The following is a 72,089-nucleotide window of genomic DNA, read 5'->3' on the forward strand; positions in this document are numbered from 1 at the left end:
GCAACTGACTTCCTTCACCCCCTTTTGGATCGAGGAAGATACAGTGGGTTTTCATGATACTGCAATCATATACTGCAAGGGGGTTTTGTAGGATAGTTGGTTTCATGGGTTTTTGTTTTGTTTTGTTTTTTTGTTTTTAAACAAGAGTCCTAGCCAGTGAGGGAAAGGAAAAGAGTCAGAAGAAACATTATGAAGGAGCACGGAAGTTCTAATAACCAGAAGAGCAGACTGACACAGAGGTTCTTATCAGGCAGGGTCCCTATTTACAGTCAAGGAGCAAATCCAAATTTCCGTGCACACAGCTACAACTTTTTTACAGTAATTAGTCTTCTTATTCAGAAATCCCATCACAGTGAAGCCCTGCAAATGAGTTAATTCCATTTCAAAAAAAGTTGCACTCTTCTCTAAAGCAAGTAACTGTTAGCCCCCAAGGATAACAACCATATGATTATGACAAAAGCTTTCCATTTAAAAGGGAAGATATGGGCAAATAGAAATGTTTCTCCAAACTTTTTCAAGCATTACTTAAAACTGTTATAAGGCATGATTATAAATGATCATGAATTTAATACTATTATTTAATTGAATCTTCAATTCTTTTGTAAGGATTAATTATTTCTTATATTAAATTTCCTCCACTGTGTGACGATATGGAAATATATAGACCCACACATGTGTGAGCTGCTCAACTATAATTAATGATGCACTTGTATTCTCTATTATTATGTGGAAAACATTCTGACACAAAATAAATGAAGCATAATCATACAGAGTAATGATTCAAATGTACTGATTAATGAAACCAAATAGCTTCTCTGTTCTTTAGTTAAATTAAAACATTTACACTCTGGGAATCATAGGGCCATCCCTAAATGGATGTTTCCTAGGTAATCATTTTCCCTTATAGAAATCACCTACCCTGCCATCACTGTACATAACGTCCCATCAGTTGTAAAATGTACCAATATTTTATGTGCAAGAAACAAAAACTCTGTCAATTAAAATATTCTCCGATACTAAGTTATCTTCAGAGATGTTAAAAATGTGTGAGGAAGAAACTGGAGAGAATGTGACCTATATGCTTAAAAATCATCAGATGGTGCGAGAAAGAAAAGGAAGGAAGGAGAGAGGGAGGGAAGGAGGAAGAGAGGGAGGAAGGGAGAGAGGGAGGAAGGGAGAGAGGGAAGGAAGAAAGGAGAAAAGAATCATATGATTATTCAGATGGATAGATAGGCTGACTGATTTCCAGAGCCCCAGCACAAACCTACTGACTTAGATATTCTGGAGACTGGCCTAAGATCCTAGTAGAGTTGACCCTTGAACTACCAGAGGTTAGAGGTACCAAACTCCACATGCAATTGAAAATCCAAGTATAACTTCTGACTACCAGAAAAACCCAACTACTAATCAATGACCTGCTACTGACTGGAAGACTTCCCAATAATACAGTCAATGAACATGTATTGTGTATTTTATACTTATTAGACACTTTATTCTTACAACAAAGTCACCTAGAGAAAAGAAAATGTTAATCATTTACAGAACTGCACTGATTTATCGAAAAAAGTCTGCATAGAAGTGGATCTGTGCAGTTCAAACCCATGTTGTTCAAGGGTGTCAACTGCTATTTGTAAAAAGCTCCCCAGGCAAGAGACCTTGAACTGACAGGCAGAGACACATCAATTATACCAGTTTTCTAATTATACCAGTTTTCAAGAACCTCAAACACAACGGCCGCCATGATGGATATTGCACTTTGTTTTCAACAGCTGTTTATAGGTATACATAAAGTATGTCCTATAATGGAAACTGAAGAGCCTGAAAATACCACTAAAAAAATGTATGGATGTTAACACTGATACTGATGAGGGCAGAGACAACGGAAGCCTCTTACAGTCTCTGTATAGGATTCCCTCCTCCCATCGCTGAACCAGTCCCATGGGTGGAGCCAGGCTCCAGTGACAATAGTATGGGTGTTACATTTCTGGTTTAGGAAGAGCTCCAAGTCTTATGTTGGTATCTAGTTGTGCCCAACTACCACCCTGGGCCAACCCTGGGCCAGGCAGCTCTAGAAAAACAGAGAAGCAACAAAGCAATAAAGCAGCAGTACTGTTAGAGGCAGACGGAACAGGTCTTACAGCCCAACATTGCCACTTAATTGCTATGTGATCTTGAGATTGATACTGAACCTCGATGACCTCATGGAGGAACAACAGGGATACTAATCAGATTTGCCATGAAGATTCGCTGAGATAACATATGTAAAACACCTTATGCAATAAGTGGTACAAAGGAGGTGTTCAGTAATTAGAAAATGACATCACTACTGTTGCCTCTTTCATCTATCTCCGTTTTTTTTAAATTAATTTTTTATTTTTTATAAACATATATTTTTATCCCCAGAGGTACAGGTCTGTGAATCACCAGGTTTACACACTTCACAGCACTCACCCAAGCACATACCCTCCCCAATGTCCATAATCTCACCCCCTTCTCCCAAACCCCCTCCCCCCAGCAACCCTCAGTTTGTTTTGTGAGATTAAGAGTCACTTATGGTTTGTCTCCCTCCCAATCCCATCTTGTTTCATTTATTCTTCTCGTACCCACTTAAGCCCCCGTGTTGCATCACCACTTCCTCATATCAGGGAGATTATATGATAGTTGTCTTTCTCTGCTTGACTTATTTCGCTAAGCTTGATACGCTCTAGTTCCATCCATGTTGTCGCAAATGGCAAGATTTCATTTCTTTTGATGGCTGCATAGTATTCCATTGTGTATATATGCCACATCTTCTGGATCCATTCATCTGTTGATGGACATCTAGGTTCTTTCCATAGTTTGGCTATTGTGGACATTGCTGCTACACTGTTGGTGGGAATGCAAGCTGGTGCAACCTCTCTGGAAAACAGCATGGAGGTTCCTCAAAATCTTGAAAATAGAACTGCCCTATGACCCAGCAATTGCACTATTGGGTATTTACCCTAAAGATCCAAACGTAGTGATCCAAAGGGGCACGTGCACCCGAATGTTTATAGCAGCAGGCTCCCTACTGAGCAGAGACTCGATCCCAGGATCCTGAGATCATGACCCGAGCCGAAGGCAGCGGCTTAACCCACTGAGCCACCCAGGCGCCCCAATAATGGTAATTTCATATACTTGATACCTAACACCTATCTTTGGAAGTTAACAAAGTAACTATGAAATAGAAGTCTATGCAAAATGTCTCTAAAAGTACAGAAATTGAGATGCAAAAATAAAAAACAAACCCAAATTCATTCATTTGACTTTGCAAAGCAGGACAGCTTCTTGGAGCAGATGGCATCAGAACTAGGAATCAGGTTTTGAGAGTTGGAATAGTTAGAAGAGGGAATATAGTGAGGAGGAAGTGGCAGATGGGAATTTTAGACTGGAGAAAAGCAAAACATAAGTACAGGATCATAAAGTGTAATAGAATAATTCAAATGGCAAAATCATCTTTTTTAATATCATAGAACAAGGATGTGAGGTTCTTTATTAAATCAAAATTTAAATTCAATTCACCTGGGACACAGATTTGTCTTTATAATCAAAAAGAAAGAAAAAAAAACCTAGAGTAATATAAAGTTTTTCTGATAAATGATAGAAAAATTAAATAGGAACGTCAAATCAACCATCCCTACAAAAGAACTACAAGCAGTCTCCAGCTCATAGACGTCTCAATATAAAATAACAGACTAAAAGCTCCTGTTCTGCCACAGATGTAGCACAAGGGTGCCCTGGATACTATTCTGTTCATTAACGAGCAAGAGCTTTCCCCCTGACTAGTGGCTTTATGGGTTCCTCTGCCTTCCCTCTAAACAGCAGGGTTTTAGAAAGACCCACTGGATTTAAAGGTCAAACTCTTCCCACCATTCTATTTTACAAATCACTACAAGTAGCCATTATACATTTACCATGGAACCGGCAAAACTTAAAAATCACTAGACCTTATGGACTGCTTTGTGGGAACGCTGGCTTTTGCGTGGTTATGAAGATGGTAATGAAGACAAATCTACTGCTCCATTACACATATTATTTTTAGCCACAATAACAGTGTTACATTCAAGCTTTAGGACAGTATTTAAATGGATGATTTAGGAAACAATAAAGCCTGAAAGAATACTGTAGGTGTATTCCAAATTTAGAGTGAGTAGGAAACATCTACTCCATCAAACAATAAAACACTCTGAGCTAGCAACAGAGAGAGGCCAAGAAAACAGAAGATGGGAATTTTTTTCTTATTGAAAAGTCGGCAAGCTAATAAAAATATTAATTGAAGAGCACATTAAACAATTATTGTTTGGCAGGAATTTTTTTTAAAGAGTAATGTTAAATGCTGTGCTAGTTCTACTGCATAAACATTTGACCCAAGAGATACAATCAGTTAAGATCACAACCGGTTAAAGGAGTAGGACAAGAGGAAAAACAGACTAAGGGACCACATGAAGAAGGAATGAGACACACGTACAGTGAAAGAAAGAGAACACCAAAGAAAGAAATACAGAGAAAAACACCTATGATCAAACCCACAAGAACACAGAATAGCATTGCTTGATCTCTCAAAACATTTTTGCTTAAGTCTATTAGCTGTCTATAATAGTTTCATGAATATATGCAAAAATGGAGATAACTTGTATCTTTGATATCTCTAATTTAGATATTTGTATCTCTCTATATATATATCAAAGACACAAGTTATCTCCATCTCCACATATATATATCATATATATGATATATATATCTTTGATATATCTCCATATATATATCTTTGATATATATCTCAATATATATATATATATATATATATATATATATATATATATCAAAGACCATATAAAATTATATTAAGGGTTGACGATAAAGGTCCTTTTTCAGCTAGAGCCCATGAAAACATTAGGGCATAATGCAAGAAGAATATAACTAGTACTTGGGGTAAGTGGGATATTCCTATTGAAAGTGTTGGAAAATATCAAAATGTGGTAAATTAATCATTGTATGCTTGAGCACGATACAAAGTTTGATCATAGAAGTTATAGGAGGTAGGCTTAATTTGTGAAATGTAACCACAAATTTCAACAGTCTTATCTCCATTTAGAGTTTTAGATTTAGAGAATTAGATTGTGATTGTTTACAAGATCCTTCCACAATTTTATGTCAATTTATTTTTTATGGTCTGTGAATTGGGTTTGGTTTTAGTTTTTAAAGATTTATCTATTTTAGCTATCTTAGATGCTCTGCAAGCATGCATGAGCATGGTGGGGAAGAGGAGAGGGAGAGGGAGAAAGAGAATTTCCAGCAGACTCCTTGCTAAGCAAGGGGCCAACACGGGGCTTGATCCCAGACCCTGAGATCCTGCCCTGAGCGGAAATCAAGAGTCGCATGCTTAACCGACTGAACCACCACAGAGCCCCTGGTTTTGGTTTTTAACTTAGAGGTGGTGAGAGATGAATGATAAGATGTTTCTAGAAGTTAATGTGCATTCAAACTTGCTAATTCGAAAACCCACCAGGGCATGTGACTGTGTTTTGTCTACATGATCTCTTCATACCATTTTACTTTCCAGGTTATTATTCATAGGGGCTATACCACCTAAGTCCTAAGAGCCTCCAAAGTAGTCACCAAGCTGGCTTCCCAGATGCAAAAACGGTACAGGACCTTGTCACTGATTTTTAGGTGGAGGGAGAAGGCAGTGGCAGAAAGGCACCGTGAAGGGCTGGCTTTTCTGAAAGACCTGAAGCAACAGGTGTAGTGGGAGCAGAAACCAGGAACAGGAAAACTGGCTACTGTCACCAGCACTCACTTTTATTACCAACACCTGACTGCCTCTGCACCATGGACCCACACAGATGAAGCTTTGGCCCAAATCCATATTAGTACAGAGCAAAAGTCAGCAAACCTTTTTTGTTGAGAGCCAGAAAGTATTTTCGGCTTCACAGGCCAGAGTCCAAAGAAGCCCCAGACAACACTTAAACAAATGGGACGGCTGTGCACCCATAAAACTTTATTTATAAAACCAAACTGTGGGCCATAGTTTGCCAACATCTGGCCCTGACATCTCAACTCTCGAAAGTTGTTTTTCCGGTAACATTCACAGCCTCCTTTTGAAGGGCTTAGGAGTCCTAGTGCTATTATAGCGTTTGGGTGCAATGATAATAGTAACAAGTACCACACTGACTGTTGCTACCAGTAGCATTTGTTGAGCACTTGCTATGTACTGGTCACTGCAGGAAATTTTACGTATAATTCCCTGAAAACTCACACCTCCTTGAGGTAACTAACTGTGGTTACCATTATTCCTATTTTCAGATATAAATGTCACAGCATAAAATGTCAAACAGCCTTCACTGGCAGAGCAACGAAATCCAAGATCTTTGTGACTCTGACCCTTGGCTAGCCCAGGGACATCTAACTTTGGAATTCACCAGAGTCAACGGGGAGCTGATTTAAATGCCTATTCCTGGGTTTCACTTTCAAAGGTTCTGATTGAATCATCTGGGGCTACGCCTAGGAGTCGGCATTTTAACAAACACTTCTGGTAAATCTGGTGCCAACTGTCCTTGGAACTAACACTGAGAGATACTACAATCCCATACAGCATCCGTGCCAAGAGCCAAGTATCCGTGTTGAAACTGCTGGTGCCTGCTAAGACCATAATTTGAGCAAATGATTATCCTCAATGAGAAAAAGCTGCAATAGATTTCAAGATAAATTTTATTTTTGGCTTGCTTTATATTCTTATGCATTAAAAATTATGAAAGTAACACTGAATTTTTAATATTTGATGTAAATATAAAAATAAAAGATTTAAATTTTAGAAGCCAAATTTTATGAAAATTATTAGCTAAATAAATCCCTGATATTTTAAGCCTAGGGAGAGACTGATGATCTACCTGGTAGTTTTTTGTTTTAAAGGCATAAATATAGAGATTTAAATCTTTCCTGTGTCTTCCAAATGTAACCGTCTAGAACATTTTACTTCTGTGCCACTGAGGATGCTGGAGAGGAACTGTGACATAGTTGGGCAGTAATTTCATTTGGAATTAATTGTGACAACACAACTTGTTGAATAAGGAGTAGATCATAGCCCAAGGTATAAGTTCAGACATGAAGCAGCAGTCACATGAATTCTGCCATCAGAAACACATGGGACCAGAAGCCACATGATCTGAATCTTGGCAAAGATCCTCCATCAGAAGTTAATGCAGTAATGCAGGTCAGAGACAAAATAGCCAAGTGGCTTAAAAAAAAAAAAAGAAAAAAAAAAGTCCTAGAGGATCTTCTCACTTCTGAAAGTAGCTGATGCCCCTGCACCCTAAGAAGAGAGCCTCGGCCTTTCTGGAGGAGTCCAGAACCATCTGCATAAGCAATCTCAGGATCGCAGAGTTGGGGTCAGCCTCTCGGAAGGGAGCAGGAACTTGACATTTATTTAACACATGCCTAAGCCAAGATATGTGCTAAGTGCTGCGGCTAAATCACTGATTAAAATACCCTCCCTGTTCTCTCTCTCTTTTTTTTTTTTTAAGATTTTATTTATTCATTTGACGGACAGAGATCACAAGTAGGCAGAGGAGCAGGCAGAGAGAGAGAGATGAGGAAGCAGGATCCCTGCTGAGCAGAGAGCCCGATGCAGGCTCGATCCCAGGACTCTGGGATCATGACCTGAGCCGAAGGCAGAGGCTTAACTCACTGAGTCACTCAGGTGCCCCCCTGTTCTCAAGGAGCTTATAATGTGACAGAAGTGAGGCTTCCAGCCCCAGCTGATGTCAGCTTCTGGTCATATCATTTAAGTTCCTGAGCCTCGGGGGGGGGCGGTTATTTGTAAAGTAGAGGAAATAAGTTCTTCAGTGTCAAATGAGAATCTCTGTCACATGTGAGGTACCACTATATAATTAATTGGTAGTTCTCAGTGCATGATGAAGAGGATGCCTGAGGCAGGCTACACAGGAAGCCCCCACCAAGTGCGCGAACAGTAAGCAAGCAGAAAAGAAAGAAACACCTGTTACTACACCCAGGTGCGTTCTTCACAAGGAGAACACAATGAGGGCATAACCCAGGGTAGTTTTACCAGTACACCCCTTATTCTTAGAAACTTCACAGGGATGAGTGACTGGAGGAGGGCGTGGTAGCCTACAGATTGGAGACAAAAGCATGGCCCCATTCTCCCTCAACATCATGGGACCCTAAGAGGAAAGAGTTTGCTAAAAACTCCATGGAAGATGGTGAACAAACAACTCTTACTATTTGGTAAACCTTCCATTCAGAAATTCCACTAAATACCATTTCTCTTCAGAGAAACTTAATCCACAACAGAAACTATAAACTACTGTATTGTGTCCCAAGCTTTTAAAAAATAAGTAATCTGTGCAATTATTCTACATTCAGTGGAATTGTGCAATTATCATTTATAAAATTCTTTTAATCACTGAAAAAAGTTAATAAAATTCTAAATACAATTCCAAGTTTAATCTCCATTACATTTATTTTACTTTATTCATATTGTAATATATTCACTGCTTTTCGGGTATATGATGGGGTAAATTAGTTCTATAAACACACACACACACACACACAGTCCAACAAACACTTCCACCCATATTAAAAAAAAAAGAAAACTAGAGAACAGAAAACACACCAGGTTCATAAATACAACAGATTCTTTCATTCCACTGTAAAAATAGAGGTTACCATGTTCTCTTCCCAATCCTTTTATTTTCAAAATATATTAACAGTAGACACTATTAATTCATATGCCAATTTATTTAATAAGTGTGTACTTTAATAAGCCCATAAAGAAATAATAATCAATTACATGTTAAAAATTCTACAGTTAATCCAAACATCTAGACATTTAAAAATTGTTTGCAACAAAGGCATTTCAAGAAAACTACAGAGTGTTATTGGTTATGAATACAGATACAAAAATCCTCAAAAAATACCACTGAGGCCACATCCAGCAATGTATAAAAAGAATTACATATCATAACCAAGTGGGATTATGTATCATAAATAAGTGATGAAATGTAATCCACTTCATCATGATATGTATCCCATACAAAACAAAGTCAGTCTACTATCTGAAAATCAATTAATGTAACACATCATATTAACAGACTAAAAACTAGAAACCACATAACTATATCAATAAATGCAGTAAAAGCATCTGAAAAAATCCAGCCCTCTTTCATGATAAAAACACTAAAAAAACTAGCAATAAAAGAAAATATGCTCAATAAGATAAAGGCCATTTACCAAAAAAACAAAAAACCACAGATTATATCATACTTAATGGTAAAAGACTAGAAGCTTTCCCCCTGAGATATAAAGGGAGACAAAAACATCTGCTCTCACTTTTCTTCAACACTGTACTAAAAGTTCTAGCCAGGGCAATTAAGCAAGAAAAAGAAATAAAAGCCATTCAGTTTTGAAAGGAAGAAGTTAAACTAACTCTATTCACAGATGACATGCCTGTATATTCAAAATTCCTACAGAACTCATCTTAAGACTTAGATTAAATAGGGGCACCTGCATGATTCAGTGGGTTAAAGCCTCTGCCTTCAGCTCAGGTCATGATCCCAGGGTCCTGGGATCAAGCCCCACATCGGGCTCTCTGCTCGGCAGGGAGCCTGCTTCCTCCCTTCTCTCTCTCTGCCTGCCTCTCTGCCTACTTGTGATCTCTGTCTGTCAAATAAATAAATAAAATCTTTAAATAAGATCTAAAAAAAAAAAGACAGGGTTGCAGGATACAACATAAATATATAAAAATTAATTTTATTTTTATATGCTTATGCAAACAATCCAAAAATGAAATTAAGAAAATAATTCTACCTGGTTAATACTATGTTGCATATTTAACACTGCTAACAAAGTAAATCTCACCAGTTATCTGTAAAAGAAAACATAATTCTATAATTATGTATGATAAGGAATGTTAACTAGACATTGTGTTGATCATTTTGGAATACACAAACATCAAATCATTATGCTGTACATCTGAAAATAATACAGAGATCACAAGTAGGCAGAGAGCCAGTGTAATATGCCAACTACACCTCAATTAAAAGAAAGATTCTATTTACAATAGCATCAAAAAGAATAAAATGCTTAAGAATAAACTGAATAAAAGAATTATAAAACCTAAACTCCAAAAAATTACAAAACATTATTGAAATAAATTAGAGACCTGTATGAATGAAAAAATATCTCATGGTCATGGTGAAGTATGGCACCTTTGTCACAAGAGAACTCTGAGAAAGAGAACTTCCTAACCTTCTGAGAGAGATTCCAGAAGCCAACTTCTTCTCACCCTGCAAGGAAAAACACAGATACCCTCCCTTTCTCATTCCTGTAACTTCAGGAGCCAGCCTAAAATTAATGCAGACACAGAAACTGGATCCATCCTTGATAATCCTGAGATGTTAAAACAAACTAACTCTAGTTACTGGTGTGTGAATGTGGTGTGCAGTGTATGTGTGGTGTGATGGTGTGTGTATGTGGTATATACAGTATGTGTGGTGTGTGTGTGTGTGTGTGTGTGTGTGTGTGAGCATGCTGTGATGGTATGTGTATGTGGTATGTAGAGTATATGTGGTATAGTGTGTGTGTAGTCTGTGTGTGTGTATGTATGTGGTATGTGGGGTATGTGTGATGGCGTGTAACCATTGGACTACTGATCTCAACTCAGGTCTTAATCTCAGGGTGGTGAATTCAAGCCCCGAGTTGGGCTCCATGGAGCCTACTTAAAACAAATGAACAGACGAACAAATAAACAAAAACTTTCAGTGATACTGAAATTTTCCATACCTGTCCTGCCCCATATGGGAGCCACTAGCCATATATTAAGTACTTAAATGTGTCGAGGGCAACTGAAGCAATGAATTTACTTTATTTCCTTGTAAGTTCAAGCTAAGCAGCCACATGTAGTGATGGGCTACCCAAATGTATCATTCCAGAGGCCAGGGAAACAGTTAAAAGCAAAGATCCTCGATCTTGCCAGTTTATATTTTGGGATGAAGACAGAGGTGAGAGGAAAAGAGAAAGACAATAAAGAAGAGACATAATACTTAAGTGGATTATATGGCATGTGATATGTTGCAGAAAATTAAAAAGTACAGCACAGTCAACAGAGGCTAGTTTGCATTTTGAAATAGAGTGATCACACCAATCATAAAACTTTCTCATCCTTTGGTTAAGATAATTTGGTCTGATTCAATTCCTACTCCAACTTCTCTCCTTCTCTCTTCCCTTTCCTCTTGTGAGTTCAGCTCCTCCAAGATGGGGCAGGAAGGGGACAGGAAAGTCAGGCTTGCCTTTTGCATGGGCCCTGCTCTGGGTCCATCTGATGCTGGTGGTCTCTGCCCAGATGAAGCTCTTCAGAGACTATGCTGTGGGGTTCTTTAGGGCAGAGTGTGCAGGTTTGCCCTGGCTCCCTCCATGCTGGAGCACTCCTCTCAGACAAGGGCAGTGGCTTCTGCTGCGGTTAGCCTACTCCCAAACCCTCTTCAGGCAATAGATCATCTCCTTTGGCTCCTTGAGCAGCCCCCCGGCTCCTCCCTTCCTGTCACGTGGGGCCATGGCACTGGCTGAGAGCCCTGATGTCCTTACCAGACCATTAGACCTTCAAACCAGCAGGGTAAGCCTTTCCACCTTCAGAAATCTCTGAGAAACAGGCATCAGTCCTTAGGTCCATGAGACCTCTGCACTCTGGCTGCCCCCAATACACACACCAAGTCCTCCTGAGACCCCCTTATCATGCTTGACTCTGCTTGGACAGTTTACTGCACCATGGAGGACATGGACTTGGCAGCTCACAGTCTGCCGGCTGGGAAGAGAGCCAAACACATTCCTCTCAATGCTAAAAAAGCATATTATTGAAGTGTAGTTGACATACAATGTTTTATTAGTCTAGGCACACAACATAGAGATTTGACAATGCTGTACATCACACAACGCTCGCAATGGTAAGTGTGGTCACCATCTGTCACCATATGTTATCACCACCTTATTGACTATAGTTCCTGTGCTATACTTTTCATCTCTGTGACTTGTTTTATGAAACTGGAAGGTTTTTTTTTTTTAAGATTTTTATTTATTTATTTGACAGAGATCACAAGTAGGCAGAGAAGCAGGCAGAGAGAGAGAGGGATGCAGGCTCCCCACTGAGCAGAGAGCCTGATGCAGGGCTTGATCCCAGGCCCCTGGGATCATGACCTGAGCCAAAGGCAGAGGCTTAACCCAATGAGCCACCCAGGCGCCCCTGAAACTTTTTTTTTTAAGATTTTATTTATTTGGGGCATCTGGTTGTCTCAGTGGGTTAAAGACTCTGCTTTTGACTCGGGTCATGGTCCCGGGTCTTGGGATCGAACCCTGCATCTGGCTGTCTGCTCAGCGGCAAGCCTGCTTTCTCCACTCTATCACTGCCTGCTTCTCTGCCTACTTGTGATCTCTGTCAAATGAATGGATAAAATCTTAAAAAAAAAAGATTTTATTTATTTAACAGAGAGAGAGACCACAAGCAGGGGGCCGTGGCAGGGAGAGGGCGAAGCATGTTTCTCACAGAACAGAGGAAGCCTGATATGGGATTCGATCCCAGGACCCTGGGACCATAATCTGAGCTGAAGACAATCACCCAACAAACTGAGACACCCAGGTGCCCAGTGTGAGTTTATTTCTGGGCCTCTAATCTGTTATTTTAATCTATGAATCTCTTTCTGTGGCAGTACTGTACTGCTTTTATTACTACTGCTTTGTAGTTATTTGGGGGGGGGAAGGAAACGGTTTAATAAAAAGATTCAAGATTCACATCAATATTAATGATAAAGTTACCTTTCTCTTGATAAGAGCTCAACTTTCGCCTTTCTCGTTTTAACATTTCTTGCCACATTTTTTCCTGTGTTTTTCTGTTACTTTCACCCCATCTCCTCCTGTCTATGATCCTATTGACGGATTCCCTCCATCTCCCTAGTAGTTTACACTCGATCTTTAGCAAAAGGCCAAGAGATGATCCCCAGTAGTTTAGAAACTAGACTTGTACATAAGCTACAATGATTGAATTCATTTTAGCACACTCTTTAACTTTACTAACATCTAGGTAGTATCCATAACCTTCTTTTCCTATATTCCCCAAGAGCATTGTTAGCTGTTCATCTTCCTGAGTAGAAATGTAGCATTTTATTTTCCTGTTTTCCTTTTTTGATGTGGGAGAAAGATAATCTACATTGTGTGTATGTGTTTATAGTCACCCTAGATTGCTAAAGTATATCCTCCAGTGATTCTTTCAAAGAGGGTATGCAAGAAACAAACTGTGAATTCTTTCATATCAAAAAATGTCTTTTTTTTTACCTTCAAAATAAAATGCCACTTTGGATGGATGTAGGATTCTAGGTTTAAATGTTTTCCTCTGGAAATTTTATGTTACTGCCCCATTTCCTTCTAGGATCCAGAGTGTCCAGTAAGTCTGCTGTCAGTCTGATTCTTGTTCCTTTGTAGGTTCACACTCCTCTTTCTGGAAGACTTTATGATTTTTTTTTTTATCCTTGGAATTCCCAGATCCCTAGGAGTCTTTATTCATCAATCTTACTGAGTACTTGGTAAGCACTGTCAGTCTCAAGACTTGAATTTTTCTGGGCACCTGGGTGGCACAGTTGGTTAAGCAACTGCCTTTGGATCTCAAGTCATGATCCTGGAGTCCTGGGATCCAGTCCAACATCCAGCTCCCTGCTAAGAGCGTGGTCTGCTTCTCCCTCTGACCCTCCCCCCTTTCATGCATTCTCTGTGTCCCTCTCTCATAAATAAATAAAATCTTAGAAAAAAAGACTTGAATCTTTCTTTAGCTCTGGGAAGTTTTCTTCAATTATTAATTATTTCCTCTGCTCCATTCCCTTTATTATCTTTTTCTGGAATTCCTGTCAAATGGATGTTGGAGCTTCTGGATCTCGCCTCTATATCTGGATCTTTCTTTATTATCTCTTTGGCCCTTTGCATTGTAACCTTAGAACGTTCTTCAAGTCGATCTTCTAGATCATTACTTGTCTCTTTAAGTAGGTCTTTTCAGCTATTCAGAGCATCCATGGAGTTCTTTATTTACAAGACATCTGGATAATAATTTTTAATATTTCTAATCTCCTCTTTTATTTCTTTGTAGTTATTAATTCCATTTCTAAAATTTTCTTCTCTTATATTATCTGTTTTGTTAAGTGTTGGCACCTTTGTTTGGAGAGTTTTGTGTCTGTTTTCCTTCAAACTATGGTGATTCCTGATGGGAGTACTCAAATTTGTACATAAATGCCTATTCTGCTTACCAGAACTTATCTCTAGTGACTTTGAGGGAGAGGTCAAACACAAGGTTAGACAGACCGTCCCAATTCCTTGATTTATGAGCATATCTGTTTCCTCTTTTTTCTGGGGTTTTTGTTCCATCCAAGGTTTCACCAATTTTTATCTGAGTCCCAAGCCAAATAATTTTAGGCAATTTCTTTAAGTCCATTGGAGACCTCTCTTATCTCAATCTGGAAGGCAAGTCTTTACATGTTCTACTTCAGGGTCCTCTCCTTCGTCCCACGATAAAACTACTTCCATTTCCTACCCTGAACATTCTTCCTCCTCTGGCTCAGAATCTTCTACTTCTTTAGTTACAATAATCTCCAAGGCATCTTTGGTCATTTCCTCAACTCCATGCTTCATATTTACCACAGTATGGCATTGGAAGATGGAATCCTTTCCTCACATTATTCCAAAGCCACCTCTTCTCCCTTCTTCCGCACCTTCAAGCCTCCTTCCTCCCTCCTCTTATAAATCTTAGCCGTCTTCCTGTCGAGGGTTTGTTTTTCCTTCCACTCTGAAGACCCTTCCTCCTGAGTCTCTATGTTCTTCACCTCCTCTGGCTCAGCAACCTTTACCTCTTTAACAAATAGCTCAAGCCATCACCAGTTTCGTCCCCAGTTCCATGCTTTGAGTTTACTAGTTTTATCTACTTTTTCTTGAATTTGTATCTTCCTCCTTCCTTTTTTCATTTTGTGGGAGTGTATCTTTCAGTAATTCTTTCATAAATGATTTCTGGCTGGTAAATTTGATGCGGCTTTACATATCTGAAAAGGTCCTTCACCACCCTTAAGGCCTAAATGCTCATTTAACTGGATATAGAATTTAAATTCAAAATCACTTTCCCTTAGAATGTTGAAGACATTAACTCCATTGCTTTCTAATATTCAGTGTTGCTGATGAAAAGTCTGCTGCCAATGCAAGTCTTGCTCCTTTATCTTCTCTGGAGGTTTGTAGAATATTTGCTTTATTCTTTAAACTGAGAGGGATTTTTTTTCCCATCTTTGCTTTGACCAGTTCGTCCTCTGCAATGTCTCTCTTCTCTCCTGGTACTTCTGTAGGATGCTCTGTCTCTGCATCCATCAACTGTATTGCTTATGGCTTCTTCCCCACTTCCCATGACTTTGTGTTTTTGTGATCCATCATGGGGCAATTCCTTGCCTTGGTTTGTCTTTTATGCTTTAGCTTCATCTAATTTGCTAGTTACTTCTTTTCTTCTAAAAATCAAATTTTCAATATCCTCAACTATTTTAGAGTGTGCTGCTCCTGTTTTCTTAATCCTGTTTTTTATGTGACTATATCTTTTATTTGTTACTACTCCTTTTTGGTACAAGAATTCTTTGGATTTTTCATTCTAAAATTTCCTTCAGGTCCTATTTTAAAAAGGATTTTAAGTTATTTACTTGAAAAAGAGAGTGAGCACAAGTGTGAGTGCAAACAGTAGAGGGAGAGGCAAGAGGGGCAGAGAGACAGAGAGAGAAGCAGGCTCTCTGCTGAGGAGGGAGTCCGATGTGGGCTTGGATACCAGGACTCTGAGGTCATGACCTGAGCTGAAGGCAGATGCTTAACTGAGTCACCCAGGCCCCCCTCCTTCAGGTCATTTTTAAGATTGTCTTATCTTTTCAACCACCAAGTCCAGGTTTTCCATCAAGCCTTTAAACTTCCTCATGATAACTACTGATGTGTCTCTGCATTTTCAGTCTAATACGTGCGCCATCTTCTGGTCATTTTCTGTCAACCGAATTCTTTCCCCATGGTGATATTTTCCTATTTCTTTGTGAAAGTCTAGTAATTCCTTCCTTCCTTCCTTTCTTCTTTCCTTCCTTCCTTCCTTCCTTCCTTCCTTCCTTCCTTCCTTTCTTTCTCTCAAGATTTTACTTTTAAGTAATCTTTTTACCCAATGTAGGGCTCGAACTCACAACCCTAACATCCAGAGCTGCATGCTCTTCTGACAGCTAACCAGGCATGCCAAGTCTAGCAATTTTTGACTGTACATGAGACATTGTTATGTATTCAAAACAGAAGTATTTTATTTTGCTGAAGAGTAATTTTTGTTTTTTCAAGCCCGTTCAACTCTCCCAAACTAAAAAATCTTAAAAATATCTATATGTATCTATATACATCTATCTATACATATCATCCAGTGAGAGTCTTCAACTACAAGGAAGTTATCTGCAGAGCAGTATTTGGTCTTCAGCACAGCCATGTCTCAGTGCCTCAACAAGGGATCCAGCCTGAGGATACACACACACACACATGCACACGCACATGAACACACACCAAGGGCTTTGTAGTATATCTAGAAATCTGGGATTGCAATACCTCCATCTTTGTTGTTCTTTCTCGAGATTGCTTTGTTTACTCAAGAACACTTGTGCTTCCGTACAAATTTTAGGATTATTTGTCTGGTTCTTTGAAAAATGCTGGTGGTATTTTGGTAAGGATTGCATTGAATCCATTGATTTGCTTTGGGTAACATGGACATTTTAACAGTTTTTTTCTTCCAATTCATAATCATGGTACAATGTTCCATTTGTGCTGTCTTCAATCTCTTTCTCATTGCTGTATAAGTTGCAGAGAACAGGTCTTTACCTCCTTGGTTAAGTTTATTCCTAAGTCTTCTATTCTTTTTGTTGCAATTAAGCAGAATATTTATCAAGTGCCTCCTTTGGGTTTGAGGTTCTCCATTTTTGCATGGGTGGACAAGGTGGTCCTGGACCTTCTGGTGAAGGGTCTGCTGCTTGGTCATCCCCATTTTCACCACCGACACCATCCCTGCCAGGTTAGATTTCCTGACCACCTTGTTATTTGCTGACTCAACTATTTTAAGCATAGAAAACCCACAACACTGGCCCTGGTAAAGTATAGAGTGCACCATGGTCTGAGCCCCTCTCCTGCAGGGCCTTTTGGGACATCTATGAAAGAACACAGAACTATTTCTATTTTTCAGTCAAGGAGAATGAGATGATCAGAGGTCTATGCTTTGAGCAAGTGGAGAAATACTCCTCTAAGTTATTCATAGCTTCTGGGATACCTGATGGGTATCTGAGGACCTGCTAGGTCTCAGTGGCTGGTGCTGGTGTTCCGAATCGTCATCACCCACTTAACGGGGGCCTAGACAGTGTCGTTTGTGGTAAATTACATGGGAGTCAGTTACCTCCATAGATGAGCGGAGGGAAATGTAGTTAGTATTTGAGCATGCACTAGCCTCCTACCTTCTCGCTGTTGGAAATGTAACTGTTACAGATATGCAACAAGTCCTTGTACTAGCAGCCTGTGATGTCGGAACTGTTGAAGATGATTGAGTTAAACTATGGAAAGGTTCCAGTTAAAATTGCAGTGCTCTGAATGAAGTGGTTTATTCACTTTATCTGTGTCTTGGTCACCTAAATTTTGTACCCTCTTTAAAAATGCTGACATTCACCTCTTCTTTTGGAATAATTATTTTTTATATAATTAGGGTCCTATTTTATTCCTAGAAGTACCTGAGAGAGAATAACTATAATTGTAGTACAAATATACTTGCAATTGCTTAAAAGAAGAGCTCACAGTTTTCAGGCTCCTTGAACATGTTTATCTGCCAGTAATTTGTGGGAGTTATTGAAAACAGCCCCTCTCCTGTCTCTACTTTGCACAATTCAGACAGAGTAACTATGTAATGTCAGTTATGAAATCGCACAAAATTAAATAAAATATTTATGTAAGCCTTCTCTTCCATTTTTTAAAAATATTTTATTTATTTATTTGACAGAGATCACAAGTAGGCAGAGAGGCAGGCAGAGAGAGAGGAGAAAGCAGGCTCCCTGCTGAGCAAAGAGCCCAATGGGGGGCTTGATCCCAGGACCCTGGGATCATGACCTGAGCCGAAGGCAGAGGCTTTAACCCACTGAGCCACCCAGGTGCCCCTTCTCTTCCATTTTTTAAAAAAAGGTCTTGAGGTGGGGGCAGGAGCAGAGGGGGAAGAATAAGCAGACCCCATGCGGAGCACTGAGCCCAACGCGGGGCTCAGTCTCACAACCCAAAGAACAGGACCTTAGCCCAAATCAAGAGTCTGATACTTGACTGACTGAGCCATCCAGGGGCCCCGCCTTCTCTTCAATTTTGATGACACTTTAAAAACCTAATCCAGGGGTCCCTGAGTGGCTCAGTGGGTTAAGCCTCTGCTTTTGGCTCAGGTCATGGTCTCAGGGTCCTGGGATCAAGTCCCGCATCCAGTTCTCTGCTCAGTGGGGAACCTGCTTCTCCCTCTTTCTCTCTGCCTGCCTCTCTGCCTACTTGTAATCTCTCTCTGTCAAATAAATAAATACAATCTCTTATACATACATACATACATACATACATACATACATACATACATACCTAATCCAATAGTTAGGTTTTCTGACATAAACAGTGGACATCTGAGATGCAGGGATCTCTGAGGCCCAGGAAAGGTAGAAGCATTAACGAGTGGCATTTTTCAAATGCTGACCTAGGCCAGGGTCCGGGGTTAAGACAGGGTGGCATGGCTAGAGTTCATTCTTTTCCTTACCTTCAGACTTTTTTATTGAGGTCCTCTACAGCAATTTAGATTTTGCTGTTTTCTAAACTCTTACAATATAAAAGTGTAAAAATACATGATTGATGCTAAGCACGGTAGGATTCAGTGCATTCTCCCTTCGAATACGAATCATTGGTTGGTAGAATCCAGATGAAAATTTTCCGTGTGGTCCAATTTTAGCTCTTTAGGGATTAGCCAGACTCTCTGTCATCTTTCTCTGTTGCCTCTTTCCCTGTTTTTCTGATAGTCATCTGTGCTGCGGGGATTAGGCAGAGAGGGGTGAGTCCCTCCTGCCAGACTTCTCCTCCCTCCCTTGCTATGACTGCACGCAGCAGAGGGACTGTTCTTCATGAGCCGTTCCCGCAGCAGCTGTTATCTTCAGCCTTCTCGTCCATTTTTATGTAATCCTCGTGCAAACTGGATGGGGAGCCAAGGCTCCGAAGTTAATATCGCTTGTCCAGACTCTCACAGCAGAGCCGGCCTTAGGGACCAAGTCCATCTGACCCAATTGCTGACCCCTCCGCACACACGCCACCCCCGTGTGCCCTGCGGTCTTGACTGTTGAACACGTGTCTGTCTCTCCCACCGAGGGTGGGTTCCTTCAGAGCTGGAGCTGGGTGCCGGGCACAGTGGGGACCCTTATTTGTTAACTGAACTGGGCTTGGAGGTTTCATTGCCGGTGAGGGGTGGGAAGAGAGGTTGGAGTGAAAGCCCTGCGGTAGGGTACTTATCATTCTCTAAATTTCTGTAGGTGTTTGTGGCTGCATTCCAAACCAGAAGACGGGTGCTGGAGGAGGCTTCTGTCCTGCTTTTAGGGGGCACAGCATGTGTACTGACCGGGCAGCCCTCTGACACCTTGAAAGTGAAGATGAAGATGTTCCCTGACCTGTACCGGGGCTTCACCGACTGCTGCCTGAAGACCTACTCCCAGGTGGGCTTCCGCAGCTTCTACAAGGGGACCAGCCCAGCGCTGATCGCCAACATCGCCGAGAACTCGGTCCTCTTCATGTGCTACAGCTTCTGCCAACAGGTGGTGTGGAAAGTGGTTTGATTGGAGAAGCAGGCCAGGCTGAGGTGAGTTGTGGGCACTAACACTTTCTTCCTTTGTTTAGGAAAGACACCATTTTTGATAAACATAAACTTTTATGATACCTTATGGGAAGAGTGTTTCCTTTTCTAAAATAACCACTTTGTTTCTGATTGTGAAGTTGTCATGTAAAACTTGCAGAAGGCTGGTCAGTAATGCACCATGAATAAGGAGGTGCCCTTACATTCTGCTGTTCTTCAGGAAGATGCTTTTCAGATGCCCTGGTGGTACTGCTTCTCTTGTGGGCACCAGGGCTGGACGGGAGCCACAGGTGCAACTTGTGAGCGGAGCTTTGGGTTCCCCTTCATCAGAGTGCAGAGGACTGGAAGAAGCTGCCTGAGCCAGACAGGCTGGAGAGCAACTTGGAATTTTAGGAGGAGCTGGAAACATCTGTGAAGATGTGGATGGACTGACTCTTTGGCCAAGTCTGCCCAAACATCAGACTTCAGCTTGTGCCGCATCCTCCCTTGCATATTTATTTACACAGAGACCATAGAGGATTCAGAAACCACCAGGATGTGTAGTCCTCCCCTTTTTGAACATTGATTTATTTTAAATCATTGAAACTTATATCAGGTTCATGGTTGGGAAGATAGCTGTATGGGTTGTTTCGGTAGGAACTGGAAACCCATTTGTAACTCCAGTCCCACCCGACTGTAGGCCCCTTCTGTACAGAAGTGTTCTCTGGAGACGCCTAGTGACCTCAAAGATGTGCCCTTTTTTTCGCAGGAGTTTTGTCTTCATGGATGGAATGTGTTTTTTAAAAGCTTGGGACTGGGTGGAATCATCCAGGGAGATAGCATCTATAGAGGGCTGTGCATGGATTCCAGGACCTTCCAGCACAGAAGGGGTCATGAAGAGGAGGAGGAAGTAAATAAATAAGCAGGAGAGAAACCAGGAGTGTTTGGGATCTCATGTTAGAGACTGACAGAAAGAACACTATAGCAACTGTCACTCTTCCTGCTAGAGGAGGAAACCTTCTCTGGGACAAGATGGGAAGTTTAGGTCCCCTCCGACATTCCCAGAGGAGGAGGCCTTATGGAGAAGATGGAGGTAGGAAGCAGCCTATGAGGTCCTGGAGGAAGTCCTCCAGCCAAGAAGCCATTCTGTTTCATGTGGTCTCACCCCGTACCCTCCTCTCCAGTCCTGGTGAGGCAGGAGGGAGCTGCATCTTCATCCCACACAACAGTGTTTGCTTATTACCTGGCAGGGAGTGGCCACATTAGAGTTGATGGAGCTGGGGCACCCACACCTGTCCTGTTTTGTTCATCCCTCCTCATGATCTGTGAGAGCAGCAGAGCTCTCCCTGCAGTTCTGTTTTAAAACTGGGGACTCCCGACTTGCAGATACTGGCTTAGGATCCTATTACTTGAGCTCATAACTGAGCACAGGACCCAGAGCCGTGTCTTCTGAGTCCCCATCCAGAACTCTTGCCGTAAGACCAGAGTCAGGACTCTAGACTGTGGTAGGGGTCAGGTCTAGAGGAAGGCGTGGTCAGTAGAGGCAATGAAAGGAAAGCACTGCTTGGAAGAGCCTGCCATGAATTTCAGCAATGATACCGTAAATATTTGCATGTCCTTGGCTTGAATGCCACCCCGAGTAGAGTTCTCCTTTGACCTTTGTCCACATGGGGTCCTAACACAGCAGGAGGGTTCAGGTACATGTTTGTTGAATGGGAGATAAGCAGCCGATTCTTACCAAATCCCATCCTGTGCCTGCTGCGGTTTCAGTTCTGGGTCTAACGCCTCTCCTGCAGGTGCAGCCTGGGGCCCCGTGTGCCTCACTGGGCGCCCAGGTAGGGGAGAGGACTAAGAGTCCACTGCAGGTGTGCTTTGGCCTTGCTGTTGCACTAGAACAGCGTGCTCATACTCAGGCCCCCGACTCTTAGGCTGAAGGGCTTCCACACCGATCGATGCCATCTTTGTTCCCGCAAACCTGGCCGTTCTGGCTGCTGGTCAGCAAATTGATGAAGGGTGCCCGAGGGAAAAAAAGCCTGGATCTGCAGGCTGGCTGAAAGACTACAGAAGCCACCTGAAGCTTTGGTCTTGACAGTCCACCGAGTACGTGTGAACCATGTTGGACAGTTTCCATTTGCTAGAACCTGAGCACCAGCAGAGTTGCATGTCGCTGGGTAATGGCCTCATACCCGATTCTCTGAAATGAGAAGCAAGTCTGGAACACAAGCAGGGTCTCCATCCTGGAAGAAAGCCTCGCTCCCCACCAACTCTTCTGGAAGCAGACAGGCTTGGGCCCTGCCCTCCGTCTGCCCATGGCCCCGATGCCAGGTCACCGGGGACCAGAAAGTTGGGGCTGAGATTGGAGGCGGCCCTTGATTTTCTCTTCCTGTCTGACGTCCCTTCGTGTGACTGTTTAACAGAACCCCGGACATTCGCATGTGCTCGGTCTGTTAGACTTTTGCTCACGGTTTGGGGAAAGCTTGGGAGGGGATCTCCGTAGCCTGGGAGGGGGTTGCCTCACGGGGGTGTGGCGTCCTGGTGTTTAGGTGACACAGGCTGCTGGCTTAACAGGTGAGAGTCAGGGAGCCAGTCGTCCTGTGAGCAGCTCACTCTTCCTGCCCAGTCCCGGGTGCCAGCAGAGCTCTTGTGACCGAACACTCCGGGGATGGAAGGGATCTTATTTTCTGACCCTTGTGAACGCTCAGGAGAATTCCTGACAGTTAATCTCTCAGACTTTTCCCCGTATTTTTGAACTCTGATGGGACCTCGATTTCACAGCCCTGCTGGTGACTGTGGCTGCTTGTTCCAGACCCTCCTGTGGTGAAATGAATGCTTGTGTTCCGTGCATTTGCTTCTCCATTTAGATTCCTGGTGTAGCCATTTTACCTCCAGCCCTGGAGCTTGCTGACCCCTCCTTCACCCCCTCCTCCCCTGTCCTTGCTCCTGCTGCCCTCTGGGGCTGAGGTCAGGAGGTCGTCAGCGGAACTGGGAAATCTTTTTTGCAATGAGCAGCTTTTTGGTTAAAGATTTATTGTGGGCTTTCATCTGCAACAGTAACATTGTACATGTGGTTGTTCCACGTTGGATTTGGGGCATGCAGGGATGGCCCCAGAACCTCGCTTTATGAAGCTTAGTGGCAGATACGCCGTAGTATCGTGATGGTGTGTCTTTGGGGTAGTGGGAGTTTGGGTAATTTTTTTACTCCCTCTTTTTTTGTTTGTTTGTTTTTGTTTTTTGATTGTTTGTTTTCTATATCACTGTGTTTTAGTGTGGCTGCTGTAACAAAATACTGTCAACTGGATGGCTTAAACAAACATTTGTTTCTCTCAGTTTTGAAAACTGGAAAGCCCAAGATCATGGTGCTGGTTGATTGGGTGTCTGGTGAGGGCCTATTTCCTGGATTACAGAGGGACACCTTCTTGCTGTGTCCTCAAAGGGTGGATAGAGAGAGCGGTGGCCTCTTATAAGGACACTGATTGCATCATGGGGGGTTCTACCCTCACGACCTCACTAAACCTAAGCACCTCCCAGAGGCCCCCTCCGAATACGTCACCTTGGGGGATTATGGCTCCTGCATAGAGCCTTAGGGGTGGGGGATATATTCCGTGCGTGTCGCCAGGACTATGACTAATAAAAGGAGCTGGATCTTGCAGTCAGGCAGACCCAGGTCTGAATCCTAGCATTGCAACGTGGTAGTGGTGTGACTTCAGGTACATTAGGTATTATGCACGGTTTTTCCACATGAAATTTGGGGTGTCGGTATCGGTGTTGGATTTCCAGGGCTGGGATCCTTAGATGAAACCGCATGTGCGAGTTCCCAGTGGGCACTCGGCAAAGGGTTCCTCTCCTTTGATCCTTGCTCTCCCTTACAGCTGAGCGCTTTGAGTGGGGAGTGCTGAATAAACGAATGACCAGACTCCCGTGCTGGTTTCCTTCCAGTGATCTGTAGAACGCAGCCGCGGGTTCCTTCGCCTCTGCCTTTGCGGCCCTGGTGCTCTGTCCCACTGAGCTCGTCAAGTGCCGGCTGCAGACCATGTATGAGATGGAGTCGTCAGGGAAGATTGCCAGAAGCCACAAGTAAGTGCTGTTCGGGGTTTCTCATTGCCTTGGTGCATTGAGCATTTGTCAGTTTTATATTCTACTAAAACTCAGTGGCAGAGAAAGAGATTTATCTACTCCAAAATACTGTGGTTTTAGAACTCTTTCCCCTACCAGTCAGAGGGGGACTTCCTAAATGACCTTTCAGAGGCCGGACCCACTCCTGCTCCCTCAACGGACCACTGTCTGCAGATGTTTCACACCTGGGACGTGGAGAGGCCGAGAGCTCCTCTCACTCTTGGCTCATCGAGTGCATGAGGCAGTGTCCCCAGCTGTGTTGGAGGCACTCAGCAGACAGCTTTGAAACTGTGTCTGAGAGCTGAGCCTTCAGAATTGCCAACTTAGGTTCCAAGATGGATATTTGGTGCCCATTCCCAGGTTTCACGTGAGCGGATCAGCCCAGATTTCAGGGTCACTCTCTTACCTACCCCCGCACCCTTCTCGTGTACCGACAGCGAGCCTGGCTTCTGAACACTCCTCAGAGCCCTGGGGAGCTACTCTGCAGTTATCAGAATGCTCTCCCCCTCAGTCCTGCAAACAGATTCTAGTTACATGAGTGTGTGTCATACACAGTGTGATTTATTGTCTTTATTAATCTCAACATTTGCTTATTTATCTTGACATCTGGCTGACTAAAGCTCTTTGTCACTGTGGTTGACTCAGTGTGTAAATCTGACCGGAAAAACCAGATTAGTTGACCTTTTACACAAGTAGTCTCCTCCCAGGGAGGGTGGGGTTTCTGACAGAGTTCTATATCCTGCACCCTGGGGATTCTTTACAACCAGTTTGAAGCTACTCTTTCTAGCCTAGAGGTCCAAAAGCATAAGTCTTTGAAACTTTTTATTGAAATCTGCTGTACACCCAGAAATCATAAGTGGGGGTTCTAATAGTCACTAAATATACAATTTGGTAACCAATGCCCAGATTCAGAGATAGAACAGGAACAGAACCCAGAAAATTGTTCTCATGTCCCCTAGGAGTAGTTTAAGGTGTTTTTTTTTTTTCATTTAAATTTTTAATTTATATTCAATTTAGTTAACATATAAGGTATTATTAGTTCCAGGGTAGGATTTAGTGATTCATCACTTAAATACAACACTCAGTGCTAGTTACATCAAGCATCCTTCTTAATGCCCGTCACCAATTACCCCAACCCACCCCCCTCTCCTAAAGCAACCTTCAGTTGGTTTCCCAAGGTGCTTTTTTTTTTTTTTAAGATTTTATTTGTTTATTTGACAGACAGTATAAGTAGGCAGAAAGGCAGACAGAGACAGAGAGGGAAGCAGACGTGGGGCTCAATCCCAGGACCCTGGGATCATGACCTGAGCCGAAGGCAGATGCTTTAACCCACTGAGCCACCCAGGCACCCCTTCCTGAGGTTGTTTTAAGGAAATTAATTGTTGGCTCTAAAAACTTAAGCGAATGGACACCTTGCACAAAGGTAAGTATCGGTTGACAATATTTTAGGTGTGGCTATATACTCCTGGCCTACACAGGGTATATGGTACCTTGGGGTTAAGACTTGGTTCAGAAGGCAGGCCAGTCCCGTTGAGTTGGGTCACTGTGTTACATTCCCATTATAGAATGCGAGCTGAGTTGTAGGAAGGACCTAGATAATGAGTGATGCCTGATGAAGCCTTCTGAAATGCTTTTGATTACCGGGTGGTTTGATTCTTCACTGGTCTAAGCGAGGTCACATGCTGAGAGCACTGTGAAGAGCAAGGGGTTTCCTAATACACACCAAAGATGTGGTTTCTGCTGCTGTTTTCCTGACAGATAAGGCCTGCCATGGTGCACACCGTCAGGAAGAGGGGTCTAGACAGAAAGGATCCTGCATTACTGCTGCTCCAGGGCTCTGATCAGCCTGAAATAGAAGTTCCTGCCTACTTACTTTCTAAAACTAAATCCTCAGTGCCTCTTGCCCTGTACAGTTTCTAAGAATTTCCATTGTCGTGCCTTCAAGTAACATCTACTCCCTTAGTCCTTCACTGCACTAACACAAAGCGAAAAGACCGTAAGCATTGAACAGATTCCTTCTATACCCACCCGTTCGAAAGAAAGGTAGAGGAGGGTAGGCACAGAAGGAGGTAGAGGAGTGAGCGAATACGAGGGCATTTTATTCTTACTGAGAGTGTACAGCTCCTTATTGTAATTTCTCTTATTCATTGTTGGACAAAAGTGGGTATTGGCTCTTTTACATCTTGGATAATATCCAGAATGTATGAATGCATTTTTTTTTCAATGAACTAAAAAATAGATTTGTTTATTGAGGGCAAGAGGATGCAAGCAATATAAAAATCAGAGCTTGTCTGGCTTTCCCTGACTTTTCTTTCTCCGCCTGTCAAATGGGGGTTGGATTTTATTTGTATGTGTTCTGAGCGTCCTGATCCACTCCTGGAATCCTTTATACAGGGGGAAGCTGTGGGTCAGATTCCTGAAGACCACCTCCACTGACCACCTGTGGGGAGAACAGTCATCGGGCAGGAGTGTTGGCTTGGTAGCACCTACTTCTTTTCCCTTGTTTCTTGTGTACCATAAAATAGACCTTGCCTGCGATGGTGAGCCTTGCAACTAGCAAAAAGCAGCTCTAGAAACTTGCCTTGCCACGTTGGCACTGGTCTAGGTCCTTTGTTCTGTCCACACTCAGAGGAGGTCTTTCTGATTTTCCAGAAGTCCAGTGTACTCCTTCTCCAGGAGTGTTCTCAGGGCTTCCTTTCCTGAGTGGCACACTTGGGAAATGTGAACATGGTTCCATTTGAGACGGGTTTCTGGCGTAGTCTGCTGAAGTCTTGGCCGGAGGCACGGTGGCCACACACAGCTCTCTATGAATACACACTTTAATGATATTTCCTAGCTGTTGGACAGTTCAAGTGAGAACCGCTGTCCTAAAATAAAAGGATCTGTGCTTCTCTGAGATTTCCTCCCTGCAGAAGCCTCATTTTCAGAATTTGGGTCCGTGGGTTTCTAGAATCAGCCATTCCCTGCCTGCTCAGGGTTGAGCCAGGCCTGCCACTTGGGTGGGAATGCCAGGCTCGCACCCCAGTCCCCCCATTTCACTGGCCCTAAGCACAGCTGCCTGTCTCCCTGCAGCACAGTCTGGTCTGTGATGAAGAGCGTCCTCAGGAAGGACGGCCCCTTGGGCTTCTACCAAAGCCTCTCCAGCACCTTACTCCAAGAGGTGCCTGGCTATTTCCTCTTCTTTGGCGGCTACGAGCTGAGCAGGTTGTTTTTTGCATCAGGGAGATCAAAGGATGAGCTAGGTAAGCATTTGGCTGGGCTGGACCTGGCTGTGGCCTGCTTATTGCAGAGGCTGTGGGGGTCTGCTAGGCACGGAGGTTTCTGGAGGCTTGGAAAGGACCTTGGCACCTTCCTCTGGGTGCACTCATGTCCTTGCCACGAGAATGAAGCTGTGCATCCCAGACTTCTTTACTGTAGTAACATTTTAGGGGAGAAGTTAGAAATTACTTTCCTCTGGGGACTCTTTAATAAAGGGGTAAATCACCTGTAAAGTTGTTGCAATAAGCATAAAACTTGGTAACAAATCTTGAGTGTGTTTCCAGAGGACTGAAAAGTATTCTTTCTAGCTTGTCCTGTGTAGCAACTCGACGCAATCATGTCAATGTTTGGCTTGCATGAATGATTACTTGTTTCTTCTCAAACACATCACTTCAGTGGTTTGGTCTTATTCTGGGGTTAGGCAAGCTCCCAGGCTTAACTATCATGTTTAATAAGACAACTTTGGCTTTCGTGGTAAAGGAAGAATCAGGGCTGTGGAGCATTAACATAATGAAATACTGCAGACTGAGAGGGTTGGAAAAAACGTGACCTGTGTTTCAGTGGCCACTGTTCTCATTCCCATGGGGTGGGGGCGGGTTGCCCTGTTGCTGGGGGCCTGTTGGTTCTGTGTGGACCAGTCCTTCGGAGGGCAGGCCAGGAGGGCCACAGCGCCACAATGACCAGCACTGATCTGGTCCTGTGATGAGGTGCAGACCCAAAGTGCCACATGGGACCTTGTGTCCTCTGAGCAGAGAGCCCAAAGGGGGCTCAATCCCTGAGATCATGACCTGAGCTGAAGACAGATGCCTTACTGACTGAGCCACAGGTGCCCGAAGTATCAGCATTTTTATTTGCATCTACCTGCACCCACTACCACCTTGACCTCTGGAAATGCTGTCCTTGAGACAAAAATGCTGTTGGCTGCTTTCCTCCTCCAGGCCCTGTCCCTTTGATGTTAAGCGGTGTAGTTGGTGGGATCTGCCTCTGGCTTGCTGTTTACCCAGTGGATTGTGTCAAATCCAGAATTCAAGTTCTTTCCCTGTCTGGAAAACAGGCAGGATTTATCAGAACCTTTATAAGCATGGTGAAAAATAAAGGTGAGTCTGCTCATTGCAGAAATGGAGTGGGTATGTCTAGACCAGGTATTTCGCTGTAACCCTTGTGGAGGTCAATCACATGTGTGTGGTTGTTCTCTTCCCCTGCCCCCTGTCCTTTATCTAGTGCCCCTGCCTTAGCTTGCTTCCATTCTCAAGAATGTTTGCTGTCCTTGTTCCTCGCTTCTGGGCCAGGATTCTTTGTTCTAAATAGCCCGGAGGGAACTTTAAAACTCCAGATTGTTCCAAGGGGACAAATGCTTGGAAGTCAGCACCCCTTGTACTATAGAGTATAGATAGTATTAGAAAACCATCTCTAACAGAACCACTAAAGGATTTAAAAGAACTTGCTGAAAGTCCCTAATGCTCAGACTTCCTGAAGGTGATTGTCTCTATATTTTGAGAGTTAACGTAGGAGTGTCAAGATTTTCTAGTAGATGTTTGTATAATGCCCGGATCGTGCCTCTGGTGAGCAGAGACCTGTCCTTTCAGCATCCGCTCTACATCTTCCACCTCAGGAACTTCTCGGGCTTGATTTTGCGAGAGAGCAGTCACAGGGTGTGGAAACGGTTCAGTTCATACTCCAGAGTTGCATAAAGCCTCATAGTTGCGCAGAGCCCTTACGCCTCCCTCATCCACTTGGATCTTCATAACAGTCTGGGCAGTGCCAGCTGTGGACACAGGACTGTGCTTTTGGCCCAGTGTCTTGTGGTCCTTGTCCTCCCGACTGAATCTGTGAGGCTGCTGCCCTCCTGTGTTCTGGGGCTGCTTCTCTCTGCCCAGGTGAGGCCTCATACCAGGAGCGAGCCCGGGATTCGTGTGTGGTACCTGAGCGTCACCAAGATTTGCTGGAACACTGGATGCCTGGCCTCGTTGCCGTGAGCCTCCATCCTTCCCGTTCGTCCAGGGACACCTGGACAGAAGCCCTTCTGTCCCTTGTCGGCATTCAGTGTGTTGTCTGGATCTGTCGGTGTCCAGCCCTGGGCTCTGCGGCTTTACAGGCTCTCTCTGAGAAGGGGCATCTTAGTCTTTGATCACTTTTTGTCTTCTAGGAATAACAGCCTTATATTCTGGACTGAAACCCACAATGATCCGAGGGTTCCCTGCCAATAGGGCGCTCTTTCTGGCCTACGAATACAGTAGGAAGCTGATGAGCCAGTTCGAAGCCTACTGAAGTGTCCTGGCAAAACGAAATCCAAGTCTAGGCACGTGATCACGACAGTTCATCTCAGGGTTTCATGGAGTACAAGACCAATGGGGAATTATTTTGGTTTCATAGGAGTTCTGTTTTTTTTGGTCTTCCCTTATACTCTAAATCTTAAATTTTGTGAAAAGGGTCTCCATTTTATCCTATTAATTTCTGCCCATAATCGTACTGAAATTGAACTCAGTTGCTGCTCTTGTCCTTGGTGGGACATTTAGGGCGAGCCACCGACCCTGTACAGGATCTGAAAGGCTAAATATAGTTCGTTCAGGACTTTTCGTAAACCTGTATGTGTTCGTGCAGCTTGGATGGTTACATGTTAGAAGGCGTCATTTGGTTCCATGTTTAATTCTCAGATCTCACCAGAAAAACTCTGAGGTAACCATGTTTCATAAAGATGACTATGAGTGATTCCTTACTCTAGATGTAGGCTTTTAGAACCTTAGTACATGCACTGTGCTAAGTGGCTGAAGTTCAGTTTTTTTGTGGTGCTTGACAACTGAACTATGTAGATTTTGTAGAGGAGAACATATCCGCAAACTGGTGTGGCTTCCATGTTCACGATTTAAGTTAGGAGTAAGCCTCTTGGACTTTCCCAAGATGTTCTACTGTTAAAATAGTGCCATTCACTTCCTAGGTGGGATCATCTTGACCCCTGACACATTGTGAGGTGTGGTGAGAGCAGCACGCCCCTCACCTGTGCCAGCTCCCCTTCTCTCCCAAAGAACTCTGCCTCTGCTGGGCCTTAGGTTGAGGGAGGTGCTGAGGGGAGGGGGCCCTGCTGCTGTGCTTTGTGAAGGCCCATGACTGCCAGCAGGCCTGCTCTTCCGCCTCTGGGTCCTGGCCTGGGTAGGATTGCAGATTATTTCTTTGGACCTTCTTTCGCCTGCTGATGCACTTTGGCCCACTCACTCACTCACTGCCTCCACTGACCAGAAACCCTTCCCGGGAGCAGAGTGCCAAAGCCAAGAGAAGCCCTTGTTCCCTACTGGTGCCTGAAGGACAGTGCTCATGGGCAAGGTCCTCTTTTGGATGGAACTGGACAGAACCGTGGGCTTGTCCTCCACAGTGTGTGATGTTGGGGCTGACGCTCTTGTTTACATTTATCTCAGGATTGCTAACTGCCATGTTTCTTATTGGGTTGGAGCCTTTTACATTTGGTACTGGCAGTCCGTGGATTTTCAGGATTGTATGTAGGGGGTGACTTTACAAAGCAATGAAACAAGCCAAGTAATTTTATGCCATATGAATGCACTAACCACCACCACAAAACTCCAGGTCACCTGGTGTAAGAGGGTCCCTTCTTGTCCCCACTTAGGCAAGCCTCATCATACCGTGCTGCTCCAAGCCCAGCAAGGGCTCTCTCAGAAACCAGTGTTCTTAAGCAGGCTGACTCTGCTAACATCTTTCCCGTGTGTGTCTGTCCTTGTTTGCACAGTGTCCCCCTCGAGTGAAACCTCTGGTTACCTGAAGCTTTTTGTTCTCTGCAGAGGCTCTGTGCTAACTCTAGCCCACACGCCAGAAGCCAGAGGGTTGGGGCAGTGAGCAGCTGCTCTTTCTGTATACTGCAGCTGTGCAAATTGGCCCACCAGCAGCATTCTTCTTCTGCCTGGTTGTGTGGATGGGGTTGATGTAGCAGGAAACTGTTCTATTTTTTAAAATAGCTAAATTTCCTATTATGTTTTGGATAATTCTATTCCAGGGTAGACATATCTATTCGAAAAAAAATAGTATCATTCTGATGTACCATGATGTAAGATTCTCGAGTTGTTCAAGGAAGTATTTATGTCAGTTTGTAAGGAGGCAAGCCTGTAAATTCTCTTTATGTGAGCAAAAGCAGAAGAGTGTAGCAACTCAGTGGCCAGGAATTTGGATGCATCTTGGAGGGTTAGGGAAAAGAAACCCTAACTGTAATCTTCTTTCAGAAAGCAAGTCTTGAAAATTGGTGTTTTCTTCCTTAGTGCCAGATAAGTATCTACACCCCCACCCCCTGCCACCTGGTCTGCCCCTCTGGCTTATGATTGCACGCATGTTCAAGGGAACAGTACAAACTGTTTAGCAGCAGCATGTGTTATTGTACACAAATTATAGCAAGTAATATAGTCAGAGCTTTTCCTAAAAAGCCTTTAGATGGGCTATTGCACTGGTAGCTGAGACCCTTTGAGGGCTATTTGGAGGGAAAGAGAGCATCTGCATCCAGGCATGTTCATAAATAAGGAACATATTAACATATAAATAATGACATATAAATAAAACATATAAATAACGAGATTTCGAATAAAACAGCATCCAGCAACGAAGAGAATAGGATTCCCTGTGGACACTGGACTAACCAGTGTTTATAGTTAAAGGATGATCTTCACAGAGTTCCCTACATTTAAATGAAGTTGGCGGGAAGCAGAGTCTGTGTCATCTAGATTTTAAAATCATCTAGATTTCTCTAGGCAGACATTTCCTTTGACTTCACGGTGATGTTACAAAGAGAAAGAATCTGCTGTAATGTCTGCTTATGTTTACCCAGATTCTCTTGTCCTCCAAGGACTGCCTGTGTAATTGAACCTTGTATCACAAGCTCAGCGGGGACTGTTTATAGGAACGGTCCTATGGGCTCAAGCCTCGTACTGGGGCCAGTCGGAGGTTTGTTAAATAGCTTTGAAATGACCTCTTTAATCTGACATTACACATGTGAAAGCAAGGACTACTGACCCAAAAATACATAATAAACCTCACGCAATATTGTGAGGAATCATTTTAAATGTTATTTTGATATGAAAGTTCTTTTAAACTCTTAACTTTGGCACGCAGTCCCCAGGAACAGTAGTTCTCTCAACTCTGGCATACCTCCTTCAGGAAAGAAAAAGGACCACTAACGTTTTATAACGCATATACTTTAGGTGTCAAAAATGCGTATGCGTATGTAAATGTACTGTAAGTATACATGCAAGGAAGGAGGGTTAGGAGACCTAAATGTGTGGCAGGGATGGTGGGGAACAGGATCCTTCTCCCCACTTATTCAAAATGCAGCTCTACTGCGAAGTTCTCACGGTAGATATGCCAGGTTTTTTTTTAATGTGGATTATCCAGTTGGTTCCATGGAAGGTAAAGCCTAGGAAAGAAGAAACATGCTTCAAGCACAGAAGGCCAACCAGGGTTAGTCTTAGTCCCTCTCCTGTGCCTCAGTTGGCACATACAAGTGGAAGGGCTTGGTAACATCTGGGATGGCCAATGTTGGGGCAGTCAGTAAGGCTGTTTGTAATTCCTAAAATGCTCCTTCTGCCTCAGCTGTCCACTCTACCATAGTGAGTCCTCCCTTAGCCAGTTCACAGAGAGGTCGCACCATCTCCGCAAACCGCGGTATCCACAGCTTGCAACAGCCCACCGTCCCAAGGAACTCCCTCATGGAGACCGAAGCCTAAATAAGTGGTGTGGCTCTGACAGAGCTGTGTTTGTATTGCTGACACCGGATACCCTTTTCCCTGCAGAGTCTGCAAGAGAGCTCTTGTCCCCCACAAGCAAGACCCATAGTCCTTAGCAGCTATTTCTACTATTCCCACTAACTCAGTCCTCCTTCAAGTACTAGAGAACTAGAAATCTAGAGAACTTCCAGACTCAGGAACGAATTTTTAGATAGGGAAGAAGTTTCTCTGGAATAATAATCTTCAGTTAATTTAAAAAAAAAATTTCCCAGTTTAGTCACTAGAAAGTTATTTTGAAATGGGAGAGTATTGATTTTTTTTAAAAGATTTTATTTATTTATTTGACAGATCACAAGTAGGCAGAGAGGCAGGCAGAGAGAGAGGGAGAAGCAGGCTCCCTGCCGAGCAGAGAGCAGAGAGCCAGATGTGGGGCTGGATCCCCAGACCCTGGGATCGTGACCTGAGCTGAAGGCAGAGGCTTAACCCACTGAGCCTCCCAGGTACCCCTTAAATAGTATTTTTAATCTAATATTTAGCTTATGAAAAATGAGAATGTTTGCCATTGTCATTGCTCTGAACATGAGTGTGTAACTTCTGCTGAGATGTCACAAAGTGTACAAGTGTTACTCTTTACATGAATTTCTAAGCCTCAGTGGTTTTCTTTTCCTATTGAAATCATCAAGCAGAACTGCCAACAACTAACAGTGTTGATCAAGTTAAAGTTTGTGCCCTCCTCCACCCCCTGCTTGCTCCCCGTTATGGGAAAATCTGTTCAGTAGTGAAATGGTATGTGTGTGGAAGCAAGTGACCTCGGTGGTTCCCATACCAGATGGGCTCCCCTTTGATCCCTGAAGCCGGTCTGAACACTCGCTCAGTCAGTGGTCCGAAGCAGGAGCTCCACTACAAGCAGTACTGGCCTGGGCAGTGTTGCTTAATTTTGTGATTTTCAAGGGCCATGAGATGAAAACTCTCTCATGTGTGGGTATTCTTGTCATTAATACTGACAGTCAACTATCAATGTAACTGCTGCTTGTAGAAATGGATGAGGTCTTTGGACATAAAGTGGCATCGGCCTCCGGTCAGCACGATGTAAACTAGGTTGGAGGACTATTGTCTAATTTATATAGAAAAAAAACACCTTTCCTTAAATTTTGATAGGAATGGCAAGAAAAATCCATTTCTTAAAGTCTCCTTTGTGTCGTGAGCCGAGGGTTATAGAGGTTAAGTGCTGTGTGTCTAACGGCTCTAATTGTTAAACATATATAGAAAGAAGGGAAAAGGAGGAATTTTAATCTCTTTGGAATTAGTTTTTAGTATCATTTTTACTATGAAAGTTAACTTTTTTTTTTTTAATTTTAGGATCTTCCTAAATATGACAAGTGTCCATTTTTCTTTTGGTTCCATACATCTTTTGTACAAAATAACAGGTATGGCTCTAGTATAAATGGCTTAATCTCCAAGATCTGTGTAAGGCAGAATGGTACTCCTGCCCTCAATTTATAGAAACCAAGAAATCCTCAAGTCCCCCATTCTTCATTAGGTAAAATATAGGGTTAGTGTTGAGAACCACTGTGGCCTTTTCCTCGAAGTCCATGCCATAGGACTGTGTCATAGGAGCTGAGACGTATTCTAATCAGATCTAGGTGTGGTGATAAATCCCTCCCCTTGCAAGTGTAGCAGGAGTCTGCTCAGTTACTCCGAATGGGCAGGTCCACCGTGTGTGGACTGATGTGGACTGATGTCGTCTATTGGTGACCTACCACCTACCACATTCTAGGCCAGAAAGGAAAGCATCCTCGAGGAAGGCTTTAGCTAGTTAAAAGGTGACTGATACAACTAGATCTAGGGCAGAAGTTAGAGGACACAGTAAGCATCCGTGAAGACAGCTTAAAAAAAAAAAAATCATGGGGCTCCTGGGTGGCTCAGTGGGTTAAATCCTCTGCCTTCTGCTCAGGTCATTATCTCAGGGTCTTGGGATCGAGCCCCACATCGGGCTCTCTGTTCAGCAGGGAGCCTGCTTCCCCCTCTCTCTCTGCTTCCCTCTCTGCCTACTTGTGATCTCTGTCAAATAATAAAATAGTATTTTTAGGGGCGCCTGGGTGGCTCAGTGCGTTACGCCGCTGCCTTCGGCTCAGGTCATGATCTCAGGGTCCTGGGATCGAGCCCCACATCGGGCTCTCTGCTCAGCGGGGAGCCTGCTTCCTCCTCTCTCTCTCTGCCTGCCTCTCTGCCTACTTGTGGTCTCTCTCTGTCAAATAAATAAATAAATATTTTTTAAAAAGTTATAAAATAGTATTTTTAAAATTTTATTAACATGAATTATGTATATGTTCAAAGGAAAGATCTCCCTCATTTTTTTGTGTGTGTGGTTTTTTTTTCTTACATTTTAGTATGGTATGAATTTCTTTTTGCCTTTTTTTTTTAAATTTTTTAATTTTTTATTAACATACAATGTATTTTTATCCCTAGGGGTACAGATCTGTGAATCGCCAGGTTTATACACTTAACAGCACTCACCAAAGCACATACCCTCCCCAATGTCCATAACCTCACCCCCCTGTCCCAAAGAAATAGAAAAATGTTCCATGCTCATGGATTAGAGGAACAAATATTGTGAAAATGTCTATGCTACCTAAAGAAATCTACACATTTAATGCAATCCCTACCAAATCCAATCCATGTTTTTCAATGAAATAGAACAAATAATCTTAAAATTTATATGGAACCAGAAAAGACCTCAAATAGCCAAAGGAATACTGAAAAAGAAAGCCAAAGTTGGTGGCATCACAATTCCGGACTTCAAGCTCTGTTACAAAGCTGACATCATCAAGACAGTACAGTACTGGCACCAAAACAGATACATAGGTCAATGGAACAGAATAGAGAGCCCAGAAATAGACCCTCAACTCTATGGTCAACTAATCTTCGACAAAGCAGGAAAGAATGTCCAATGGAAAAAAGACAGCCTCTTCAACAAATGGTGCTGGGAAAATTGGACAGCCACATGCAGAAAAATGAAATTGGACCTCTTCCTTACACCGCACATGAAAATAGACTCCAAATGGATGAAGGACCTCCATGTGAGAAAGGAATCCATCCAAATCCTTGAGGAGAACACAGGCAGCAATCTCTTTGACCTCAGCCAGAGCAACTTCTTCCTAGGAACATCTCCAAAGGCAAGGGAAGCAAGGAAATAAATGAACTTTTGGGACTTCATCAAGATCAAAAGCTTTTGCACAGCAAAGGAAACAGTTCACGAAATCAAAAGACATCTGACAGAATGGGAGAAGATATTTGCAAACAACAAATCAGATAAAGGGCTAGTATAAAAATCTATAGAGCTTAGCAAACTCAACAGCCAAAGAACAAATACTCCAATCAAGAAGTGGGATTGGGAGGGAGACAAACCATAAGTGACTCTTAATCTCACAAAACAAACTGAGGGTTGCTGGGGGGAGGGAATTTAGGGGAAGGGGGGTGGGGTTATGGACATTGGGGAGGTTATGTGCTATGGTGAGTGCTGTGTAGTGTATAAACCTGGCGATTCACAGACCTGTACCCCTGGGGATAAAATATATGTTTATGAAAAATAAAAAAAAAAAGAAATGGGCAGAGGACATGAATAGACATTTCTGCAAAGACGACATCCAGATGGCCAACAGACACATGAAAAAAAGTTCCACATCACTCAGCATCAGGGAAATACAAATCAAAACCACAATGAGATACCACCTCACACCAGTCAGAATGACTAAAATTAACAAGTCAGAAAAATGACAGATGCTGGTGAGGTTGCGGAGAAAGGGGAACCCTCCTACACTGCTGGTGGGAATGCAAGCTGGTGCAGCCACTCTGGAAAACAGTGTGGAGGTTCCTCAAAAAACTGAAAATAGAGCTACCCTATGACCCAGCGATTGCGCTGCTGGGTATATATCCTAAAGATACAAACGTGGTGCTCCGAAGGGGCACGTGCACCCGAATGTTGATGGCAGCAATGTCCACAATAGACAAACTATGGAAAGAACCTAGATGTCCAGCAACAGATGAATGGATAAAGAAGAGGTGGTATATATATATATAAAGAAATACTATGCAGCCATCAAAAGAAATGAAATCTTGCCATTTGTGACGTTGTGGGTGGAACTAGAGGGTATTATGCTTAGCGAAGTGAGTCAGTCAGAGAAAGACAACTATCATATGATCTCCCTGGTATGAGGAAGTGGAGATGCAACATGGAGGGTTTGGGGGGGGTAGGAAAAGAAAAAATGAAAGAAGATGGGATCAGGAGGGAGACAAACCATAAAAGACTCAATCTCAAAAAACAGACTGAGAGTTGCTGAGGGAAGTGTGGACGGGATAGGGTGGTGGGGATATGGACACTGGGGAGGGTATGTGCTATGATGAGTGCTGTGAAATGTGTAAACCTGGCGAGTCACAGACCTGTACCCCTGGGGATAAAAACATATCATATCTTTATTAGAAATTTTTTTTTAAAGTGCTCTGACAGCATTTACAATTAAACATTTTTGGGGCACTTCGGTGGCTCAGTGGGTTAAAGCTTCTGCCTTTGGCTCAGGTCATGATCCCAGGGTCCTGGGATCAAGCCCCACATTGGGTTCTCTGCTCAGCGGGGAGCTTGCTTCCCCCAGCCCCCTCTTTGCCTGCCTTTCTGCCTACTTGTGATCTTTGTCAAATAAATAAATAAAATCTTTTAAAAAAATAAAATTAAACGTTTTTAATTTCATAGATATTTTTGCAAATCAAAAATGAACTCCAGTAGTCAATAAACAAGAAAAAATATGCTCAATCTTTCTTAGCTTTGTTATTCCTATTTTCTTCCCTTTAGTAGTCACCTTCCACCCCCCACTTCCTTTCCTTCTCTTCCTTTAGTCTTGAAGCAAACATCAAAAAATGTTCACTATTTTTTTAAAAAAAATGTATTCATTTATTTGAGAGATTTGAGAGAAAGAGTGAGAGAGGGCAGGGTGGGGAGCAAAAGGGCAGAGGAAGAGAGAAGCTTAAGCAGACTCTGTGCTGAGTTCAGAGCCTGGTGAAGGACTTGATCTCCCCACACTGAGATCAGGACCTTAGCTGAAACCAGGAGTCAGTGCTTTAACTATTGTGCCACCTAGGCGACCCCCCTTCCAAAATTTTAACAACTATTAATACTAATAACACTATGTACCTTCTTCTTGTACTTTAATATATAAATATTTAGAAAAAGAAAAAGATTTTTACCTTTGCCTCCCTTACAGTGTGATATTTTCGTCATCTTGAGAATCACTACGATGTTTTTGTCATCTTGAGACATCCACTCATCCACTTCCTTGGTGAATGCCACCATCTCACTGATTTCAAATGTAAAATTTTTAGTTGAATTAAAATTCATCCAAAAAATCAAGTCCAGTATGTTTAGCTTTCTTTTGACAGCCATCTTGGCATGAAATTTACCTTAGACTGGGGACATTGTGATCATCAATCTTGATTCGCTGGACCCTGTCATGGAAGTACTTAGGATTATAAGCTCTTTCACCTAAAATAAATAATACATAGGTCAGATAGCTATGCCTAATAAACACAGTAAATGATCAAGTTATGAAGAAGTCTGCAAGAGAGCTCTTGTCCCCCACAAGCAAGACCCATAGTCCTCAGCGGCTATTTCTACTATTCCCACTAACTCAGTCCTCCTTCAAGTACTAGAGAACTAGAATTCTAGAGAACTTCCAGACTCAGGAACGAATTTCCAGAGAGGGAAGAAGTTTCCCTGGAATAATCTTTAGTTAATTTATAAAAAAAGATTTCCCAGTTTAGTCACTAGAAAGTCATTTCTAAAATAGAGACTATTGATTTTTTTTTTAAGCTGTCTTTACGAATGTTTACTGTGTCCTCTAACTTCTGCTCTAGATCCAGGTGTGTCAGTCACCTTTAAACTAGCTAAAGCCTTCCTTGAGGATGCTTTCCTTTCTGGCCTAGAATATGGTAGGTGGTCGGTCATCAGAAGATGAACACACACGGTGGGCCTGCCCTAGTCGGGGTAATTGAGCAGACTCCTGCTACACTTGCAAGGGGAGGGATTTATCACCACACCTAGATCTGATTAGAATATCTCTCAGCTCCTATGACACAGTCCTATGGCATGGACTTTGAGGTTAAGGCCACAGTGGTTCTCAACGTTAACCCTATATTTTACATAATGAAGAATGGGGGACTTGAGGATTTCTTGGTTTCTATAAATTGAGGGCAGGAGTACCATTCTGCCTTACACAGATCTTGGAGATTAAGCCATTTCTATTGGATTATATCAGAGCCATACCTTTTATTTTGTAAAAATGATGTATGGAACCAGAAAAAAAATGGACACTGGTCGTAATACTTGGGTAGGTCCTAAAATTAAAAGAAAAAAAGTTAATTTTAATCATAAAAATAATACTAAAAACTAATTCCAAAGGGATTAAAATTCCTCCTTTTCCCTCCTTTCTATATATGTTGAACAATTAGAGCTGTTAGACACACAGCACATAACCTCTATAACCCTCTGCTCACGACACAAAGGAGCCTTTAAGAAATGGCTTTTTCTTGCTATTCCTATCAAAATTTAAGGAAATGTGTTTTTTTTTCAATATAAATTAGACAATAGTCCTCCAACCTAGTTTACATCATGCTGACTGGAGGCCGATGCCACTTTATGTCCAAAGACCTCATCCATTTCTACAAGCAGCAGCTGCACTGATAATTGACTGTCAGTATTAATGATAAGAATACCCACACATGAGAGAGTTTTCATCTCATGGCCCTTGAAAATCACAAAATTAAGCAACACTGCCCAGGCCAGTACTGCTTGTAGTGTTGCTCCTGCTTCGGACCACTGACTGAGCGAGTGTTCAGACCGGCTTCAGGGATCAAAGGGGAACCCGTCTGGTATGGGAACCACTGAGGTCACTTGCTTCCACACACATACCATTTCACTACTGAACAGATTTTCCCATAACGGGGAGCAAGCAGGGGGTGGAGGAGGGCACAAACTTTAACTTGATCAACACTGTTAGTTGTTGGCAGTTCTGCTTGATGATTTCAATAGGAAAACAAAACCACTGAGGCTTAGAAATTCATGTAAAGAGTAACACTTGTACACTTTGTGACATCTCAGCAGAAGTTACACACTCATGTTCAGAGCAATGACAATGGCAAACATTCTCATTTTTCATAAGGTAAATGTTAGATTAAAAAATACTATTTAAGGGGCACCTGGGTGGCTCAGTGGGTTAAAGCCTCTGCCTTCAGCTCGGGTCATGATCTCAGGGTCCTGGGATGGAGCCCCATATCGGGCTCTCTGCTCAGCAGGGAGCCTGCTTCCCCCCTCCCTCTCTGCCTGCCTCTCTGCCCACTTGTGATCTCTGTCTGTCAAATAAAATTTAAAAAAATACTATTTAACATGAATTATGTATCGGTTCAAAGGAAAGTCAGATCTCCCTCATTTTAAAGTACTTTATAAACTATGGGGAACACTGTGTTTTAAAGATACAAAACAAAAGTTTGATCACCACTCTGCAGTAAACATACCTTTGTTTTTTCCTTATTTGAAAATATATGCAAGTTGTATAGAATTTAGAAAACATGAGCAAGGGGCGCCTGGGTGGCTCAGTTGGTTAAGCCTCTGCCTTCGGCTCAGGTCACGATCCCAGGGTTCTGGGATTGAGCCCCACATAGGGCTCTCTGCTCAGCGGGGTGCCTGCTTCCCCCACTCTCTGTCTACTTGTGATCTCTGTCAAAATCTTTTTTAAAAAATGAGCAAAAATCTCTTATGTTCTTTTTAAAAATTTTGATATAGACCGGCCTTGTTTTTCTCCCCCTCTCTGGCAAAGGGTTGACATCTCCTATCCTGTTCCTTGCCAGGAATTGTAGTAAAGGAAAGGCTAAATCAGAATCACTCAAAAGGCCAGACAAGAATACTGGCATAGGTTGGTTCTGGATGACTCACGGAAGAAGAGAAAAACTGCACTTTGATGTCATCATACAGTGGTGGGCAGTTGGACAGATGGATTGTCACACTGTCTGTTTCTGCATCATGAAGGATCTGTGAATGATCACATGGAACTCAGAACCATAACCCTAGCTAATGGGTGGATAAATGGTGAAGTTCAGTTTGCTTATCGCAGCTTCCTGGATTTATCAAGTACACTTGGTCTCAGAGTTCAGCCATTACACATATAAATAAATGTGAATCGTTTCTATTAAGTTGCAATACTGTTTAAATTTTTAAAAGGCCAACATGTTTGGAGGGTATGGTACTGCACTGCTGAAAAGTGAAATACTCCCTTTTCCATCAGAATTTAAATGTCACTGTTGAACGTGTGTCATTTGATTTGCAGATGCCGGGACACACTAAGAAGATCAGTTTTAAACTTGGCATTCACATTCAAAAACATGTGATTGGTCATGTTTGTTAAAGAGGCGCTTGCTGATGGTATCATAGGCCTTGTCCATAGCCAACTACTGGATGGAGTGACCAAAGATTGGTCACATTTCTGGAATGAAGGACTTTGGGGCTATACTGAGTATTTCTTTGTTACTGATTGGCCCTTGCACAATAGTGGTACCCACACTAAGGAGAGTCTGTGCGAAATACCAAAGAAGGTGCAGACTCAGGGGATGCTTCAGGGAGCTACAGACATAAGAAACAATGGTAGAGTGGCATGAATTACATGTCAAGCTGGATAATGAAGACTGTGTGGTTGTGTGTTCTGGGGAGCTTAATGAGAAGCAGAGAGTAAGAAAGTTTCACAGAGGAGCAGAAAAAGAGTTCTGTGTGGTGGATTTGTACACACGAGGAGCTCTGAAAGAGAATGCTGTGCAGACTGGGTGGTGTGGGGGAGGGAGGGGAAAGACATGGAACACATGAAACAGAAATGAGAGTGTTGAGTCCCAAGGGCCAGAAGGCACCCCGTCTACTTGGAATGGAGTCTGTAGGTCAAGTTACTGAAGGAAATAAGCTCAGGTTTCAGGTAGGATAGGGAAATATTTTAAAGGTTCAAGAGCCAGGAAATAAGAAAAATTGTGGAAGCATGGGGGCGGGGCAATTCCTATGTGACAAAGTGGCCTGACAGTTATCACTTATAACAGTGATTATAGCTCACAAAGCAACTTCACATACATTATCTAAACTAATCCTCACAACCCAGGAGATGTGGTCTTTATTTTGCAGATATACTGAGCCAAAGATACTGACTGGCTTTGACTAGAGGCACAGAGTGCATTGTTCTTCTGCTCCACTTACTGCTTTTCAAGTAGGAGCAGAGAAAGACCTGCATATTGCCAGTCTCTCGACACTCTATAGCATGAAGAGAAGGGACAGGTAGGGAGACCACTGTAGAAATCCAGGCATGAGCAAATGAGGTGCCGGACTGGGCGGTGACAATGGGAACAGAAAGGAATGTAGAGAGTGAAGAGAGATTCCCAAGGTAAAATCAATAGGAAGTGCTGACTGGATGTGGGGGCATGGCCAGGAGAGACTCCAGGATTCTACATCGTGAGGCCTCAGTGAGAGAATTCTGGTGTCACTTGCAGAAGCAGAGGAAAAGCTCATCTGAAAATTCTGGATTGACATACACAGTTCCGTCGTTGGGGCAGAATCTGTCTAGGTAGGTGTCCTGCACCTACCACGTGGGGGGTGGTCATAAGTCTGTGCGAGCGGATGGAAGAAAAAATAATAGTTTGCAGTAGGAGAATGGATAAGCAGAACCAAGAGTAGAGTATGTGCAGAGATAAGAACAGAAGTCAAGGATCGGGTCTGGGTGCGTGCCTTCCGTGGGACAATGGGCAAGGAGTGGTGGTGGGGAAGTAATAGGAGAAGAGACACAAACCTGGAGAGAGAATTTGGACGGTTTATATTTCTTAAGACCCGGGAAAGCTTCTTATTGCTTTAGGATAGTCCAAGGCACTTCAACATTTAAGAAAACAGACTACCAGGTCCCATCGCCTAGGGGAAAGAGGTATATATGTCCCCTTCCGGCCACTCTTGAGTTACTTCTCTCAGTGCAGTCCCATAGGATATCGGAGGCAGAGTCACTTGGGACACTGCTAACACTGAACATGCTGGTTTGACATTGAGATTTGAAACAAACACCAGAATTTCCAGTTTGCATGCTATCTCTTACCTGACAGTTTTTGGAAGCAGAGCCGAAAAAGATGATCTGCCTCTGCATTACTATTTGTACTTTGAGATCAGTGCCATTGCCTTTTCCTACACCTGAAGGAAATAAAGTTAGGCTCATTAGAACAAAGAGCAAAATGTCTCATTGATTAACATTTTGGATTAAAGAGAAAATTATGACAGCTAACAGTGTGTCAGTAGTGAATCATCTGGGTCTTGCTTGGATTCCGTCTTTAAAAGACAAATCTTTAAGCCCAACTTTGCCTCCTAAAGTTAAATTTATAAGGCTGGAGGTATGTGTGTGTGTGGGGGAAGACATATAGTTTAGCTTCTAAGACAGAACTTCATCTCTTCACCTTTCTAGAAAAAAATCAGGTAGGTAACTTGCCACCTTTCCTGCTAGTGTGTTGCTTGCTTCAGACATCCGACAATGGGTCTTAAACAGTCTAATTTCCTCTTACCCTCATCTGGAGTTAGATATTAGACTGCTGCATCCAAATATTCTGGTGGCACTCATGATATATCTATAGACAAATGGTTTCTTGCTCTCTATTCGATTCAGATGAACCCTTTTTTTAGGAGTTCTTAAAGGCTGGTTTCTCAAGCCTTCAATTAATTCTAACTGCTTTTCTTTTAATGAGGAATGTCACAAATATTCATAGAAGTAAAGGTTCAGAACTAAAAAAATATTCTAACAGAGTCATATGTTAATCATTCTTGATGTTCAGATTCTATTTGCATTGTAGGACCACATTATGAATTTGCATTAAGCATCATCATGTCTGAGCCTTACTTCCTCCACCCCATGCCATCCTATCCCATTGCAGTTGCAGAACTCCTCTGCAGAACTGATGTTGACCAGAGATTAGTGAAAATGTAGAACTAAATTAATACAAACCCTTACCACATGACAGGAAAGGGCACTGATTTACAAGCTTAATTCCCACACATTTCAACCTCTTAAAGCATATTTCTATAATATAAAAGGTAAAAAAGACATGAGGTGAAGAGTCTGGCTCACCTACTCCCACCTGTTTATTTGTCCAGCTCCAAATGGAGAATATTTTTGTGCACATATAATCAAAAAGGAATACTCTCCCTGAGTATTTTTATATATGTACATAGCACAAATATGAATACATATTATTCCCCACTTCTGTGTTACAGGAATTGTTGCATACCACAGCACTGTTCTGTGCCTTGCATTTTTAAAAACTGTTTTTAATTTTTTATTTTTTATAAACATATATTTTTATCCTCAGGGGTAGAGGTCTGTGAATCACCAGGTTTACACACTTCACAGCACTCACCAAAGCACATACCCTCCCCAATGTCCATAATCCCACCCCTTTCTCCCAAACCCCTCCCCCCAGCAACCCTCAGTTTGTTTTGTGAGATTAAGAGTCAATTATGGTTGGTCTCCCTCCCAATCCCATCTTGTTTCATTTATTCTTGCATTTTTAAAATACATGTCAAAAATCTTATTTGACTCATCAATTAATCAAAAACCAGTAAAATGTTACAGCTGATGCAAAGTTAACTACAAGCCACTGTGCAAAACAGTAGGGAGTTTCCTCACAAAATTAGAAAGAGAATTACTGTATAGTCCAGTAATTTTGCTACTAGGTATTTACCTAAAGAATATTAAGCACCAATTTGAAGAGATATATACACCCTTATGTTTATTGCAGCATTATTTACAATAGCCAATACATGGAGGCAATCCAAGTGTGTACTGAGAGACGAATAGGTAAGGAAAATGTAGTGAAGATGTATTTATACAGGTATACACATACACAATGGAACATTTTTCAGCTGTAATTAAAAAAAAAAATCTTGCCATTTGCAACAGTGTGGATGGACCTGTAGGGATGCTAAGTGAAACAGAGAAACAAATATATTTCAATCATGTGGAATTTAAAAATAAAAATAAAGAAAAGAAGACAAAAAACCAGACCCTTCAATACAGAGAACAAACTGATGGCTGCCATAAGGGAGGTGGGTAGGGGATGGGTGCAATAAAGAGGAATAAAGAGTACGCTTATCATTTTAAAAATTAACATATATGTATTATTTGTTTCAGGGGCACAGGTATGTGAATTATCAGTCTTACACGATTCACAGCACTCGCCATAGCATATGCTCTTCTCGATGTCCATAAATGTTTTTTTTTAAAGATTTTATCTATTGATTTGAGAGAGACAGAAAAAAAAAAGCATGAACAAGGGAGAGGCAGAGGAAGAAGGAGGCTCCCCGCTGAGCAGGGAACCTGACACAGGGCTCTATCCCAGGACTCTGGGATCACGACCTGAGCCAAAGGCAGACACTTAACAGACTGAGTCACCCAGGTGACCCATGAGAGTTTACTTATCTTGATGATAATATACTTATCTTGATGAACACTGAGTAATGTGTAAAATTACTGAATCATTATATTGTACACCTGGAGCTAATATAAACAAATGTATGTTATACTTCAATTAAAAAAAAATACTGCGCATCTATTGGGAAATAAAAATTGATGACATGAGTGTATAAACAGATATAAAATGGCTTAATCAGTCACCTGGGTGGTTCAGTGGGTTAAGTGACTGCCTTTGGTTCAGGTCATGATCCCGGAGTCCAGGGACTGAGTACTGTTTTGGGCTCCCTGCTCAGCGGGGAGTCTGCTTCTCCCTCTGACCTTCCCCCTCTCATGCTCTCTCTCTCTCTCATTCTCTCTCTCCCAAATAAATAAATACATAAAATCTTAAAAAATGGTTTAATAATCAATTTCTTTCCACTAGATACAACTAACTTGTATTTTTATGTACAAAAATTATTTACAGTATTATTACTTTTCTACAACTTAGAGTTATAAAGAGCTTAAAGACCATGAGAGGTAGAGATAATCCCACAAGGGTGCACAAGTCAAAACACTGCTCACTGCAAATTCTTTCACCCTTTTTTCTGACAGTCTCCCCATCCCCATTCTGTTTTGATCTTAACAACCTCAAAAGAAGATTATTCTTACTCCAAAAGAAGGCTGGTGTCTCTAACACTGAGTCACGAAGAAATAGGAAATATGAACAGACCAATTACTAGTAATGAAACTGAATCAGTCATCAAATAACTCCCGACAAACTAAAGCTCAGGACCAGATAGAATCACAGGTGAAGTCTGCTACACATTAAAGAAGAGTTAATACCTATTCTCCCGAAACTATCCCAAAAAATAGGTGAAGGAAAACTTCCAAATATATTCTATAAGGTCAGCATTACCCATACCAAGACCAACTAAAGTCAAGATTAAAGAAACAACAAACAAATAAAACTACAGGCCAGTATTCCCCATGAACTTAGATAGATACAAAAATCCTCAACAAAATATTAGCAAAGTACATTCAACAATAAAAAGATCATTTGCCACGATCAGTGGGATTTATTTTGGGAATGCAAGCATGGTTCAATATTTTCAAATCAGCCAACATGGTACACCGCATTAGCAAGAGGAGGATAAAAAATATATGATGGTTGTTTTTTTGTTGTTGCTGCTGGGAAGATGGCAGAGTAGGAGGATCCTGTGCTAACCTTGTCCCCTACACACACCAAGATAACAGCCACATCAAGTGCAACAAACTCTGAAAAGGACCCAAAAACTGGCAGAACAGACTTTCCACAGTAGAGAGGAGGCCACATCGAAAAGGTAGGTGAGGTGAAGACACAGTTGAGAACCAACCCCCCCTGTAAGACTGTCCATGAAGAGGAGGGACCCCCAAGCATGGAAAAGCAAGAGTCTCAGACCACAGAGCAGGCACAGGAGACCTGCACTGAGAAGACAAGTCCCTATAACATTTGGCTTTTGAAAACTATTGGGCTTTAATATGTTTTGAGGACCAGCAGGGCTCAACTCTGGGCACTTTATTTATTTACTTGAGTATAATTAACTTAAGTGTTGTTTATTAGTTTTAGTTTCAAGGGTATTTATTAGTATTAGTTCCAGGTGTACAGTATAAGGATTCAACGATTCTATACAATCAAGGTCAGTGTACTATTCATCATCTTTATCTATTTCACCAATCCCCTACCCCACTTAACTTCTGGCAACTCATTTCTTCTCTGTATTTAAGACTCTTGTTTTTTGTCTTTTTCTTTGTTGTTTCTTAAATTACTTATGTGCATGGAATCATATGGTACTTGTCTTTCTCTGATTGACTTATGCATTTAACAATATACCCACTAGGTTCATTCATGTTGGTCAAAAAACAAGATTTCATTCCTTTTTTATGACTGAGTAATATTCCATTATACTTATGTGGATATGCACCTTCTCTTTATGCATTTATCCATCAGTGGACACTTGAGTTGCTTCCATATACTGGCTATTGTAAATAATGCTGCAATAAACATAGGGGATATATATAGCTTTTGAAATTAGTGTTTCCATATTCTTTGGGTAAATACCCAGTAATGGAATTACTGGGTCATATGGTAATTCTACTTTTATCTTCGTGAGGAAACTCTATAGTATTGCCCACAGTGCTTTCACCTCTATGTCTACTGCAGCATTACCTACAATAGCCAAGACGTGGAAGTACTCAAGTGTCCATCGATAGATGAATAAAGAGGTGGTGTGTACATAGAATGGAATATTATTCACCCATAAAAGAATGAGATTTTTGCCACTTGTGACAACATGGATGGACCTACAGGGTATTATGCTAAGTGAAATAAGCCAGACCAGATAAGGACAAATACAAAAAGTAGTTTTCCTTATATGTGGAATCTAAAAAATAAAACAAACAAAAATGAACAAACAAAAAGTAGAACCTGATCTGTAAACACAGAGAACAAACTGATGATTGCCAGAGGGGAGGAAAGTGGGGAGAGGAACAAAACAGGTGAAGGAGAGTGGGAGATATAGGCTTCCAGTCATAGAATGAGTAAAGTAAGTCTTGGGGGATAAAAGGTACAGGAAACATAGTGAGTGACATAGTGAGTGTCACTCAAATAGTGTTGTATGGTAAGGGATGGTAGCTACACTTGTGAGCATAACATAATGTATATACTTGTCAAATCACTAGTTTATGTATCTAAAATGAATGTAACATTTTTTAAAAAAGATTTTATTTATTTGACAGACAGAGATCACAAGTAGGCAGAGAGGCAGGCAGAGAGAGAGGGGAAAGCAGGCTCCCTGCTAAACCAATAGCCAGATGCTGGGCTCAATCCCAGGACACTGAGATCATGACCTGACCTGAAGACAGAGGCTTAACCAACTGAGCCACCAAGCCACCCCTAAAATGAATGCAACATTTTCTGTCAAGTATATTTCAATAGAGAAAGTGTTTATAAATGTAAGGGGGAGACAACGTCTAGAAGTCCAAGAATCGTTACTATAAAAGAATGACAACAACAAAAGGGGAAGAAAGCCACTGCTGCTAGAGCTGATTTATGGACAGACAGAGAGGTGGGGAATAAAATTGGAGAAGTGGATGAGGGGGGGCTGGACAGGTGTGATGAGACATGCCAGAGACATTTTTGTTCAAGTCAACTTCACAGAGATCTACTGAGCTCCAACTGTGTGTCAGGATCTGGGGGATTCAAAGACGAATGAATAATGGTCTCTGTCCTCTTGCAATTTGCAACACAGTAAATCACCTGACAGAGACCAAGGAGATACAGTGTTATAAATATGACACCTCAGTATAAGGAAATGCATGATCACAGGTTGAGTTCTCCCGGAAGTGGACCCTAAACCAACACTCTGGTTACTAGTGATTTATGAAGGAAGTGCTCCTAGGAGGAATTTCTTCATAAGAGCCAATGAAGGGTGGGATTCAGCAGATTCAGCTTGATCTATGGGGAATTCTTTGGTGTAAATTATACTGCAGAGTTTGCCACACTTGGAAGCAAAGGAGTTGAGTTTTTGTACAGCTGCTAGTCATTGCGTATGGGCTGCCCAACAGGGTAGTGACACTCTCAGGGATTTGGGGCTCTAAATAAATGAGTTGGCTCCAGTAGTAATTCTCCAAGGATTATAGTAAAGGGGGTGGAGGTTGGGTGGAGAATCACAGAGCTGGTTGAAGGGGTTCAGTGGGATCTTGATGGGGCACCAAGAGTGTCCAACCCCAAAGGCTAACAGAACTTCTTAGCCTAGAGGGTTCAGTTTTTTTGGGCAAGCTAACAATGCGATAAGAGGATAATAAGTAAAAAATATATATATAAAAAGAAAAATGCTGGTGTCATTAGCTTTGGCCTCATTATTTACATGGGTGCAGAAAGACTGGTAACTTACCATGTAGTCCTTCTGAAGTTGGCTCTGAAGTCTGGACACACAAATGTACTGAACAGCTGCTAAGATTACAACTTTGTCTGGAAGTCTCCATGAGACTTCCTTCTCAAACTGGACTTTTAGAATCTATTTGTTAGCCTGAGACTAGCAAACCAAACCCATGAAACCCTCTCCCAGTTTTCCTCTGCAGTACTTATGCATTTGGGTTAGCTCCTCTGTTCTGTATCTCTGCACCTTCCAGTTTTAACTAAACAATGTTTCTGCAGTTTATATAAAACATAAAATATTAGCAGAGAAGTCACAGTCTTAGGGTATAACATCAGACTGAGAAACATACGAAATTCCAGAACTTATTAAAAGTATTTTTAAGCTTAGAATTTTGAGAAACAATTCCCATTCTCACTATTCATGTTAGGCTATTTAGCCAAACTATGGAAAGAACCTAGATGTCCATCAACAGATGAATGGATCAAAAAGATGTGGTATATATACACAATGGAATACTATGCAGCCATCAAAAGAAATGAAATCTTGCCATTTGCAACAACATGTTAGGAAAATACATTAAAATTCCACTGGACCAAATGCCTATTTGTCTGTCTGGAACGGTTAATACTCATGGGGGTCTCTATAGATACCGTTGGTCCCACTGTTAACAAAGAAGAAACTGAAGCAGAGCATACACTCAACGCAATTCTGGCTCTCCTACCACTGAGTTGGTTTTATGGTTGCATTTATATTTCTCGGTGTGAGAAACTGCTCCAGTGGCTAACCATGTTGTTCTTCCTGGTCTAGAATAAAGTGGCCAACTCTTTTTGCAGGACCCCACTGAATGTGGGAAGGGAACAGAGCAAAACTGCTGTCCCCTACCTTCTGACACCTGTTGGACAAGCCTGGCTCTGCCTGAGGAGGTGTGGCAACACCTGGAATTCTGAATGAGGTCAGCCATTAGGATCACGACAACTCTCTCCCTCCTAATTCACACACAGCCAAGGAAACGGTCATCATGGACTCTCTAGAGGACTTTGCAGTCTGCAAAGCCTTTTCACCAACAGTTGCTAATTTTTATACACAAGCAGCCTTTTGCCTGAATGGGCCATGTTTCAAGGGTCTGCCTGCACAATGCTTGTTTGGAAACCTAGACAAATTTTCCCACAGAAACAATCCTCCTGGGTTGACATTGGTTTTCACAAGCCGGAAACCGATGCAATCCAACTGTGGTAATCCACTGAAATTCCTCACCACCACCTCTGTGTGTGTGGTGGGGAGGAAGGGATATAGAAATAATTTGAAAAAAAGCATTTTATACTTTAACTGTAATTTTTTTTTTACTATGCAGGATACACACACACACACACACACACACACACATATATATATATATAAATATTTAAATGATTCTTTTATTTCTAAATAATTGGGCGAAATGTTAAAAAAATATCTATATCTAGCTCTTATTTTTTGGGACTCCCCAGAAGGCTAAAAATACAAGCCTGTTGGGATGCATACCAGTGCTCCAGCACCATACTACTCATGAGGGACCCGGCATCTCCGCATGGGACATGGTTTAACTTTGGGGAGCCAGAGCATCGCTCCCTACTGCACCTCAGGCAGTGAGAGTGAAGCCCCAGCCCACCCGCACAGAGGTGGCCCTGTTCTGCTGCCTCCCTGTGAGCTGTGCAGGAAGCGGGGTGGTTGATGGAGAATTAAAGACTTGAGGATGGTTCTCCCCCTCCCCTTCTCCTTCATTTCTTAAGTCCCAGAGATGGAAGATCTAATTTTCCTGCCTCCCTGCATGATGATAGATCCCAGTCCCTCTCCTGACATTCTAGAAGCATGAGAACAGTCAGCTCTTTTAAAAATTGGTCAGGATTTTTACTCCTGGTAATAAGTAATAGAAGCTAGGAGGCTGAAAGATGCCCCCCTCCCCCCACCACCCTGAGTCCAGGTTTCTCCCAACCCCCTTTCTGTGTTTACATAGATTCTAGTAAGGAAGACCTGGGTGGTGCTCCTTAGGAAGCTATCCTTGACCTTGACCCTCAGCTGGCAGGGTCCAGTCTGTGTGTGCCCCAATACTGTGGTCAGCTCTTTATATCCATGCGCACTCATTCCTCTCCTTCCTGAGGGCAGAGAAACACTGGCAGGGGGCTAGCCCAAAGCAGGCACTTGGTAGTTATTTCTAAAAGAAAATTTGTGGCAACAAATTTCATTTGTTGTTTGGGTATTGAAGACAACTTTATGTATTTAAGACATATCAAGACCTCTCGAGTTGCTGGGGATGAGGGGACTAACAGTGCAGGAGGGAGGTGAGAGGGAGAGACCAGGATGATGAGAGGGAAAAGAAGGTTTCTGAAAGGCTCATGTGAGCAAATGGTACAGGGCTGCCAGATGAACCCTGAATTAGAGGTGGACATGAGGAAAAGGTGGTCTCCAGGGCTCATGAGCCCTTCCTCTCTTCTCCATCAGGGTCCAATTCTTAAAAGCTCACCCTGTGCTGAAGCCAAGGCAGCAGTGAGAATAGAAGACAGAAGGGGATGAAGCCCTCACAAACTGGTGAAGAGAGGGCATCTAAGGATTTCTGGGCTCTTCTACCAGGAGGGGTTACATGTGAGAATGCATAAAAGGACAGCCATGAGTTGGGATTGTTGGTACACACATGGGAGCAACCATCCCACGCCTCAAGAGTCAGAACACTTCCCCACTGGCCAACTCATCAATGACACATAAATCACTTACCATGAATTGAATGAATAACAATTTTTTCAATCTTGACTGTTTTTCTTGGAGGGAGAGTCATGTTGTAGATATTTTTCACATCTGCAAAATATCCAACGTATCTACTCTGCAAAACAACAGAAGACTCAATTTAAGTGGAGGCGAAAAGTCTATCCTCAGCATTCCTGATTTTGTTCTTGTTTTTATTTTTACATAGAATTTAGGGAGAATCATTAATTAAAGAAACATTTTTTGAATGCCATGATATGACTAGGCATGCTTATGTTTGCTGCCTCATGAGTGAATATCTCCCTTAGAAGAAAAATTCTGAACTCTGTGCTGTGGGGAAGGAACAAGAAGGGAGGCACATGTGGCTCCTATAGGCCACTTTCGACTGCAAGGACACCTAACCAGACCCAGGGAAAGCGCTACAACCTTTCAACAAGACGTAGTTAATATGACTGTGGAAAAGCTCAGTCTGGGTGTGAAGGATTAACTGTTACTAAGTTCAAGGAAGGTCTGTGCTCTGGCAGAGAGTAGCCTCCTCATCACGAAAGGATTTGAGCTCCACACACTGCTAACGAAGATACATATGCTCTTGTCCCTGCGGCCAGCTTGAGTGTATTTTTTAAAGATTTACTTATATGAGAGAGTGTGTGTGCATTAGAGAGACCAAGAGCATGGAGAGGGGCAGAAGGAGAGGGAGAAGCAGACTCCCCAGTGAGCAGGGAGCCCCAGGGTCATGACCCAAGCTGAAGGCAAACACTCAACTGACTGAGCCACCCACATGCCCCAGAAATTGGGATATTAAGGTATCATTAAGGTATATACTTTTAAAAGATTTTATTTATTCATTTGACAGACAGAGATCACAAGGAGGCAGAAAGGCAGGCAGAGAGAGACAGGAAGCCAAGCAGGTTCCCTGCTGAGCAGAGAGCCTGATGCAGGGCTCGATCCCAGACCCCGGGACCATGACCCGAGCCAAAGGCAGAGGCCTTAACACACTGAGCCAGCAAGGTGCCCCAAGGTATGATATTTTTATTTGTTTTTACTTTTTAAAGATTTATTTGTTTGTTTTAGAGGGGCAGAGGGGTGGAAGTAGAGGGAGAGAGAGAATCTCAAGCAGACTTCCCAATTGAATGTAGAGCCCATTGCAGAGCTTGATCTCATGACCCAAGATTATGACCTTGAACTGAAATTAAGAGTTATATTCTTAACCCACTGAGCCACCCAGGTGCCCCTTAAGATATAATGTTTTTAGATATGATCAATGGTGTTATGGTATTTTTACCCTCGAGAGTCTATGTGAATGTCACACTAAAATACTTGTGAGATAAAATGACCCGATGACTGGGATTTCCTCCACAGCCATCTGGGTTCTGTGGAGAAGGGGTGTGTGTGTGTGTGCATGTGAGGAGAGTGGGGAGGGAATGAATGCAACGTGATAAAATGATGGTTGAAGTGGTGTGAGGACTATACGGGGATTTATTATAGGATTGTCTCAGCTTTTTATGTTTGAAATTATTCACCATAAAATATTTGTTAAAGGATAAAACAGGGTAACTGCATATATTTCACATGGATTTTCTGAGTATTAAATGAGATAATATATGTCAAAGTATAATAGTGTCTGGAATAGGTTTGGTAAGATGTTAATTTCCCCTTTTTCTTTCAAAATACGGGAGCCCCCTCTTGTCTCTTTCTTTGAGTCTCTCTCTCTCTCTCTCTCTCTCTCTCTCACACACACACACACACACACACATGAGATGTTCTGCAAGAGGTGAATGGCCCAAGTAGGGGTTTGTGAAAGACTCATTTCCTCTCAGAGAGAAATCAAAGACTAGTGATTTTTTTATAATCTTCGAGTCTGGAATCTTAGAAATTAGACCTTTCTACTTTGGGAAGGAATCAACTCTTGAACTCCGTAAGCAGTGACCAATGTTAAATGGAGAGCAGGATTCCCCAGGGCAGGGTGTGTGTGTGTGTGGGGGGGTACTCATAGACATGGCTCTCTGGCCCTGGGAGGGAACCAGGCCTGTTATAGGCACCGGAGTGGAGCGGCCCGATCACGCGAGGAAAAGAGTGCACAGTGAAACCAAATAATGGGTGCTGAACTCCCCCAAAGGTCCCCCCTTTTAAGAATAACAACTTACCTGAGAAGGCGTTTCAACTCCCTGAAATTTAGTACTGGTGCTTTTATCTGTTTGCTGTTCTCCAAAATAAAAAAGGCTCTCCTACGGAAAAGGGGGCAAGACAGTCATGGCTCATATGCCCTTTCTTTTCCTGTGGAAGGTATTCTTAAAGGTTCTAATGGCACATTATTTCCTTAAGTCTGCAGCCTTTAGGCAGAGTTTACTCAAACTAAATTTAACAACAACAAAAAATCGTATCAAGGCTTTTTGCACAAACACGTACTCGCATACAACTGAAACCAAAGTTTCACAAAACAATACTTACCTTTTGATATTTTCTATTCGAATCTAGTCCATTTTATTTTTAAAAACGCTAGTCACAACCCAACAAGTTGACTTTACAATTCACTGAAAGATTGGACCCACTTTGGAAAACACTGGGGAAGAGCCTCCATTTTCCTAACCTGTGTGTCTCAAATTAGGAATAAAGCAGATGGTGGCACCAGAGGGTGGGACACTGGAGACAACCCGAAGTTTCTCCTCTCAGACTGCTGGCCATGTCCATTCAGTGGGAACTTCTCAGCACAATCATGGCAGTAATAAGACTGAGAACCCCACTTTAAGAACAGGAAATAGCTCACCCTGTCTCTGCAGAAATTTTCAGAGGGCCCAGCCTCCAATAGATCCCATAGATATTGACTATGAAAGGTTAATAACATCAAGGAGAGATTTTGTTCTGCGTTGGAAAATGTACCTTTCACCTACCTAGTGCTTCTAGGTATGTTGGACATCCTACCAAACCAATCTTGATATTATTCTTGTGAGGAAGGAGACCGTCCCCTAACTGGGGGCATAAGAATGGGGCTGGGAGCAACTGAGCTGTAGGAAGCATTATGACTGTGGAGTTGTTTTACACTTGGACAGCTTGACTTTACAACCCCCCCCTTTAATCCTGTCCCTAATAGACCCTACCTTTATTTAAAATGTTGGTATTATTGTAGACATCATGGATTTTTTTCATTAATCTTAATTTTAAACATACTGCATTCGATTATTTCTCTTAATTACTGAAAATTTTGGCATTCCTTTAAATTTTGTGCCTGAGGGGAGTTTCTCACTGACCTCACCCTAGCCCTGGCCCAGACTAAGAGGCACCTAAGAGGTCAGTTACTAACCAGTGAAAATTAAACTAGGAAATATGGTATATTAACTAACTAGAATGTAAAGAAAATTTTGGAAAAAAAAATAAACAAGGACAAATCAAAACGAGGCTTTCTAATAAGTGGATCTCTAATCACAACTTCATTAAGTACCACGACTCAAAGAACCATCTTAACATCCTACCAGTGAGGTTTCAGAACTATCAGATTCAATCAGCACAAGATCATCTGTGGTAACAGCTTTCCTACCTCTGCAGTTGTAAATATTCCACTGGCAATAAGGTAGGCACAAATCATCGTTCCAGTTCGTCCTGCAAAAGAAAAGAAGTTAGTCCATGAACAACCTGTTCATGGCAGCATTTGGTATAAAGATGCTGTCCGAAATATTCAAAGAGCTCATTTGGGATCGATTTTCTTTCCCTCTGAAAGGGCTTATTCAAAAGATTTCAATTCAGGAATAGCCAAAGCTGTTTCATTGCTCTGAGGTTGTATCTAGAATTCTGTCCTGTGTGCCCAAAGGCACGTGCGCACGTGTATGCTGTTCTTGAATCCCTGCTGCTGGGGACTGCAGTAACGGGCAGAGCCATTGAGGTCTCCTCTAGGACCCTAGAGCTAAAGAGCTACTTACCAGTTAAGAACTAATTACATACCCTGTTTTTCCAACTAACATAAATAAAAATACCTATAAAAGATAAAACATGATCAGAACCCAGAACATGACATAGCATTTATAACACCCATTTTTTCCTTCTATTTTTGAGTCTTTAAGTGTGTTATGAAACATACATGAAAGTAAACAGAAGAGTATAACAAACCCCATAATATCTGTTTCCCAGAGTATATTATATTGTTGTCCTTGTTTCACTCCTCTTCCTTCCTTCCATGTTTTTCTTCCTCTCTTCTTCCACAGAATTTCATTTTTTAAACTTTTTGTAAGTATGATCCACACCCAGAACAGAGCCCAGTGGAGAGCTTGAACTCATGACCCTGAACCAACTGAGTGACCCAGGCACTCCCTATAGCATTTTAAAGCAAACCCTTGATTTCATGTTATTTCATCCTCAAAATTTTTGTTTTACTCTAAATTATATTTTTGCACTGCTATACAAAATTTGATTTAAAAAATACAGTGTGTCTTTTATTTCTACACTTATCTGTAGCTTTTGTCTTAGCCAGTGTATGCTGAACTTACTTTGTGTAATTTCAAGCTTACCCTTTTAACTTTAGATATATATTACTTCCTATTCTTTTTTTTTTTTTTTCAATGAACACCCAAACTTATTTTACAACCCATAGTTTGGAAAACATTCTAAGCCAAGCACTTCCAAAAAAGACTTTTTACCACCTCAGGCTGTGATATAAAGGCTTCTTACTAAAGGAATTCCTGACTATTACCAACCCTGCTCTTAGTGGTAAAGACTGTTAACATTTCAGTTCTGTCTGGAGGCCATCAATGGGTCTCTATAACTGGTATTTTCCCATCTGAAAAACACTTTTGCAGATTCCATGTTCTTGTGGCTGCGTACAGTCACAGACACAGTACATATCCTATCATGCAATCAAGTGAAGTCAACGCAGGGAAGCATAAAAAGATACGTACTTACCTTCAGTCATTTATCTTAATTTACAACATAAGCATTTGCAAAACAGTGTGGAGATTCCTTAAGAAATCAAAAATAGAGCTACCCTATGACCTGCAATTGCACTACGGGGTATTTACCCCAAAGATACAGATGGAGAGAAAAGAAGGGCCATCTGTACCCCAATGTTCATAGCAGCAATGGTCACAGTTGCCAAACTGTGGAGAGAACCAAGATGCCCTTCAATGGACTAATGGATAAAGAGGATATGGTTTATATATATAAAGGAATATTATGCCTCATCAGAAAAGATGAATACCCAACTTTTCTAGATGCTGAAAAAGCATTTGACAAAGTATAGCATCATTTCTTGAACAAAACTCTTCACAGTGTAGGCATAGAGGGTACATACCTCAATATCATCAAAGCCATCTATGAAAAACCCACCGCAAATATCATTTTCAATGGAGAAAAACTGAAAGCTTTTCTGCCAAGGTCAGGAACACGGAAGGGATGTCCATTATCACCACTGCTATTCAACATAGCACTAGAAGTCCTAGCCTTAGCAATGAGACAATAAAAAGAAATTAAAGGCATCCAAACTGGCAAAGAAGAAGTCAAACTGTCACTCTTTGCAGATAGTATGATACTTTATGTGGAAACCCCCAAAAGACTCTACTCCAAATCTGCTACTATTTGTACAGTAATTCAGTAAAATATCAGGACATAAAATCAATGTGTAGAAATCAGTTGCATTTCTATACACCAACAGCAAGACAGAAGAAAGAGAAATTAAGGGGTTAATCTTATTTACAACTGCACCCAAAACTGTAAGATACCTAGGAATAAACCCAACCAAAGAGGCAAAGAATTTATACTCAGAAAACTATGAAGTACTCATGAAAAAAATTGAGGAAGACACAAAGAAATGGAAAAATGTTCCATGCTCATGGATTGGAAGAACAAATATTGTGAAAATGTCTATGCTACCTAAAGCAATCTACACATATAATGCAATCCTATCCATTTTTTTCAAAGAAATAGAACAAATAATCTTAAAATTTATATGGACCCAGAAAAGACCTCAAATAGCCAAAGGAATACTGAAAAAGAAAGCCAAAGTTGGTGGCATCACAATTCCGGACTTCAAGCTCTGTTACAAAGCTGACATCATCAAGACAGTACGGTACTGGCACAAAAACAGATACATAGGTCAATGGAACAGAATAGAGAGCCCAGAAATAGACCCTCAACTCTATGGTCAACTAATCTCCGACAAAGCAGGAAAGAATGTCCAATGGATAAAAGACAGCCTCTTCAACAAATGGTGCTGGGAAAATTGGACAGCCACATGCAGAAAAATGAAATTGGACCTCTTCCTTACACCGCACATGAAAATAGACTCAAAATGGATGAAGGACCTCCATGTGAGAAAGGAATCCATCCAAATCCTTGAGGAGAACACAGGCAGCAACCTCTTTGACCTCAGCCAGAGCAACTTCTTCCTAGGAACTTTGCCAAAGGCAAGGGAAGCAAAGGTAAAAATGAACTACTGGGATTTCATCAAGATCAAAAGCTTTTGCACAGCAAAGGAAACAGTTAACCAAACCAAAAGACAAGTGACATAATGGGAGAAGATATTTGCAAATGACATATCAGATAAAGGGCTGGTATCCACAATCTATAAAGCGCTTAGAAAACCTAACACCCAAAGAACAAATACTCCAATCAATAAATGGGCAGAGGACATGAACAGACATTTCTGCAAAGATGACATCCAGATGGCCAACAGACACATGAAAAAATGCTCCACATCTCTCGGCATCAGGGAAATACAAATCAAAACCACAATGAGATACCACCTCACACCCGTCAGAATGGCTAAAATTAACAAGTCAGAAAATGACAGATGCTGGCGAGGATGTGGAGAAAGAGGAACCCTCCTACACTGCTGGTGGGAATGCAAGCTGGTGCAGCCACTCTGTAAAACAGTGTGGAGGTTCCTCAAAAAAATGAAAATAGAGCTACCCTATGACCCAGCGATTGCACTGCTGGGTATGTATCCTAAAGATACATACGTGGTGCTCCAAAGGGGCACGTGCACCCGAATGTTTATGGCAGCAATGTCCACAATAGCCAAACTATGGAAAGAACCTAGATGTCTACCAACAGATGAATGGATAAAGAAGATGTGGTATATATATATACAATGGAATACTATGCAGCCATCAAAAGAAATTAAATCTTGCTATTTGTGATGACATGGATGGAGCTAGAGGGTATTATGCTTAGCGAAGTGAGTCAGTCGAAGAAAGACAAGTCTCATATGATCTCCCTGATATGAGGAAGTGGAGATGCAACATGGGGAGTTTGGGGGGATAGGAAAAGAAAAAATGAAAGAAGATGGGATCGGGAAGGAGACAAACCTTAAAAGACTCAATCTCAAAAAACAGACTGAGGGTTTCTGAGGGAAGTGGGAATGGGATAGGGTGGTGGGGTTATGGACATTGGGGAGGGTATGTGCTATGGTGAGTGCTGTGAAATGTGTAAACCTGGTGAGTCACAGACCTGTACCCCCAGGGATAAAAACACATTATATATTTCTTAAAATTTTTTTTAAATGTGCTCTGACAGATTTTAAAATTAAACATTTTTACTTTCATACATATTTTTGCAAATCAAAAATGAAGAAACTCAAGTTGTCAATAAATAAGAAAAAATATGCTCAATCTTTCATAGTTTTGTTATTCTTATTTTCTTCCCTTTAGTAGTCACCTTTCACCCCCCACTTCCTTTCCTTCTCTTCCTTTAGTTTTGAAGCAAACATCAAAAAATGTTCACTATTTTTTAAAAAAATGTATTCATTTATTTGAGAGATTTGAGAGAAAGAGAGAGAGCAGGGTGGGGAGCAAAAGGGCAGGGGAAGAGAGAAACTTAAGCAGACTCTGTGCTGAGTGCAAAGCCTGGTGAAGGACTGGATCTCCCCACCCTGAGATCAGGACCTTAGCTGAAACCAGGAGTCAGTGCTTAACCATTGCGCCACCTAGGCGACCCCCCTTCCAAAATTTTAACAACTATTAATACTAATAACAGTATGTACCTTCTTCTTGTACTTTAATGTATTAATATTTATTTAGAAAAAGAAAAATTAAAAAATATTTTTACCTTTGCCTCCCTTACAGTGAATCACTACGATGTTTTTGTCATCTTGAGACATCCACTCATCCACTTCCTTGGCGAATGACACCATCTCACTGATTTCAAATGTAAAATTTTTAGTTGAATTAAAATTCATACAAAAAATCAAGTCCAATATATTTAGCTTTCTTTTGACAACCATCTTGGCATGAAATTTACCTTAGACTGGGGACATTGTGATCATCAATCTTGATTCGCTGGACCCTGTCATGGAAGTACTTAGGATTATAAGCTCTTTCACCTAAAATAAATAATACATAGGCAGATACATATGCCTAATAAACACAGTAAATGATCAAGTTATGAAGAAGTTCTACTTTTTATTATAAATGCCTTATCCACCTTAACTTTTTTTTAAAGGTTTTATTTATTTATTTGTCAGAGAGAGAGAGAGAGCGCGCACAAGCAGGGGGAGTAGCAGAGGGAGAGAGAGAAACAGGCTCCTCATTGAGCAGGGAGCCAGATTTGGGACTCGATCCCAGGACTCTGGGATCATGACCTGAGCAAAAGGCAGATGCTTAACCAACTGAGCCACCCAGGCATCCCCCTTAACCAGTATTAAAAGGAGCTTTCTTACTGGCTCTTGTTGCTTTTAAGAATATTAAGGGTCTGAAAAACAGAGATAGCAGTGGTTTGTCCATCTTGAGTAACCCAACTTATTTGGACTTAACAGGCCTTACTTTTAATTTTATAGTAGGTTACTCATCATATTACCACATATTACCACAGAGCAGAAGTAAATGTGGCCAACCAGAATGCTTGCCTCCTGAAAATGTCTGCTTAATATACAGGAAGAGGAAAAAACAAGACCGAATACTAAGTGGGGATATAATCTCTTTTCTACAGGTTTTGTTTTTGAGCATATTTTCCCTTGTTTATTGACTATTTGGATTTTTTTCATATTTGGGTTTTGCTCTCCTCACACCCCACTCCTAGTGAATTAGGAAATGTATTTTTTGAATTGTCTGTCTTCAAACACAAGCCAGCAGGGAAAACAGAAGTATTTCCCTAAACCTAACACTACTAGAGCAGATTCTACCCAAAATGGCTCTGCCTCAACTTAAGCTTCCTGTCTCCCCGACAGGGCATTTATACTATTGAGATATTTTTTCCCCTACAAAACAGAACCAATGCAAGATGGAGATTTTTAAACTCACTTCCCATCACCCACCAAATACTTATGATTAAATGAAATGTGAAGACTGAATCACCTTATATGTAGTGATCTGTTTCATATCAATAGTAGCAAAATATCTGGCCATGTACATACTGCATAGATTGTAGATTTGATAGTGTTCTCGATGTTTGGTATCTAAGAACCGCACAACTTCCTAGAAAAAATAGACACATATCATACATAAATCCATATGGCATCAATATAAGCTATTCCTTAGGAGTAAGCCAGAATGGTCATTACCTTTTATTTACTTGTCCTTCACTTAGCACCTTTTAGGGGAGATTTAGGGAATAGAGTACCTACATTCCAAGTCCTAGCTTATCCACTGATGGTTTTCAAATAGTCCACAATGTTGTGCATGACTACCTGAATAAAGTCTACTACAAATACACATTGCTTAAAGCTACCAGAGACATTTAGCTAGCCTTACATAAGTAGGTGAAAATTATGATTTCGTAGTAATATATGATTCTTATCTAGATCTATTTTTGAATAGATAGGTTATTTTTTTAAAATTTTTAAAAAGATTGATTTATTTTAGAAAAAAGAGAGAGAGAGAACATGAGTAATAGGAAGGGGGGGAGAGAGAATCTTTAGCAGACTCCCCACTTAGCATGGAGCCTGATGTGGGCCTCCATCTCACAACCCTGAGATCATGACCTGAGCCAGAACCAAGAATCACGGGCTAAACTAACTGAGCTACCCAGGTGCCCAAATAGATAGTTTTTTTAGATCATGATCTGGATATTACCATCAACCTATGCACTATTTAAATGAATAAATAATGCAAAAATGTGTGGTATGATTGTGTGTCTATACATGCATGATAAAAAAAAACATTATATTAAATTTTAATTCAGTGGTGGCAATATGGAGACTTTGGATCACCTTTGCATACTTTCTAAAATGAATACATATGCGTGTATGTGCATATATATACACACATACACGCACACACACAAATATGCATATATGCATAACTTTTCAAATAAGAAATAGTGACCTAAAGTACAGTTACTATCACATACAAATACAGTATTTCTACCAAATTTATCCATTTGAAACACACACAGACCATGTGTCTCTGTACAACAAAATGACTGTAAAAAGGCTTAAAAATTGATGAGTATACTACCCTGACCAATGTTTACTAGCTTCATATTGAGAAAAAGAAAAAACATCAAAATGATCAAGTGGTTAAATTGTCAGTAGGAAATAGTAAATAAAAAAGATAAATACTCTGAGTCTGTAAAATGCTGGAATGGGGGAATAGACTCATATGCATCAAGATTTCATGAGATCCTTTACACTAAAATGAAATCCAGATGGAGTAAAGAATCAGAGATTTTTAAAAACCCACAAATATCTCTAGGAAGTTCAAGTGCATATTAATCAATTCTTTAGATCAAGAAAAACAAAATATTGAATCAATGGAAGATCAACAGATTTAGGTTCGACTTTAAAAATTGGAGATTTCCATTAAAAAATGCCACAGTGCAATAAACAAGATTCATTTTCAGTAAAATGGAGTGAATGGGAACTATGTCTAATATTAACTATAAACTAGTTATACTAGTATAAACTAGTAACCCAAAACAATTTAAATAATACTCCCTCAACTTATAGATATATGGGCCTAGGACATAAATAAATTCATTAAAGAGAAAATTTAACTGCATAACAAACTATATAGATAAGTGTTCACCTCACCAACAGAGAAGTCTAAACAACAATAAAATCCCATTTTCACCCATGAAATTAGCCCTTTCCTTTTCAAATGGGAAAATCCAATGTTCGCAAAGATGGCATGAAAATAAAGATTTTGATTTATTGCTAACATAATCCCTTGGATTTGGTAATATATATTGAGAATCCCCAAAATACTCATACTCCATTACCAGGGTATTTAATTCCTAGGAACCTATGAGAAAAGGCTTTATGCCTTTAAACCTTTGTGCCTCTGATGCTGCATTATTAATATTTTTTTTAAATTTCTTTTCAGTGTTCCAGAATTCATTGTTTATGCACCACACCCAGTGCTCCATGCACTACATGCCCTCCATAATACACACCACCAGCCGCATTATTAATGTTAATGACACCTAACTATCCAACATTCAAGCATGATTATAACACTAATGAAATACCACACAACCATTAGAATACCGTTTTGCCCTTCATTCTCTCAATAAGCAAACATTTCACAGTATTTAATTTCTGTGCAGTCTTCCTTAGTATATCACACTTACGGACATTCAGCATTTGCTTTTTTAATAAAAAAAAAAAGAAAATGAAAAACCTGGGGGGCGTCTGGGTGGCTCAGTGGGTTAAGCCTCTGCCTTCAGCTCAGGTCATGATTTCAGGGTCCTGGGATTGAGCCCCGCATCAGGCTCCCTGCTCAGCAGGGAACCTGCATCTCCCTCCCCCTCTGCCTGCCTTTCTGCCTACTTGTGATATCTCTCTCTCTCTGTCAAATACATAAATAAAAATCTTTAAAAAAATACTTGGATGGCTAAGTTTTAGGGATTTTTAAAAAATCACCTCATATTTCTCTATACGTTTTTAAAAAATGATCTCAAGTTCTGAATTTTCTCCAAGAGTCCATCCTTGACTCAATACAAAGATAACTTGCTGCTATGTTTTCTGATCTAAATAGTTTCCTGAAGACTATAAATACCTCTTAAACTAACTAGCTCAACAGAGACAAAAAGCATCTAAAAAGACAGTTCAACTCTGCCAAGAAACCACATTTTGGGGGACTAGATGTATAGTTTTTGTCCTCAACCAGAATAAAGAATATATAATTGTACCAAGGTCAAAAACTAAAAGATAACTAAGAAGATTTTTAGCAATGTAGGTAATGTAGATCTTCTTTTTCTCAATAGCCTTAAGTTTACAATTCCAGAAACTCTTGGGAAAGTGAAAAATGCTGTCTACTCTTTGAAACCCTTTTTGCAATAACCTCCAACTTTGTCCTAAATAGGCCAACCCTTTCTCTGTGTTTACAAAATATTAACTAACCAGAAGAGTTTACAATGGAAGCTACTGTCTATCTTAGCACATTCCATGATCTGGAGATGAAAGTGCAACCTCTTTGCCTGCATGCCATGGCAGCACTGGCCACACTTGACACTTCCACCATAGTGCTTGCTTCCTTATTCCCACCTATGTCCAATCTTGCTACTTCTCAGAAACACTTGACATTTATATTAGCAAATTTACTGCATATGAAATCTTACTGTTTGCTCTACATGTTACTGTCCATTGCTCTACATATTACTATCCATTGTTCAAAGTCTAATCCTGCACATTTATTCCCTCTTAAGAGTGAAGGGGAATGACATGACCATTTTGCATTCTCTCAGAAATTAATCATGCCGATATCTGAATCTCACACCCTCTAGTCCAACTTGTTAGTTTGTAGATGGCTTTCATCCTAAAAACAACAAAGACATGCTCTGTCCATTACACGTTGTTATCATTGAACGTGTAAGCACCAGCATAGCTCCACTGCCTCATTCTCAGTCAGCCCAGGTACCTGAACTAATAGCTCAGACATAAGCCTACACTCAGCAAAAGAGGAAGGTAAATATTCATATGGACAGTAGATATGATTTGGGGGGTGGTTCATGATTCACGAGTTTTATGAAAACTGATGATTTATCACCTCTTCTATTATGTCTATTAAAAATGGTAAAAAGATCATGGTTTATTAGAACTTTGTCAATAACCCAAGGAGATAAGTGTTAAGAACTGAAAAAAAAAATCTCAATGGTCTAGAGAAAACTCTAGAAGCCAAGAGTAATGTCTTTGCTTTGACTTTACATACTTAATGAAGTTTGTGGCTTTTTAATACCCTAGCCACTATTAAGTGTTGCTAAATTTATATTTATCACCACTAAATCTACAAAGAAAAATGAATCCATTTAAACAAGTTGTAATTACCTCACAGCTCTCAGCCCAACCTACTGAAAAGTAATATTGGCAAAGGATGCTCTATCCCTAGAGATGGATTCTGGCAATTTGAAGATGGCTACCCTAAAGTGCCATAATCCATCCAATGGTTCTGGTCAAATTTCTTCAAACTATTCCCATTATGGAATGAATAAAGTAGTTTCCACATTAAATAGCAGTTTGAAAAATTTTTCAAAATTGGTCAAGGGAGTAGTAGAATCATGTCTTACTTACAAATAACATAACCTAGATAAGATGTGGTTCACACTCTCCTTAAGACCTTTTTGAACATTTGTAAATTGATTTTGACTGCCCAAGTCCCAAAACTATGACTATGGACTAGTTATTGTTTTTAATTTTTTGCATGTATAGAAAAGCTTCCCTGCCTTAAGTGATTTCATGAAAGATTCAAATACTTAATCCTCCCCTATTGGACTATATCATATGAATTTATTTGGTCAACGGAATGACATAAAGCAAGTAAATTCAAAAACCTTTATAAGATACCACTCTGGCTCTTGCCTTTTTGCCGTTACATAAGAACATACCCAGGCTAGCCTAATAAAGGATGAAAACATATGGAGCAGATAGGAGTTACCCCACATACCCCAGGTATATGGTGGGATGGCCATATGATCATTAGAGAGCAGCGAGGTAAGGTCATTATAGAGCAGCTGATAAGGAAAACTGAGATTCCATTCCACAGTGGTGATGTAGGAAGACCCTGACTTCACCTTCTCCATGGCCACACCAAATCTACAAATATTAATAGAATAGTTCCTCCTGAAGAACTAAAGGATGACTGAACAGATTCTGCATAACATAAGATAAAGAAGCTACATAGAGAACTGCAAGAGAGAGGGAGGCAAAGCAATGAAGGGAAGCCCCACCTCTGACACTGTGAACCATAGAGGGGAGGGACAATACTGAGGGTTCAGTTAGAGATTCATCTGCCTTAGGGCAAGAAATTAAGCCATGGTTGAAAAGGGCAACTAGGATTTAAAAAAAAAAATGTAGCCCTAGAACTCCACCAAATGCTAGGGAAGCTCCTAGAAATCTCTCGAGATTGGACAGGTTGTTGAGTGTCACAGTTCATGCTCCCCTTCTACCTAGATAGTGTAGATAGAAGCATGGTTTACACATCCAAGCTGGTATAGAGCCCCAGTGAGCCCTGGGCCCCTAGCCCACATGAGCCCCAGCCATTCTATCAAAATGGCCCTAGTATGACACACACTGGGACACTCCTGCTAGGCACCCACTACACCTCCAGCCATTGTATCAAAGTCATATGCATGCAAAGCACCCTGAAACATTCTACGCCCCCACTGCATTGGCTTCAGATAGCTTGCTAGGGCACTTACTGCAGAGAATGTGCTGGGACCACCTGGTTCACAGTTGCATTGGCTCCAGCTAACTTGCCAAGGAGCCCTTTGCAGTAAGCACCTTGAGACACCCTGGCCTACACCCACCTCAGCTTCAATAGTTCTGCCAGGGAGTAGTTGTGTGTGGAGAGCCTGAGGCACCCTCACTGACACCTACTTAAACAGCTGTCCTGCTGGGGTGCCACTTGTGCAGGGTGCACCAGGACCTCCCTAAGCTTGTGCTCCACCTCAGCTGTATCTGCATGGAGAGCCATGGGACACATAGCTTTCACCCACTTCAACCAATTTGTAAGGGTCCTCTCAGTGTGTAGAGCCCTAGGACCCTCTGCTTATAGCCACTTCACCTTCAGTTGTGCTACCAGGGTGCTCTCTCTATGTAGACAGCTCCAGGAATGACCTGACTCAGACACACTTCAGTTATGGCCATCCCACCAGGGCAGCCTTCCCATGGAGTGCCCCAGTACCCACAGATCACACAAGCCACAATTCTAGCCAGCCCCTCAAAGTTACTCGGAACACAAGTGTACACAAGGGACAACCATACACAAGACCATTCCTTCAAGTTTTGGATAAGAAGCTTTTCTAATCATAGTAGCAAATACAAAAAATCAAGAAAAATTGGGAGGCAAAGGAATATGCTTCAAATAATAGAACAAAACAAAACAGAGCTAATCAATTTGCCTGATAAAAATTTTAAAGTTATGATCATAAAGGTGCTCACTGGTCTAGAGAAAAAAGTGAAATACTCAGGGATAACTTCCACAAAGAGATAGAAAACAAAAAGAACAAATCAAGAGTTCATTTTTTCCCTTGCTTCTCTTGCCTTTTGCGTTGTTCCTAGGAAGATGTTGCTGCGGCAGAGGTCGAAGAGGTTGCTGCCGGTGTTCTCCTCAAGGATTTTGATGGATTTCTTTCACACATTGAGGTCCTTCATCCATTTTGAGTCTATTTTTATGTGTGGTGTAAGGAAATGGTCCAATTTCATTTTTCTGCATGTGGCTGTCCAATTTTCCCAGCACCATTTATTGAAGAGGCTGTCTATGACCCAGCAATTGCACTATTGGGTATTTACCCTAAAGATACAAATGTAGTGATCCAAAGGGGCACATGCACCCGAATGTTTATAGCAGCAATGTCCACGATAGCCAAACTATGGAAAGAACCTAGATGTCCATCAACAGATGAATGGATCAAGAAGATGTGGTATATATACACAATGGAATACTAGGCAGCCATCAAAAGAAATGAAATCTTGCCATTTGTGACAAAATGGATGGAACTAGAGCGTATCATGCTTAGCGAAATAAGTCAAGCAGAGAAAGACAACTATCATATGATCTCCCTGATATGAGGAAGTGGTGATGCAACATGGAGGCTTAAGTGGGTAGGAGAAGAATAAATGAAACAAGATGGGATTGGGAGGGAGACAAACCATAAGTGACTCTTAATCTCACAAAACAAACTGAGGGTTGCTAGGGGGAGGGGGTTTGGGAGAAGGTGGGATTATGGACATTGGGGAGGGTATGTGCTTTGGTGAGTGCTGTGAAGTGTGTAAACCTGGTGATTCACAGACCTGTAACCCTGGGGATAAAAATATATGTTTATAAAAAATAAAAAATTAAGATGAAAAAAAAAGAACAAATCAGAGTTGAAGAATGTAATAACTGAAATGAAAAACTACTAGATGGCATCAACAATAAGTTAGCAAATGCAGAACACATAAGTGATCTAGAAGATAGCTGAATAGCAAAAACAAAAAAAGAATTTTTAAAAATTAGCATAGGTTAAGGGATCTCTTGGACAACATCAAATAAGTAAGAATTTGCATTATTGGGGCCCCAGAAGGAGAAGAGAAAGGAGTATAAAATATATTTGAAGAAATAATAGCTGAAAACGCCCCTAACCTGGGGAAGGAAGTAACATCCGGGTTCAGGAACCATAGAATTCCAAGCAAGATGAACCCAATGAGGGCCACACCATAGCACAGAATAATTAAAATGTCAAATGTTAATGATAAAGAGAATTTTAAAGGCAGTCAGAGCGAAGCAAAAAGTTACAAAAAGGGAAACCCCATAAGGCTATCAGGTGAATTTTCAGCAGGAACTTTGCAGCCCAGAGGAGATAGTCATGACATATTCAAAGTGCTGAAAGGAAAAAACCTGCAACCAAGTAAACTACCCAGCAAGGTTTTTATTTAGAATTGAGAGAGAGAGATGGAGTTCCCTAGACAAGCAAAAGCTAAAGGAGTTCATCACCACCCAACCAGGCTTAAAAGAAATGTTAAAGGAACCTTTTAAAGTGGAAGAGAAAAGGCCTTAATTAGAATTAAGAAAATTATAAAAAGATGTAAAATATGACAACATAAACACAAAACCAGAGGAAGGATTTAAAAAGTTTTTTATAATGTGCTTGAACTTAAATGACCATCAACTTAATATAGAATGATGTATACATAGAATGTCGCATATAAACCTCATGGTAAACACCAACACAAAACTTATAAAAGATACACAAAAAAGAGAAGGAAAGTCAAGAATAACACTACAGAAATTTATAATCTTAAGTAAAGAGAACAAGAATTAACAGAGAAGAACCACAAAAACAACCAGAAAATAATCAAAATGACAGTAAGTACACACTGAAAATAATTACTTAAATATAAGTGCCCTCAACACTCCAATCAAAAGGCATAGGGTGGCCTAGTGGACAAAAAACAAAACACAACTACACATTGCCTACAAGACACTCATTTCAGATATAAGGACACACTCAGGCTGAAAGTGAACGGATGGAAAAGATATTTCATGCAAAAGGGAGTGGGAAAAAACCCCAAGGTGACAATATTTATATCACAAAAAGCAGAACTTTAAGACTTACAAGAGAGTAAGTAGGGCATTGCATAATGATAAAGAATCAATTGAACAAGATGATACAACAATTATAAATATCTATGTACCCAACAATGGCACACCTAAATATTTAAAGTAAATATTAATACCCATAAAGGGAGAAAGAGTAATACAATAATAGTAGGGGAATTTAACACAACACTTTTTTTTTAGATTTATTTATTTATTTATTTGACAGACAGAGATCACAACTAGGCAGAGAGGCAGGCAGAGAGAGAGGAGGAAGCAGGCTCCCTGCTGAGCAGAGAGCCCGACGCGGGGCTGGATCCCAGGACCCTGGGACCGTGACCCGAGTCGAAGGCAGAGGCTTTAACCCACTGAGCCACCCAGGCGCCCCAACACAGCACTTTTTAAATAGATATATCATACAGGCAGAATATCAATAAGGAAGTGTGTCTTTAAACAATACAGTAGGTCAGATGGAACTAACAGATAAATATTCTGTTGTTTTGACACACAAAAACAACAGAATACAAATTCTTTTTATATGCACACAGAATGTTTTCCAGGATATATCACACGGTAGGCCAAAGAACAAGTCTCAATACATTTAAAAAGATTGAATCATATCGTGTATATTTTCTAATCACAATGGGGTGAAATAGAAACCAATTACAGAAAAAAAATTGGAAAACCAAACAGGTGGAAATTAAACAACATGCTACCAAGCAACAAATGAGTCAAGAAAGAAAATGAAGAGCAAATTAAAAAATATATGGAGACAAATGAAAATAAAAACACTATAGTCTAAATCTTTGAGACCCAGAGAAAAGTCCTAAAAGGGATATTTATAGAGATACCAGCCAACCCAAAGATAGAAGAAAAACCTCCATCTAAAAACCTAAAAAAACTAGAAAAAAAAGTAAAGCCCAAAATTAGTAGATGGAAAGATTTAATAAAAATCGAGCATAAATGAATGAAATAGAGTCTTTAAGAATAGAAAAGACCAATGAGGGGCGCCTGGGTGGCTCAGCGGGTTAAGCCACTGCCTTCGGCTCAGGTCATGATCTCAGGGTCCTGGGATTGAGTCCCGCATCAGGCTCTCTGCTCCGTGGGGAGCCTGCTTCCCTCTCTCTCTCTCTCTGCCTGCCTCTCCATCTATTTGTGATTTCTCTCTGTCAAATAAATAAAATCTTTAAAAAAAAAAAAGAAAAAAGAAAAGACCAATGAAATAAAGAACCAATTCTTTCAAAACATAAAAAATTCAATAAATCTTTAGCAGACTGATAAGGAGAAGAAAACAAAAGGAACTGAATGAAACCAGAGACAGAAAAGTTAACAAAGAACACCATAGAGGAACGAAAGAGTATAAGAGTGTACCAGAAAAAAATTATATGTCAAAAAATCAGATAACCTAGAAAAAAATAGATGAACTGCTTGAAACATACAGTCATCCTAAACTGAATCAGGAAGACATAAAAATTTGAAAACCAAATTATTGCTGACAGAATTGAATTCCTAATCAAAAAACTCCCAACAAATTCCAGGATCAGACAGATCATAGGTGAATTTACCAAATATTTAAAAAAGAGTTAATACCTATTGTCTTCAATCTATTCCAAAACAATAGCAAAGAAACTATAGCTTTGAAGTACAGCCTAATGAGGCCAGCATTACCCTGATACCAAAACAGACAAACACACTACAAAAAAAAAAAAACTATAAAACATTATCACTGAAGAACACAGAAGCAAAAATTCTCAAGAAAATATTAGCAAATCATATTTAACAATATATTAAAAGGAACATTCACCATGATCAAGTGGGATTTATTCCAGGTTCATAAGAAAGGCTCAATATTTGCAAATCAATCCCCCGAGTCAACAAAATGAAGTATAAAAACCATGCAATCATCTCAACTGATGCAGAAAAGCATATGACAAAATTCAACATCCATTTATGATAAAACTCTCCAAAAAATGGGTTTAGAAAGAACATACCTCAACACAGTGAAGGTCATATATGACAAACTCACAGCTGATGTCATACTCAATGGTGAAAAATTGAGAGTTTTCCCTCTAAGATCAGAAACAAGACAAGGATGCCCACTCTTAACCACTTTTATTCAGCATACCCCCGGAAGCTCTAACCACAGCAATCAGACAAGAAAAAAAAAAAAAAAAGCATCCAATTAGGTAAGGAAGAAGTTACTGTCACTATTTGCAGATTACATGATATTATACAGAGAAAAACCTAAAACCCTAATAAAAAACAATTAGAATACATGAATTCAGTAAAGTTTCAGGACACAAAATTAATGCACAGAAATTGTTTTTTTTTGTACATTAATAATGAAGTAGCAGAAAGAGAAAACAATTTTATTTACAATTGCACCAAAAAGAATAAAATAACCTAGAAATAAACTTAACAAAAGAGGTAGAAGATCTGTGCTCTGAAAACTATAAAATGCTGATGAAAGAATTTGAAGACAAACCAGATTATGAGATATATTA

The 72,089-nt window shown here is 41.2% G+C and overlaps 1 protein-coding gene, 1 long non-coding RNA gene and 1 pseudogene across 3 annotated transcripts; 2 read left to right on the forward strand and 1 right to left on the reverse strand.

Moving 5' to 3' along the window:
* The first annotated feature begins 11,587 nt into the window (after positions 1-11,587).
* On the forward strand, positions 11,588-29,560 carry LOC309857939 (mitochondrial ornithine transporter 1-like; annotated as a pseudogene). The gene is made up of 6 exons: positions 11,588-11,647; positions 19,626-19,948; positions 23,858-23,995; positions 27,107-27,276; positions 28,231-28,389; positions 29,439-29,560. The product of its transcript is annotated as a mitochondrial ornithine transporter 1-like (transcript).
* Positions 29,561-30,100: 540 nt separating this feature from the next.
* LOC309857938 lies at positions 30,101-35,998 on the forward strand. The gene is made up of 3 exons (XR_014307989.1): positions 30,101-30,658; positions 34,366-34,433; positions 35,476-35,998. It is a non-coding gene; the product is annotated as an uncharacterized lncRNA (long non-coding RNA).
* On the reverse strand, positions 31,645-60,257 carry LOC309857937 (phosphatidylinositol 3,4,5-trisphosphate 3-phosphatase TPTE2-like). The gene is made up of 8 exons (XM_082750648.1): positions 60,182-60,257; positions 55,686-55,747; positions 54,298-54,378; positions 52,166-52,271; positions 43,161-43,252; positions 40,985-41,080; positions 39,320-39,390; positions 31,645-32,696 (listed from the first exon to the last, which is right to left on the reverse strand). The coding sequence occupies exons 1-8, from the start codon at positions 60,231-60,233 to the stop codon at positions 32,657-32,659; spliced, it is 600 nt and encodes a 199-aa protein (XP_082606774.1). The 5' UTR covers positions 60,234-60,257; the 3' UTR covers positions 31,645-32,656.
* Between the last annotated feature and the right edge of the window lie 11,832 nt (positions 60,258-72,089).

This window comes from Mustela nivalis (genome assembly GCF_964662115.1).
Source record: "Mustela nivalis genome assembly, contig: HAP1_SCAFFOLD_1583, whole genome shotgun sequence".
NCBI lineage: Eukaryota > Metazoa > Chordata > Mammalia > Carnivora > Mustelidae > Mustela > Mustela nivalis.

Coding starts and splice junctions, on each gene's coding strand:
- LOC309857937 (XM_082750648.1), bottom strand. CDS start 60,233: ATGTCTCAAGATGACAAAAACATCGTAGTGATTCACTGTAAGGGAGGC. Junction 43,253..52,165: donor TGTTATTCATTCAATTCATG/GTAAGTGATTTA, acceptor TATTTCCTTCAG/GTGTAGGAAAAGGCAATGGC. Junction 32,697..39,319: donor TCATTTTTACAAAATAAAAG/GTATGGCTCTGA, acceptor CTTCTTTCCTAG/GCTTTACCTTCCATGGAACC.